This window comes from Heteronotia binoei, chromosome 12 (assembly GCF_032191835.1).
Source record: "Heteronotia binoei isolate CCM8104 ecotype False Entrance Well chromosome 12, APGP_CSIRO_Hbin_v1, whole genome shotgun sequence".
Lineage (NCBI taxonomy): Eukaryota > Metazoa > Chordata > Lepidosauria > Squamata > Gekkonidae > Heteronotia > Heteronotia binoei.
Window position 1 is genome coordinate 81,672,765 of NC_083234.1, and position 70,445 is coordinate 81,743,209.

At 51.9% G+C, this 70,445-nt stretch overlaps 1 protein-coding gene across 2 annotated transcripts; it reads right to left on the reverse strand.

Moving 5' to 3' along the window:
• Positions 1-23,859: 23,859 nt before the first annotated feature.
• Positions 23,860-55,807, reverse strand: OLFM1 (olfactomedin 1). 2 transcript variants are annotated; one of them, XM_060250764.1, is made up of 6 exons: positions 55,723-55,807; positions 42,418-42,567; positions 37,674-37,829; positions 34,344-34,563; positions 27,497-27,603; positions 23,860-25,457 (listed from the first exon to the last, which is right to left on the reverse strand). In XM_060250764.1, exons 1-6 carry the CDS (start codon positions 55,786-55,788, stop codon positions 24,783-24,785), a joined length of 1,374 nt encoding a protein of 457 aa, XP_060106747.1. In that variant the 5' UTR covers positions 55,789-55,807; the 3' UTR covers positions 23,860-24,782. The 2 variants fall into 2 exon arrangements, with proteins under 2 accessions (XP_060106747.1, XP_060106746.1); XM_060250763.1 differs by lacking the exon at positions 55,723-55,807 and adding an exon at positions 44,686-44,870.
• Positions 55,808-70,445: the final 14,638 nt, after the last annotated feature.

The following is a 70,445-nucleotide window of genomic DNA, read 5'->3' on the forward strand; positions in this document are numbered from 1 at the left end:
CACTGCTGTTCATCCCCAACCTCCCCAGCTTGGCAGTGTTTCCCAGCAGACTCACACCATGAAGAGTCCTGAGATGACACTCATCAGGTGGCTCGTTGGCTCCTCTGAGAGCGGTAGGCCCCTGAGAGTGGAGATGGGTGCTGTGATGGTGAAGGACTATCTTTCGGAGCCCAACGAGTTGCAGAAAACGTCTCCTTTGGACTACTGGGTCACAAAGGAGGGGGTCTGGCCGGCCCTCTTCTCCGTGACCAAGGCGTTCCTCTCATGCCCACCGACGAGCGTACAGAGGGAGTGCATCTGTTCACATATGGGTGACATTGTCTGCCCACATTGCAATTGCCTGCAACCCTGGACAGTTGAGCAGTTGGTCTTCCTGAAGGTCACCTTGCCTCTGTTCGACTCCCTGAATGTAGACTTTGAGAAGTGAATGAAGTGAGCACCTACTTGTGCCTGCATCCTCTCTTGGCCCGCGCTTGGAAGGTGGTTGTAAAACGCTCTCCCACTAAACATAGACTAGAGTCCAAAGACAGCCCAAAAACTCACAAATTGATTGGCAGGGCTGGAGAGCTGGCATCTGTAGATTGTGTGTTCTGTGGCAGGAAAGCTGGCATCTGGGTGAGAGACCCAGAACCAACATGCTTGTTGTGCTTGGCCAGCTCTCCCCGTGTTGTTTGGGGCAGGGCTGGAGAGCTGGCACCTGGGTTTGATTGTGTTTTGTGTGGCAGTGACGTTGGCAACTGGGTTTATATTGGTTCCAGGCCAGCAGCGTTCATAGAGTAGATAGAGGGATGTAGTGCATTTGGGTCCTATAGAAATTCTCTGATGTGAAGTTAGGTTTTGCTTTGGGTGCCCCAGGAACTGGACCCCCTGGTCCAATTTTTTTTTTTTAGCCTTGTGGGTTTTGTGTGGGACAGTGCCCTGAAGCTGCACAGCAGTTTGGGGGGCTCAAAACCCCTTGCTCCCCAGAGCCACTTTTCCCACGACAATTACAGGGGGGGGGGGAAGTGGCTCTAATTGGTTTTTTCTCACCATTGGGAACAGTGGGGTGCCCACAGATGGGAATCAAACCTGGTTCTCCCAGATAAGAGTCCACACACTTAACCACTACACCAAACTGGCTCAAGCGTGCCTCAAGGAGAGCCAGCAGGGCTCCTCCGTGAGAAAGGGAACCACCAGAGATAAGAGGAAGGGAAGGTGCTACATGTATCCTAGAAGTGTGAGAATGTAGTATTGTTTAGAAACCCTTTGATGTACACTGCTTAAAGTCTTGCTTTTCCCGCCAACTGATATCAGTTCCAATGCTCCTTTGTCCAGAACCTTGAGATATCAAATAAACGTCTTAACATTGAAACAAATGGAAGTCCGTTTACTTTGAACCTCCATTTTCTGACACCAACCAGATCAAAAATAGAGGCCTGCAGCCTCAGCTAAAAGCCTGGCGGAACAGCTCTGTTTTACAGGCCCTACGGAAGGCTAATGCCAGGTAGGGCCCGGATCTCAAAAGGGAGCTGATTCCACCAGGTCGGGGCCAGGACTGAAAAAGCCCTGGTCCAAGTCGAGACGGGCGTCTCCTGGGCTGGGGACGGCCAACAGATGTTGGGAGGTCGAACGTAACAACCTCCTGGGCATATATGGAAAAAGATGGTCCTGCAGGTATGTTGGTCCCAGGCCACGTAAGACTTTAAATGTTAGCACTAGAACCTTGAAGTTGATCCGGCACTCGATGGGCAGCCAGTGCAGACTGCGGAGCACCAGCCAAATGCCCACCTGTAAAGGTGGTGCAGTCAGCAGGCGAGCCGCTGCATTCTGCACCAGCTGCAGTTTCCAGATCAGTCTCAAGGGCAAGCCAACGTAGAGCGAGTTACAGTAGTCTAGTCTGGAAGTGACCATTGCATGGATCACTGTAGCCAGGTCCTAGGGGGATAGATATGGTGCTAGCTGCCTGATCTGCCGAAGATAACCAAAGGCAGACCTGGCAACCATCGTGATCTGGGCCTCCATGGAAAAGGAGGCATCCAAGGTCACTCCCAAGCTCCTCACCTTTTGGGCTGGCACCAAAGTGACACCGTCCAAAGCTGGGAGCTCGATGCCCATACACATCCTACCGCGACTCAGGTACAGGACTTCCATCTTAGCTGGATTCAGCTTCAGCCGGCTCTGTTGTAACCACTGTAGAGAGAACATATGGAACTTGTGCTGCAGAGAGAATGTGCTGTAGAGAGAACATATGGAACTTCTTGTAGATTATGAATTTGTAGGTTCAGTTCTCTAAGATCCATGATGGGGTGAAGACTGCCATCTTTTTTGGGAAAAGTAAAATATCAGGAATAGAACCCTGGTTTGTGGGTATCCTGAGGGACTGATTCTACGGTTTGTTTTAACAGCAGATTCTCGACCTCTTGCAGGAGGACATCCAATGGAGGAATGATGACAAGCCCGGATGGAGGTAGAAGTTGGAGGAATTTGATTCTGTAGCCCTCTGCAATGATGGAGAGGACCCAGTGGTCTGAGGTGATCATCTCCCAGGCAAGTAAGTAGGGATGGAGGTGGGTGGGAGAGGGTGGAGTTTTTGGTGAAGGGGAAAGTCAAAGGCCCTGTTTGGGTATCTTGCTGCCTTTCTGTCTTTGTTGTTGTTGCTGGGGAGAGAACTTAGATTTAGAGCCATAGGAGAGTTTGGAATGGCTCTGTTGAGGTCTGGAGGACCAGAATTGCTCTGGAGGCATCTTGGTGTAAGACTTCTGAGCCCAGGGTTTGTTCCAAGTTTTGGTTTTGGACTGGGATGAAGAGTAAACCCTCAAGTTGTTTGAGGTTTTGATGCTCTTGTCTAACTCCTGGAGTACCATGTCTGTTGTGGAGCTGAAGAGACCTTCACCCTCAAAGGGAAGGTCTTCCACCCAGGCTCTAATGTCTTGAGGTAAGGTGGTGATCCTAAGCCAGGCATGCCAGCGCAGGGTAACAGCTGTAGTGAGTGTCTTCACAAAGACATCCAGTGAGTGTTTGGCAGCATTGATCTGCTGTTTGGCTACCAGCATGCCTTCCTTTTGGAGGCGTTTGAGTTCTTATCTTTTGTCATCTTGCAATGATGATAGGATGTCAGACATTTTCTCCCATAATGCATATTGATATCGTGCTATACAGGCCTTGTAATTGGTTGTTTTGATGCCAAGGGCCCCTGTTGAATATATTTTCCAGCCTTGTCGGGGCGGGGGGGGGGAGTGTGTGTATGTTTACTTTTAGAAGAGGATGACACCACTATCAAGTTGGGTTTAGGGTGGTTGAATAGGAAGGTTGCATCCAATTCCTGTATCTTGTACATGTGGTCTGTTTGTCTGGATGAGATGGTGTGGATGCCGGTTTTGTACAGGGAACTTTGGCTGCTTGGAGGAGTACGGAAGTCATCTGCAGGGCCACCTGGGTCGATGCATCCCATTGCACTATGTCGAAGACTGTGTTGGTAATGACAGGTTGAGGTTGTGTAAGGAGAATGCTTGGGCCATGTGCTTGATGAAATCCCTGTAGGCTCAGAGATCTTCTGAAGAGAAATGGGAGCTTTCTCAGAAATGTGTTGTGGAGGAGAGGGCTCAGTATTGGAGTCTGGAGCCTCCTGTTGGTCATCGTTGGAGTCGGCGAGTGGGTTGAGGAGGTTCCGTTGGTTGTGGGGGTGGGGTTTTCAGCTTCAGCGGTCAAGGTGGAGTATTTTTCAGTACCGGAGGTGTTTGATCCTTGGCCAGAGCCTCCGGGGTTCAATGGGAATCCTGGTGGCAGGAGGCAATGGATCAAGTGTCCCAGTCTGATGGTAGGCGTAGAAGCCATGGGAATGCAGATGGCATTGGGTAGGCCCCATAAAGTTACTGCCACTGTCTTTGGTCCCAGCTGGATGCTCCTCTGCAAGTATCGGTGCCGAGGCTTCCTGTGGTTTCTCAGACTGTCAAGGTGGAGTCTCTTTAGAAGTATCTTGAGGTGGAGTTTTCGGCTTGGTCTTTGGGCTACTATCCGTTCCTGACAAGATGGAATTAGAGGTCTGGTGAGTGAGATCAATCTCAAAGTCAGAAATGCCAGCATCTTGAATTTGAAGTTCCAATTGTGTTAGCTGCTACATTGGTGAGTTTAGGAGGCTGAGGGGTGGGAGGATGCCTGGTGTTACCACCCGGAACGAAGTGGACTGTTCGTTCGAATGGCCATGAGGGCTCTTAGTGGTGTCCTTTTTGTGGCTCTTCTCCTTGTGCCGCTTATGCTCCTTACCAGAGGTCGTTTTGTAGAAAAATAGGTGGTGGAGCTCATCCAGGGATTATGCAGCTGTACCTACTATTCAATGGACAAGGAGGTGGAACTCTCAGAAGGAGGAGGAAGAACTCTCAGAAAGGTTCAGGAGCTGCTCTCCTGTCAGCTCCCACTGAATCTGAGGCCTGCTCCTTACCCTCCCTGAATTTTTTGGCAGGAGTGGAGGTATCCAAATCAGAGGCCAGGATTGGGCGTTTTGGCACTGATCGGTTGGTGTTGGATGAGCTGGCACTGCGGCTGTCGACATGGAGGGAGTCGATGTGAAGGCGAGACCTGAGTCCGACAGGGACACCATAATAGAGGCAGTAAGTGTGGTTTCTAATATGACAGTGTGAAGTCTCGCTGCCTTGTTTCTTTGGGTCTGTGTCAAGTCTGCTTCAACTCTGGTCAAGTCTGTATTCCATCTTTGGTTCAGGGGGAAGTATTCTGGGTAAAAGCCACACTGTATACCAATGCTGCTAGCTTGAGCTCTCCTTTCCCCCCTCCCTTCCTTTGTTATGTAGTTTTGTTTTGAAATGGGAATATGTGAAAGAGATTATGGTGCCTTCTCAGGCTGGGCGCCGGGGGAGGTTTCTTGCCCAAGGCCAACAGGCCTGAGAACGAAATTGTAACATCAATGTGTGAACGTGCACTGCATTGTACCCCCTCCCTAAAGAATCCCTTTGAAGTATACCTTATATGACTACACTTTACTGTATGGTCTCCAGTCTTTCAATCTCTCTGAGTAGTCGAGAACAATGATATCAATAAACTAGAAACTTTTTATCAAGAAGGTCTCGTTATTGAATCAGCCGACTTGACATTTTGAAAGATGATGTCATCCAGGCACATCCCGTCCCAAGTGCCTACCGCGACCTGATGGGGGTGTTTAGCGAGCAGGAAGCCAACCAGCTGCCCCCCCATCGGAGCACAGACTGTGCCATAGAACTGATTCCAGGGGAGAGCTTGCCCAAAGCCAAGCTCTACCAGATGGGGTGGGCTGAGAAGAAGGAACTGCGCAAGTTCCTAGACCAAAACCTGGAGCGGGGATTCATTAGACCAGCCACGGCCCCCTACGCCGCCCCCGTGTTGTTCCGCAAGAAAAAGGACGGCTCGCTTAGACTTTGCACAGATTTTCGCGGGATAAATGCGATTTCGATGTCCAACACCTACCCCATCCCCCTCATCTGGGACTTGTTGAACATGGTGTCCGGGGGGAAAATTTTTACCAAGTTGGACTTAAGAGACGCATACTTCTGAGTGTGCATCAAGGAGGGGGATGAATGGAAAACGGCGTTTAACACCCCGATGGGCCAGTTCGAGTACCTGGTCATGCCGTTTGGGTTGCAGGGGGCGCCGGGGGTGTTCATGAATTTCATAAATGATGTGCTCCGGAAATTTCTGTATAAGGGGGTGGTGGTGTACCTGGATGACATCATTATTTACTCACAAGACGAACAGTCCCATGTGAAACTGGTGAGGGAGGTGCTCAGCACCTTGCTCGAGCACCAACTGTACGCTAAGCTATCCAAGTGTGAGTTTCACCGGACTGAGCTAGACTACTTGGGCTTCTGGATGTCGGGTCAGGGGTTGGCCAGGGATCCCGCTAAAGTACAGGCAGTGCTCGAGTGGGCCCCCCCGAGGACACGTAGACAGCTCCAATCTTTTCTCGGGTTCACAAATTTCTACAGGGCGTTCATAGAGGGGTTCACCCAGATCACCCTGCCCCTGACTGAGCTCCTAAAGATGAAAGGAAAGGGGCCGGAAGCCAAGCGGCCGGGAGCCCGGTTAAACTGGACTCCAAAGTGTCAGGCGGCCTTTGACCAGCTAAAGCGCCTGTTCACTAGCGAACCGGTACTAAGCCACCCTGACGAGCAGAGGGCCTTCATGGTTCAATGCGACGCCTCCGACGTGGCCGTAGGAGCCATTCTCATGCAGAGGGACGGGGAGGGGAAACTACGGCCATGCGCTTATATCTCCCGAAAATTCTCGGATGACCAGAGGAACTGGTCAGTCTGGGACAAGGAGATGTTTGCAGTCATGTTTGCCTTAAAAACCTGGAGGTCTTGGTTAGAAGGAGCCAAAGTGCCGTTCGAAGTGTGGACAGACCACAAAAATCTAGAAGCCCTGACGGGGAAAAGAAGGCTGAGCAAGAAGCAGATCAGGTGGGCGGGCTTCTTTTCCAAATTCGATTTCACCCTGAGGCACATCCTGGGGACAAGGAACTTCTTGGCCGACGCCCTCTCCCGCCTCCCGCAACACGAGAGTCAGAGGGAAGAGGTGGTAGACTCTCTAATCTCACCCTCCCAAGTAGCGGCCATAGTCACCACCCGATCTCAGAAAAGGAGGGAGCTGGAAGGGATCAGCCACGAGCAGATCGCCATGGAAATCGAGCGGGAGGGAAAAGACCAGCCAGAGGGGGTGCTAAAGGGGAAGGATGGGCTCTAGTATAAGTGGGAGAAGCTGTACATCCCGGAGGGGCTCCGGAGGGAGATATTGCAGCTCTGCCACTCCTCCAAACTAGCTGGGCACTTTGGTTATGTAAAAACCCTGCACTTAGTCAACCGGCAGTTCTGGTGGCCGTCCCTGCGGAAGGACGTGTCTGAATTTGTGACTGGCTGCCCTGTGTGCACCATGGCCCAAAGGAGGGGGGGGACCCGCCAGGGCTCCTACACCCAATAGAGACGGCTAAGCGACCCTGGTCAGTAGTGTCGATGGATTTCATAGTGGAGCTCCCCCTCTCACGGGGAAAAACGGTAATTCTAGTGGTGGTGGACACATTCTCAAAGCAAGCCCACTTCATCCCGTGTGCTCAATTGCCCACAGCTAAAAAATTGGCGGCCCTCTTCTTCGATCACGTGGTAAAACTACACTCGTTCCCCGATAAGGTCATTAGCGACCGCGGGCCGCAGTTCGTTGCCACCTTCTGGCAGGAGTTTTGTAAATTGGTGGGTATGGAGCAGGGTCTGAGTTCAGCCTACCACCCCCAAACGGACGGACAGACGGAGGGGGTAAACGGGGTCCTGGAACAGTACCTGAGGTGTTTCATAAATCAACGCCAGTCTGATTGGGTGGACCTCCTCCCCTTTGCAGAATACTGCTACAATAACAGTGCGCACAGCTCCACCAAAGCCTCCCCCTTCGCCACAGTCTTTGGGTATGAGGGAAAACCAATCCCACTCCTACCGGGGGGGGGGGAGTCAAGAGGTCCCCTCAGCCTTTGAACAGTGGTGGCAAGGTCCGAGTAAGAGTTGGCCATCCATCCAAGAAAACCTAGAGGCTGCCAAAGAGACTTATAAAAAGCAGTATGACAAGTCCCATGTCCCCGCCTGGGATTTCAAAGCCGGGGACTCTGTGTATCTATCAACCAAGAACCTACCTCTCTCTCAACCATCCAGGAAACTGGCGTATAAGTTCGTGGGACCCTTTAGAATCAAAAGGGTTATCAACCCAGTGACTGTGGAATTAGATCTACCTCCTGCCCTTGGTAAAATACACCCTGTATTTCATTGCAGCCTGCTGCGTCGAGACCCTGGCTCTTCGGACTGGCATCCTCCACCACCAGGACCCCCTCCCATTTGGAAGGGGGAACAGGGTCTTTCAGGCCGCGAGGTCCAGGGCTCTAAAAACCATTTGCCTCTCCCGCGGCCACAAGCGGTGGCAGGGGCTTGGGGGGGCAGTATGTCAAGTCTACTTCAACTCTGGTCAAGTCTGTATTCCATCTTTGGTTCAGGGGGAAGCATTCTGGGTAAAAGCCACACTGTATACCAATGCTGCTAGCTTGAGCTCTCCTTTCCCCCCTCCCTTATTTATTTTATTTATTTATTTGGGATTTATATCCCGCCCTTCCCACAAGTGGCTCAGGGCGGTTTCCAACAACTAATCAACATAAATTTAACAATTTTAAATATAAAACAATTAAATAATTAACATTTAAACATTAAAACCAGTAACATTTCACTCCATAAAACAGTACAGCTTAAAACCAATAGCACATTTTATATAAACATTTCACATTTTATAAACAGATGGCTGGCCAGTTACGTCAAGTTTTATCCCAGCTAGGTGTAGGCTAGCCAGAAGAGGGTCGTCTTACAGGCCCTGCGGAATTGAGCCAAGTCCCGCAGGGCCCTCACCTCTTCCGGCAGCTGATTCCACCAAGTGGGGGCCATAACGGAGAAAGCCCTTTCTCGGGTGACTTTCAAGCGGGCTTCTTTTGGCCCGGGGATAGAGAGGAGATTTTGTGTTCCTGACCTCAGTGCTCTCTGGGGAACATGTGGGGAGAGACGGTCCTTCAGGTAGGCAGGTCCCAGGCCATATAGGGCTTTAAAGGTAATAACCAGCACCTTGTACCGGACTCGGTACATCACTGGAAGCCAGTGCAGGGTCCGAAGACCCGGCTGAATGTGTCCCCACTTTGGGAGACCCAATAACAGCCGGGCCGCGGCATTCTGCACCAGCTGCAGTTTCCGAGTCCGGGACAGGGGCAGCCCCATGTAGAGGGCATTGCAGTAGTCCAACCTCGAGGTGACCGTAGCATGGATCACTGTTGCTAGGTCGTCACGCTCCAGGAAGGGGGCCAGCTGCCTTGCCCGCCTAAGATGAAAAAATGAGGACTTGGCAGCGGCTGCTATCTGAGCCTCCATCTTTAAGGAAGGCTCCAACAGCACCCCCAAGCTCCTGACTCTGTCCGCCGCCATCAGCGGCGCACCGTCAGAAGCTGGCAGGGGGATCCCCCCTCCCGGGCCGCGGTGACCCAAGCAAAGGACCTCTGTCTTCGTTGGATTTAGCTTCAGCCCACTCAGTCTGAGCCACTCAGCCACGGCCCGTAATGCCCGGTCAAGATTTTCCGGGGCGCAGACCGGCTGGCCGTCCATTAGTAGATAGAGCTGGGTGTCATCAGCATACTGGTGACACCCCAGCCCATACCTTCGGGCAATCTGGGCAAGAGGCCGCATGTTATGTAGTTATGTAGTTTTGTTATGTAGTTTTGTTTTGAAATGGGAATATGTGAAAGAGATTATGATGCCTTCTCAGGCTGGGCGCTGGGGGAGGTTTCTTGCCCAAGGCCAACAGGCCTGAGAACGAAATTGTAACATCAATGTGTGAATGTGCCCTGCATAGTACACCCTCCCTAAAGAATCCCTTTGAAGTATACCTTATATGATTACACTTTACTGTATGGTCTCCAGTCTTTCAATCTCTCTGAGTAGTCGAGAACAATGATATCAATAAACTAGAAACTTTTTATCAAGAAGGTCTCGTTATTGAATCAGCCGACTTGACAGTCTGTCGAGAGAACTTTGCGCTGTGGGCACAAGTCTCCAGCTTATGAGCTTCCCCGAGGCAGAGGTCATGGCTGTTGGGTGGCAGGAGCTTGCTGTCACATTCTTGCAGCATTTGATACAGCCCCAAAGTTTTTCCATGCGATGATGGAAGGGTTGGGTATAGATGGGAAGTTCCCTCCACTTGTATGTGTGTGTGTGGGGGGGTGGGGTATTACTGGCAAGTATAACTCACCAAGTCCAATTTCTTTTCCAGAAAAAATGAAGGAGTAAAGTAGCGAGGAAAAAGGCAATCAAGTACTGACAAGAGAAGAAGAGGTAAGCTCCAATCCACGCGATGGTTAGAAAGGAACTGGCAGGATCCTTGCGCCCCACCCAGTGGACATGCGCGGTGGAGGTACCGTGCATGCCGATTGGGAAGGGCATGAAAAACCTTTTTTCTAGGCTTTAGAAGTACCGATTGGGATCGGCGCAGGACACTATATCCCATCAGTGTGAAGCACAGAGACCGTGAAGAAGATTCATAGAGTCAGAAGGAACCTCCAAAGTCATCTGGTTCAACCCCTCGCACATGCAAATGCTGCAAATGAAGTAATGGTGGCTGGCAATTAAAGGTCTGTCCGCCTTTCAAGGAAAACAGCCTTTTGTTGGACGATATTACTGCTGAAGCGGTGCCATGGTCTGACCACTTTGCCCTTAAGGCTTGTGTGGATGTCCCACCCCAAGCCTGTTAAGGCAGCAAGCTTATTTTGGTTCGCCCGCAGAGTCTGATGGATCCAGAGCAGTTCCAAATGGCCCTGCGGGATCCCTGGCCCCCTGACGATTCTCTCAATGACCTGGTGGAGTCTTGGAAAGGCCGGCTCTCCAGAGCCATCGATGAGATCGCACCTCTGCACCCTCGTGTTAAGCTAGCTCCATGGTATACTCCAGAGCTGTGGCAGCTGAAACGAGGGCTCATACGGTTAGAGAGGCAATGGTAGCGTGCTCGAGACGAAGCGACCAGAACATCTTATAGAGAGTTCTATGAGATGGCAGTCAAAGCCACAAAGACTTACTTTTCGCCCAGGTCATGGGATAGACAGTGCTGGTCGCACTGGTGGATGACCTTTGGATCCAGGCATTTGGATCAAGGTGGCTTGGCGGTGCTGATGCTGTTAGACTTGCCGTCTCGTCAACATGGGGATTCAGGGGTTGGCCTTGCAATGGCTTTCCTTTTTCCTTGATGGTCGGGGACAAAGGGTGGTGATTGGGGGTGAACTGTCCCGGAAGCACTCACTTAATTGTGGGGTGCCACAGTGAGCAGTGCTCTCCCCAATGTTATTCAACATCTACATGTGCCCCCTTGACCAGATTGCCTGGAGGTATGGGTTGGGTTGTCACCAATATTCTGATGATACCCAACTCTACTGATAGACAGTCGGCCTGTGTCCCAAAAAATCTGGACCTGGTGTTGCAAGCTGTGGCAGGATGGCTCTGGCTGAGTAGGCTGAAGTTGAATCCAGTGAAGACAGAGGTCCTTTGCCTGAGTCACGGCGGTCTGGGCAGGGAAATCCCCCTACCAGTATTTGATGGTGCTGTCAAGCATATTGTTTCTTTTATGGTTTGCCTGTATGAATAGCTGTCTTCTAGTGTGTTGCACATCAAAGCCATGTAACCTCTGCTTTAGTTCTCACTTGTAGCAAATGCAGGAATGTCCTCTTTGAAGATAAAACCTTTCTGGAAACATTTTCTCAGGCTCAGGTCTGAACCCAGGATGTAGCTGAACCGCGATAACAGATAACGTAGCAAGCGTGTGAATTTCACAAACTAAAGTAGCATTCCTAAGGTCGCTCTGATGTGCCCCTTAAAGCTGGTAGTTTTGAAGTACAATGTATCACTTCCAATCTGGTGCCTTTCTGAGCAGAATGGATTATCAATAAACCAATACTTTGTTTCAAAATCAAGGACTGGTTATTTTGAGATCTTATGCTTGACAGGTGTGCCATTGAAAATGGCGTGCAAGGTCAAGAGCTTGGGGGTGCTACTGCAGCCTGCCCTGTCAATGGAGGCCCAGATAGCAGCCACTGCTAAATCTGCTTTTTTTCATCTTAGGCGGGCAAGGCAGTTGGTCCCCTTCCTGGAGCACGGCGAACTGGCAACAGTGATCCATGCAATGGTCACGTTGAGGCTGGACTACTGTAATGCCCTTTACTTGGGGCTGCCCCTGTGCCGAACCCAGAAACTATAACTAGTGCAGAACGCAGCAGCCAGGCTGTTATTGGAGCTCCCTAGATGGAAGCACATATAGCCTGGGCTGCGGGAACTGCACTGGCTGCCAATAGTGTACCGGATTCGTTACAAGGTGCTGGTTACCACCGTTAAAGCCCTATATGGCCAAGGACCTGCCTATCTTAGGGATTGTCTCTCCCCATATATTCCTCAGAGGGTACTGCGATCTGGTTCTCAAAATCTATTGGTGATCCTCAGGCCAAGGGAGGCTAAACTGAAAGTCACCAGAGAAAGGGCCTTCTCGATTGTAGCCCCCCCCCCAGTGGTGGAACCAATTGCCAGAGGAGGTGCGTGTCAGACATTGTAACTCAACCTTATTTCTATAATAAATAGATGTGCTTGCTTGACATGACTAACCCCATTTTGTAGGCTGCTATAACCCCTGCCCTCTACTAACCCTGGGAAGAGAGACAGACATTTCAAACCAAAGCAATTACTAACCGCAAGGGGAGGAATTTCTCACTTGGTACAAGGAACATCTGGGGCCTTTGAAGCTAACATGCCCCAAGGTAACCAGCAGGGTTCCTTCCCTGGGAAGGAGATAAGGGAGTATGGGAAGCGTCAACTGTCTCCAAGAGTGTGAGAATGGTTTTATTGTGATGTTCCCCTGTAATGTACAAAAGCCCAAGGTTTAGCCTTGGAGAGTATCAAACTCAATCTGCTTCTATACCAGACCGCTTGTTCTCAAATAAATGGATTAATTTTGAAACAAAATTATTCGTTCTTGTTTGAAGTTCCAACGTCTGACAGTGAAGGCCTTGCGAAGCCTTGCCCAGGGCCTGCAAGACCACTCTTTTTCAGCTGGCCTTTACTTAAAAGGAATTTACTGTAGGAATATCATTGCCACGGAAAAAGGACAGGTTTCTTACCTGTAACTGGTGATCTTCGAGTGGTCATCTGTGCAATCACACATATGGGGTAATCCGCAGGATTGGCCCCGACCTCGGAGAGTTCAAAGCAATCTTGATCGTAGATCTGGCGCGCCTCCCACTTGTCCTGGGAGGAGGCAGCTACTGCGCATGCCTGGACAAGGGGGAGGTGCTTAGCCACTCAGTTTCTTCCCGCCGCCGGATAGGTGGAAATAACTGTGCTAACTAGCTTCCAGCAGCGGGGAAGGCTGGGTGGGTCTGTGTGATTGCACAGATGACCACTCGAAGATCACCAGTTACAGGTAAGAAACCTGTCCATCTTCTTCGTGGTCTCTGTGCATTCACACATATGGGTGATTAGCGAGCCATTTCTTCGGAGGTGGGTGCTGGATCTGTAAGAATATGTAAAGTTAGAGCGTAACGTAATGATAGTGGTACTCACAGTGGTTAGTCGAAGATCGACCGTAGCACCGCTTGTCCGAAGGAGGCATCTCGCCGGGCACGAACGTCGAGAGCGTAGTGCGAGGCGAAGGTAGATGTGGAGGACCAGACGGCTGCGGCGCAGATGTCCTCTATAGGGATGCCTTTCATGAAGGCGGACGAGGTAGCCACGGCTCTGGTTGAGTGGGCTCGTATATGTTGAGGGATGGGTTGTTTTGCCAGCTGGTAGCAGAGTTCGATGGCAGCAACAATCCATTTGGAGAGTCTCTGAGTAGATATTCTGCTGCCCTTATCATGGGTAGCGTAGGTGACAAAAAGTCTAGGGTCTTTACGGATTTGGCGGGTTCTGTCTATGTAGAAGGCTAGGGCTCTCCGTGCATCCAGGTTGTGGAGCGCCCTTTGTCCCGCGTCCGCGGGGTGCTGGAAGAAGGCTGGTATAGTGGACTGTCTTCCTAGATGAAAAGGAGAGACGACCTTGGGTAGAAAGGTCGGGTCAGGTCGGAGGATCACCGTACTGTTATGAAATATCGTATACGGTGGGTCTGCTCTGAATGCGCAGATGTCACTGGCCCTCTTACCTGTGGTGAGGGCCGTAAGTAATGCCGTCTTCCATGACAGCAGGTGTAGTGGGATGGAAGCCATGGGCTCGAAGGGCGGTTTCATGAGTTGGCTCAGGACTAGAGACAGACTCCAGGTGGGTAGAACTTGTTTGATTGGTGGGTGTAGGCGAATGATGCCCTTGAGGAAAGCTCTGGTCGCATGGTGAGAGAATACCGTTGTGCCATCGATGCGGGGGTGGAAGGCAGAGATGGCTGCCAGGTGTACCTTCAGGGAAGAATACGACAGACCCGCTCTAGAGAGCGTTAAGGTGTAAGTTAGTACCTGAGGTATAGTGGCATAGTTGGGGTCGAAGTTGTGCTGTGAGGCATAGTGTGAGAAGCGTTTCCACTTCAGTAGATAGGATTTCCTAGTAGATGGTTTTCTGGAGTTCACTAGGACCTGACGGACCTCCGGGGGGAAGTCTAGAAACTGATTCTCCAGGCTGTTAATTTGAGCGATGCCGGGTTGTGGTGAAGGACCCTGCCGTCCTGTTGAGAGAGGAGATCCCGTGTTTGAGGGAGTTGGATGAAGGTGTTGTTGGACAGGAGCAGCAAGGTCGTAAACCAGGGTTGGCGGGGCCACCATGGAGTTATGAGGATGCAGTTTGTGTGGTCTACCTGAATCTTCTGTAGAACTCTGGTGATAAGTGGAATGGGGGGGAAGAGGTAGTGGAGTGTTCCGTTCCAAGTTTGTAGGAAGGCATCCCCCCTGGAGAGGTGGGATGGAGGACCTCTCGTGTAGAAGCGGGTGCATTGGGCATTTGACGGTGAAGCAAATACATCTATCTTCGGTTGTCCGAAGATGCTGAAGATCTGTCGGATGTATCGGCTGTTGATGGACCACTCGTGGTTGTTGGTAGAGTGGCGACTCAGGGCGTCTGCCTGGGTGTTCTCGACCCCTGGTAGGTGTACGGCCGTGAGGAAGATGCCCTGGCTTATGCTCCAATGCCACAGTGCCAGGGCTCTCTTGCAGAGTCTGACGGAGGCGGTGCCGCCCTGCCTGTTGATGTAAAAGACTGTGGCGATGTTGTCGGAGGTGATCTGGACGTGCTGGTTCCTTAGCGATGGGAGGAAGGACCGCAAAGCCTTGTGCACTGCGATGAGCTCCAGGCAATTTATGTGGAGAGAGCGTTCGTAGTCTGTCCACTGGCCCTGCACCGTGAGGTCTTCCAAGTGGGCTCCCCATCCCCACTTGGAGGCATCTGTGGTTACAATCACCGAGGGCGGTGTCTGCTTGAATGGCATGCCCTTGTAGAGGTGACGTTCCTTGGTCCACCATTTGAGGGATGGCACAATGTGTAGTGGAAGGGTGAGTAGTGTGGATTGATGTTGTGTGTGGGGGCGAAAAGTCCTTACGAACCACATTTGGAGGGGACGCATGTGCAGCTTCGCAAACCGCAGAACTGCTGTGGTTGCTGCCATGAGGCCTAGCATTCTCTGGAAAGTGAGCGCTGTTTGGGAGCGCTGGGCGATGATAGTGTTGGCCAGTGACAGTATGGCGAGTGCCCTGTCCTGAGGTAGAAAAGCCGTTTGCGAGAGCGTGGAGATGTCTGCTCCTATGAATTGAATCCTCTGGGTAGGGACTAGTTTGGATTTTGAGAGGTTGACTAGGAGGCCTAAGGTGGCCAGGGTGGAGAGAGTGGTCGAGACGTCCAGTTGTAGTTGCTCCCTGGAATGGGCGACGATCAGCCAGTCGTCTATGTAAGGGAAGATTGATATCTGTTGTTGGCGTAATGTGGCTGCTACTACTGCCATGCACTTGGTGAAGACCCTTGGTGCTGTGGAGAGGCCGAAGGGAAGGGAGCAGAACTGGAAGTGCTGCTTCCCTATGGCGAACCTGAGGAATCTTCTGTGATGATGATTGATTGTAATGTGGAAGTAGGCATCCTGGAGGTCTATGGACGCCATCCATGCTCGTTCTGGGATGAGCGGGAGGATTGCCTGAAGCGTGACCATACGGAATTTCTTGTAGGTTATGTGTAGGTTGAGTTTGCGGAGGTCGAGAATGGGTCGGAGTCCTCCGTCCTTTTTTGGCACCAGGAAGTACCGGGAGTAGAAGCCGGTGCGATGGTATTGGGGTGGGACTGGTTCTATCGCGCCTTTGTCCAGCAGAGACGCGATTTCTGTCTGCAGGGGTGCGGACGGGGGTGTGGTGAGGAATCGGTGGTGCCTTGGAGTGGAGGTAAACTCTATTAGGTAGCCTCTTTGAATGATGGCGAGGACCCAGGCGTCTGATGTTATGGTCCTCCAGGCAGTGTAGAATGGTTGTAGTCGTGTTGATCGGTTTGGCTGATGGAGGGAGACTGGACGGCTCGGGGGAGGGAGGTCAGAGAGACGGTTTGGATGTGGTTGAAGGTTTCTTGGTTGTTTGGCGTCTGTTTTGAAAGGAAGGTTTGGACTGCGGTGGTTTGCGCTTCCATGATTCCTGTTGCCGTGGGGATCTGGTCCCTTTGTATTGGCTGGACCTCCAGTTCCTTTGCCGATTGGATTGGGTCAGAGGTTGGGAGACTCCCAGTCGTTTCGCCCTTTTCCTGCCATCGTCTACTGATGTGAGGATGTCATCTGTAGATGAGCTAAACAGGCCAAGGCCATCAAAGGGCAAATCTTCAACCTTATATTTGATGTCTGGTTGGAGGGAGGAGGACCTGAGCCACGCGTGTCTGCGGAGTGCTATGGCTGAGGCCAAGGTTCTGGAGGAACACTGTGCAGCGTGACGGGCAGTGTTGATTTGCTGTTTGCTCACTCTGGCCATCTCTTGCAGGGTAGTGGTGGCTGACTTTTGGGATGCCTCGGGCAGGGATGGTACCAATGCGGCGAGGGAAGTGGTCAGGTTGTGGGTGTATGCGGAAAAGCATGCCATGTAGTTGAGGATTTTGGTTGTGGCTGTAGTGAGGGCGTAAATCTTTCTCCCAATCGTGTCGAGTTTTTTGCCCTCCCGTTCTGGTGGTACCGGGTGTCTAGTCTGCTTCGACTTCGAAGACGAATGCACAATGATCGAGTTCGGAGCCGGGTGGGTGAACAGGAACTTGGAATCAGGTGCGTGTATCTTGTACAGAGCTTCAACCCTCTTGGATGTTGGCGGTACTGATGCCGGTTTGTCCCATGCTTCTTTGAGTGTTTCTAGGAGGACGGGGAGCATGGGAAGAGAGGAGCTGGATGGAAGATCCGCATGCACTAGATCAAATACGACGTCCGAGACTCTGGGAGCGTCCGTATTGAGTTTCAGATTTAGCGAGCTTGCCATGTTTGCTACGAGGTCGAGGTAGGATCTCGGGCCCTCAGACGGTGATAGGTCTGCTGGCTTGGCTATGTCGGAGTCTGGGGATTGTAGGTCCGAACCCGAAGAGTGGTCGGAGTCGGAGAGTTCCTCCTCGGATCCGTCGTCGGTTCCTTGGTGCAGGTCGGGCTGAGGTGTTGTCTTGGGAGCCGCGTGTAAGGATCCCAGTGGCGATGGGAGTTTCGGTTCGGCGCCGAGACTCGTAGGGTCGTCATGGTGGTGAAGCGGTTCGACCGATGCAGTTTGGAGTCTGTGTGTGTGATCTCGGTAGCGAGGAGACTCTTGGTAGCTGTGGTAATGGCGATCGTAGGAGGGTGATCGTCGGTGTCGTCTTCGGTTCCGTGGGGATGGAGACCTGGATCTCGATGGAGAGTAATAGTAGTGTCTCCCCCTGCGGTGGCTGCGGGAGCGTCGGCGGCTGCGGGACCTGGTGCGGCGGCGACTGCGGGACCTGGTGCAGCGGCGACTGTGGGACCTGGTGTGTCGGCGACTGCGGGACCTGGTGCGTCTGCGACTGCGAGATCGTGGTCTAGTCGGGAGAGCTCTCGGGGTCGAGGGTTCTCTGATGAGCGCGTGGGCGTCTATTGGCTGTGCGAGATCTATGAATTTAGTGGGGTCGAGAGGCCGGGTCCTAACGGATGCGGTAGAGTGCGTATCCAGCAGCTGGTCTGGTGGGGAATTCGGAATGGACGGCGACTTCGATGAGATGCGGATGATTTCCAACGGAGTGATTGACGGTGTTGCCGTCGACTTCGACGTCGGAGTCTTCGGCATCGATCCGGAGGCAGTGGCGCTCGGGTTCGGTGCCTTCGGTTTGGTGGTCGGGTTCGAGGCCGAGTCGAGAGGGCGGTTCTTGTGCTTTTTCGAGCTAACGCTACCCGTCGGGTCCGAGTGGGCGGAATCGGAACGGCGGCGCTTTTTGGGGTCGTCCGACTTCTTGGAGTGTTTGCCGGTCTTAGGCTTACAGGGACTCTGTGCCACGGAAGCTGCCGACTGCGTCTCTCCCACGAGGTGTGGGGAAGATGGCGCGGGTTGTTTTTGTCCGCCATGCGGCATGGCCGGTCGGAGTGTGGTTTCCATGAGGTGGCTCTTGAGTCTCGCGGCGCGGTTCTTGCGGGCCTGTTTGCCAAATTGGCTGCAGTGCACGCAGGAGTCTGGACGGTGGGCCTCTCCAAGGCAGAACAAGCAAAGAGAGTGGCCGTCGGACGAGGGGATTTTGGATGAGCAGCTGGTACAGCGTTTAAAGATTATCTTGTCCCTTCCTTCCATCCGCCCGGGGAGGGGGGGGGGAGGGAGGGGAAAGTCCAGAAAGAATAGTAAGAGAAGGCTTTTTTTTTTTTTTTTTTTATACGATACCAGGAGGAGTAGAAGATGAAGAATTGAAGCGAAGAGAAGGTAATTGTTGGAGATTGCAATGAAGAAGTTGGAGATCAACGAGGAAGGTGCGATCCGGTCGGCGGTAAGGAAGAAACTGAGTGGCTAAGCACCTCCCCCTTGTCCAGGCATGCGCAGTAGCTGCCTCCTCCCAGGACAAGTGGGAGGCGCGCCAGATCTACGATCAAGATTGCTTTGAACTCTCCGAGGTCGGGGCCAATCCTGCGGATTACCCCATATGTGTGAATGCACAGAGACCACGAAGAAGATCTGTAAGCTGCGTAATATCAAGATTTTAGCACCAAATCAACTTAGATAGTTTTAATATATGCTTTATAACATTTGATTTATAATGTATGATTTATAATATGCATTTTTTTAATTGTTGAATTTTTTATGTTGTGAGCCGCCCTGAGCCTGCTTTGGCAGGGAGGGCAGAATATTATTAGTATTACTATTATTTTCTTCCATAAGCTTTCAAAGTGGTTACTGAATAGCAAGGGTTGCTTCCACATGGAGGCTTTGCTTTGGCACTCAGAATCAAGTTTTTAAGAAAGCATTCACACATCATCATCTACAAACTTTTGCTTGGTTAAGAACATAAGAGAAGCCATATTGGATCAGGCCAATGACCCATCCAGTCCAACATCCTGTGTTATACAGTGGCCAAAAAACAAGGTGCCATCAGGAGGTCCACCAGTGAAGCCAGGACACTAGAAGCCCTCCCACTGTTGCTCCCAAGCACTCAGAATACAGAGCATCCTTGCCCCAAACAGAGAGTTCAATCTATACCTCGTGGCTAATAGCCACTGATGGATTTCTGCTCCTTATAGAATCATAGAGTTGGAAGGAACCTCTAGGGTCATCTAGTCTAACCCCCTGCACAATGCAGGAAAGTCACAAACACCTCCCCCTAAATTCACAGGATCTTCATTGCTGTCAGATGGCCATCTAGCCTCTGTTTAAAAACCTCCAAGGAAGGAGAGCCCACCACCTCCTGAGGAAGCCTGTTCCAATGAGGAATCGCTCTAACGGTCAGGAAGTTCTTCCTAATGTTGAGCTGGAAACTCTTTCGATTTAATTTCAACCCATTGGTTCTGGTCCTATCTTATGGGGCCACAGTAAACAATTCCACACCATTCTTTATATGACAGCCCTTCAAGTACTTGAAAATGGTGATCATATCACCTCTCAGCTGCCTCCTCTCCAGGCTAAACATCCCCAACTCTTTCAGCCTTTCCTCATAGGATTTCGTCTCCAGACCCCTCATCATCAGTATGCTGATGACACCCAGCTCTATCTATTGATGGGCGGCCGAACCAGCGACATTCCTGTAAATTTGGACCAGGCGTTGCAAGCCGTGGCAGATTGGATTAAGCTGAGCGGGCTGAAACTGAATCCAGTGAAGACAGATGTCCTTTGTCTAGGCCGCGGCGGTCCAGAAGCAGAGTAAAGCAATACCATCACATGATGTGATCTGGACACTATACTTCTGTTGATACAGCCCAAAATTGCATTTGCCTTTTTAGCCACTGCATCACACTGTTGACTCATGTTCAGCGTATGATCCACTAAGACCCCTAGATCCTTTTCGCACATACTACTGCTAAGACAAGTCTCCCCCATTCTATAACCATGCATTGTATTTTTCCTACCTAAATACAGAACTTTACATTTATCCCTGTTAAAATTCATTTTATTGGTTTTAGTCCAGTTTTCCAGCCTGTCAAGGTCATCCTGTATCCTGTTTCTGTCTGCTTCTGTGCTTGCAACCACTCCCAATTTAGTATCATCTGCAAATTTAATAAGCATTCCCTCTATTTCTTCATCCAAATCATTGATAAAGATGTTGAACAAAACAGGTCCCAGGACAGATCCCTGAGGCACTCACTCCACTTGTCACTCCTCTCTAAGAGGATGAGGAACCATTTACAAGCACTCTTTGGGTGCGATCTGTCAACCAGTTACAGATCCACCTAATGGTAACAGGATCCAAACCACATTTTATCAACTTGTCAACAAGGATAGTATGTGGAACCTTATCAAAAGCCTTACTGAAATAAAGATAAATGATGTCTACAGCAAGGTAGTCACTTTCTCAAAAAAAGAGATCAGGTTAGTCTGACATGACTTGTTCTTGAGAAAACCATGCTGGCTCTTAGGAATCACATTCATTCTTTCTAAATGTTCCAGGAATGACTGATGATTTGTTCTAAAACTTTTCCAGGTATAGACGTCAAGTTGACAGGTCGGTAGTTACCCGGATCGTCTTTTTTCCCCTTCTTGGGGACAACATTCACTCACCTCCAATCTTCCAGCACCTCTCCTGTTCTTTAAGAATTCTCAAAAATAGCCAGAGGCTCAGAAATTACATCCGCAAGCTCTTTTAGAACCCTTGGATGCAATTCATCTGGCCCTGAGGAATTCGTTTCATTTAAAGAAACTAGATGTTTATGTACTACCCCTACGCTGATCCTAGGTTGGAACTTCATACCCTCTTTATATGTTCTGTTTTTGCCATGTTGAGCATTGTTCCCCTCAGAAGAGAAGACTGAGGAAAAGTAGGAATTGAACAGTTCCGCCCTCTCTTCATTACCTGTTACAATTTCACCTTCTTGCCCTCGCAGTGGGCCTACCATGTCCTTGCTCTTTTTCATATGTTCATCCAATCCCCTCTTGAAGCCATCTGTGCTTGTAGCTGCTACCACCTCCTGTGGCAGTGAATTCCAGGGGTTAATCTCTCTTTGGGTGAAGAAGTACTTCCTTTTATCTGTTCTAACCCGACTGCTCAGAAATTTCATTGAGTGCTCATGAGTTCTTGTATTGTGAGAAAGGGAGAAAAGTACTTCTTTCTCTACCTTCTCTATCCCATGCATAATCTTGTAAACCTCTCTCATGTCACCCCGCAGTTGACGTTTCTCCAAGCCAAAGAGCCCCAAGCGTTTTAACCTTTCTTCATAGGGAAAGTGTTCCAAACCTTTAATCATTCTAGTTGCCCTTTTCTGGACTTTTTCCAATGCTATAATATCCTTTTTGAGGTGTGGTGACCAGAATTGTATGCAGTACTCCAAATGAGGCTGCACCATCGATTTATACAGGGGCATTATGATACTGGCTGATTTGTTTTCCATTCCCTTCTTAATAATCCCCAGCATAGCATTCTAATCTCTCCCAAAGCTGGTTTGATATAATTTTAAAAAAAGTTCATTTCAAGCACATTTGCATGGTATGTGGATGGGAAATGCACTCTCCTCACACACACACACACACACACATACACACCAAGTGCCATTTTCTGTGCCTTAGACCCTGGGCTGCTGTTTTTCCATGAACTATCAGGTTTCTTTCTTTTCTATTTTTAAAGTCGTTACTTAATTTTTTAAAAAAGCTGTGTATTCAGAAGAATTAGCAGAACATAACAGTAGCTCATTCCAATGTCTTTCTCACAGCAGCAACCACCAATGTTAGAAGAGCCCCCTGGTGGTTGGGGGGGGGAGATCCAGTTTGGTGTAGTGGTTAAGTGTGCACACTCTTATCTGGGAGAATCGGGTTTGATTCCCCACTCCTCCACTTGCACCTGCTAGCATGGCCTTGGGTCAGCCATAGCTCTGGCAGAGGTTGTCCTTGAAAGGGCAGCTGCTGTGAGGGCCCTCTCCAGCCCCACCCACCTCACAGGGTGTCTGTTGTGGGGGAGGAGGGTAAAGGAGATTATGAGCCGCTCTGAGACTCTTTGGAGTGGAGGGCGGGATATAAATCCAATATCTTCTTCTTCTTCTAAAATGGAGGCTGCTGGCAGAAGGTGAGCCCCAAACTCCTGCTTGGAGGCTCTGTGGCCGGCGCAAAGGTTTCTGCAGGCATGGCAGGAAAGCAGAGAACCCTTGCCATGGGAAGGCGGTCACAGAATTCTGGCAAGACATTTGATCTAGCAGCCTCTTGCACCTCTTGATCCTGTAACCATGCTAAATTCCCCAGAGTCTGGGTCCTTGCAGGAGAGGCCAAGGAAGGCCTTGCAGGGCCAGTCCAAGACCTCCTGAGCTTTTTGCAAGATGATCCCAGCCTGTCTCCCTCCACAAGGGCCCTTTTCTTCTCTCAGGGTATCAGGTCTCCTTTGCCTGCACATCCCTGGCTAAAGTCTCACCTTTGGAAGTTTAAGATCTGCAGAGCTGCCCCTCCTGGTGATGGGCTGAAGGCCTGGCTCAGCACAAAGGAAGGCGGCTTCCTGCCATCCTTTTAGAAGAGCCTGCTCCCTGCCAGGAAAGTGACAGAAACGGGGCCTCAGGAGAGCAGCCTGGCGTCTGTTTTTTGTCTCTTAATAGCTTTCCACAGACATCCCCAGGCCATTTGTGGTGATAATTTTATTCTCCAAATAGGAGACAATCCATGGAGGGTTTCAGAGATGGTTTGCCATTGCTGAGTGACCCTGCCCTCCCCTCTGAAGACTAACCAGGGCTGACCCTGCTTGGCTTCTGAGCTCTGCTGAGAACAGACTAGCCTGGACCAACCAGAGGAGCAGGAACTGATTCTCATGCCCCACTTTTCTCTGCCTTAAAGAGTCACAATTGCCTTGCCTTCCTCTCCCCACAACAGGCCCCTTGTGAGGTAGATGGAGCTGAGAGAGCTCCGAGAGAGAGATGTGACTGGCCCCAGCAGGTCACCTGGGGAGGAAGAGTGGGGGATCACGCCTTCCCCCCATTCTGCAGATTAGAATCTGCTGCTCTTCACCACCACACCAGGCTGGCACTCAGATCAGAGCCTGTCAGCACAGTCCTCCGTTGCATCCATTGGACCTGCAATGCTGCCCTCAGTCATGCTGGTGCTTCCAAGTGCAAACACCACACTGCCAGGCCACACGGCCAGGGATAGCAAGACATCTACAAGGACTTTTGCAATTTCTCAGCAATACGAGGACTAGAAACTTGGAAGTGCTGTTTGTCTAAAAAGTAGCAATTTTAAGGGATCGAGGGAAATAAACAAACCTCATGTTGAGCAGCAGAGATCAAGACTCTGACCATGCTAGTAGATGTTAAGAGAACGGTAACTGCATTTCAAGGTACTACCAACGGTTTTGTCGGTTTGGTATAGTGGTTGAGTGCGTGGAGGAGAGGGGTTTGATTCCCCTCTCCTCCACTTGCAGCTGCTGCTGGAACGGCCTTGGGTCAGCCATAGCTTTTGTAGGTCCTTGAAAGGCAGCTGCTGTGAGAGCTCTCTCAGCTCCACCCACCTCACAGGGTGTCTGTTGTGAGGGGAGAAGATATAGGAGATTGTAAGCCGCTCTGAGTCTCTGATTCAGAGAGAAGGGTGGGATATAAATCTACAGTCTTCTTCTTCTGTGAAATCTGAAGTAAATTTGAGGATTCTAAGAGGAAACATACAAGGGCAAAGAGCTTTGACAAGACTTGTGGGGTTTTTCTGGGGGGAAGTACATATCTAATTTTATTATCTTCATTAAAACTGTTATATGTGCACAAGGGCAAATGCTGCACTGCTTTTATCTTTTTAAGATAGGAAACCTTCATTTATTAAATCAAATGACATCATTTGCATTTACAACATTCATTTGCATAAACTTGGACATACAAAGTTTTTCCACCTCTGGTTAATAACAGACATACATTGTACAAGATACTGGCTGGATACATAAGTTCAAACAAATATTTGGGTACAACAATTTGTTCATAGTATATACTGGAAACTTCTTTTTTTTTCCTTTTTCAAAAATTTTATAGCTATTAAAGACACAAATTCATTACCTACTTTGGGTCTCTGACCAGTTCTTCTAAAGGTGACACAGAACCGAGCGAGCGCAAGAGCGAGCGCGCCGCAGTCCCTGGCTCCAACCCCAAGCCTTTGACCTCTTTTTAAAAATCAGACACCGCCAACATGAATCAACTTAATATTTCCAAATACAAACCACACATCCATCGTAACTGGTTGTGATGTACGAAAAAGACCATGCAACTTACCAAAAAAGAGAAAAAGGAGAGAAGAACTGTATTTCCCCCCCACCCCCTACCCCAACATTAAATTTCCAACAGTCATTGCCTTACATTGTACTATATAACTACAGTTTTGCTATTGGAACATAAGGGGGGAAAAACAACCCCACCCTCCAAAAAACTCCTCAAAAGTGGTTTTTCCAGTGCAGTTCCAGCTGCAAACAAGTGGTTTATTTTAACTTCTGCATTGTCTATAACACATCTGAATTCTGTGAACAGTGGAAAGATAGGTGCTGATCTTGCAAGATTTCAGGACTGAGTCATCCTCTAGCTCACAAATTTCGGTGGCTGCTGTTTCTTAAAATTTCTTTGTTATTTTTTTCTTGAATAGGTATATTTCCACATTGCATGTATTTATTTCCTTAGTTGTTTGTTTCTGTTGTGCATTCAGTTCTTTCCCAGACAGAAATGGACTATAATTCATCAGACCGGACAACATGGAAGAGGGTGACATTGTAGAGTATTTGATGGCCGTTGTTCCAGGCATAGAGAGCTCTGTCCTTGGGGTTGTAGTCCAGCATAGAAATATGAGAATATTTGTTTAAGAAGGGGATATCTATGTATTCGTAAGTGGAAGTGTTGGTCTGATAAGCGTAGGTCACCTTGGTTCCTCCTGAATAGCCATTGGTGACATACAAAGTACCGCAGATGATGAACCCTTCGCCAGCACTGCGTTTTGGGTAACTGGTGTTCCAGGTCTGGATGCTTTGTAAGGTGTTGGGGTCCAACTTGCTGATGACAATGTTTCCTGCATTCTGATTGGTGGCATAGACTGCCCACAGGCCATTCTCGTCCACCATGAGGTCGATGTCAGAATGTCCGCCCCAGGCGTAGTGGTAGACGTTGTTGTAGCCAGCATAGTCCAAGCTACGGGTCTTAAGGATGGTCTCAGTTTTCAAGTCAAACTTGATGATTATGTGACTTTGGTATTTGTTGAAATAGATCGAGCCGTTGTACACGACTTGGCCAGTTCCAGACCATGGGTGAGGGAGACGGTGAGAGGTGAAATTGTCGGTGTTCATAAAATCGGCCATGGATTTGTACTCGCGGACAAAGCGATTGTTGTGATAGCTGTCCATGTACCAGACCTGTACACACAGCACACAGACAGACAGACAAACCAGTGTTAAAGGAAGTGCACCTGCAGGTCCCTTTGATAAAATGTCAGGAGACAGCAGGGGCAAGGGGACCGTGCTCAGGCTTGTGTTTCGTTTTGTGATCTCTGGCTGAAGGGGGCAGTTCCCACAAGCAGGCAGCTCACTCAGTGGCCTGAGGGATGGCTGGTTGGTGTGGTGAAGCAGTCATCATGGGCATCATGGGGGGGGGGGGCAGGTGACTGCTCACACCACTTCAGCGGAGGCTGTCCAGGCTTCCAGCAAAACTGGGCATCCTGCACAGAGCAGTGAAATATCAAGGGGGGCTGTTCACCCAGCTTTGCATGGGACTATGGGGAGGGGGAGGCAGGAAGCGGCCAGATGCCTCCCCGTGGGCCTGGGTCTCCACCCCTCCCTCCCTTTGCACCCTGCTCTTGCTGAGACCCCCACAGCGAGGAGCAAGAGCAGTCAAGCAGCCCCCACTGTGACCATTCATGAAGAGCAGCTGTTTTTATGCTGTTTCAAAATGTTTACACCTTTTAATATAACTTGGTTTGAAAAGGTGTTGAAAAGCAGAATATATAGGTAGTAAATACCTAAATGACTAGCATAATAAAAACGGATTTGGCAAATTCGTGGAGGAAAGGCCTAACTGGAACCACTATGGAGAGAAGCAGTGCTGCTCTGAATTCCACAGGCACGGCTGCTGCTTTCCTGCATCTCTTGAAAGCAGAACCTTGAATGTGGCAGATGGACACCTGTCTGATCTTGCACAGCCCCTCCTCACTTGGTCGATGTGCTTGTGTGACCCAGGTGGGCACCCCGCCCCCCAGACAAGGCTTGCATCTCAGCTGGGCCTGACCAGTGAGGCTCATCTGGCCAGATTTCTGAGCACCACGCTGGGGATGGGCCTCTCTACAGTCCAGATCCTTCCTCTCAACATGCAGGGCGGGTCCTTCTCTGCCCCAGCAACTGAGGCCACACCCTTGACGTGCTGCCAGCACCACCTACCAATGTGGAGGGCCAGGCCCCTCCTTCCCAGCACCTGCCTGCTGAGGGGGTCTCAGTATTTGCTCCACACTCACACAACCCCCCCAGGCTTGACGTGGGCTTCAGGTCAGCAGTGATTCTATAGGAGCACAGAAACCGAGCTGAGCGTGGTGAAAGGTCAGCATCTCTTCTCGCCCTACTGGCTGGCTGGGACCCTGCCCTGCAAATTCTGTGGCCAATGCTTGGCAAAAGAAGCCAGAGCTCCAGCTCCAAGATCCAGCCCTTCCTGCCTCTCGGCAGGACAAACAACCCAGAAACAGAAGAACAAAGACAATGCTGAGGAAAACAGATGTGCAAAGTTTACACGATTTGCAGGTTGCTATTGTTAATAATAAAGTATCGATAGTAATAACAACAACAAATATGTTGCATAAGCTCCAAATCCCCCTTGCACAATAATATCCGCCCCCCTCCCCCCCCGAAGGATCACTGAGAACAGAACCCAAGTCCTTGTTCTGTGGGACGAAGCCCCTCCGTGACCTGAGTCAGTGAGACTCGGCAAGGATTAACTCTGCACAAATGAGGCGGCCAGGATAGCCATGAACTCCTCTCGCAGGGGAGGCCTGCCCCCTCTGGGAAAACAAGACTTACAGGGCCCCCTGGACCTCTAAGGCCCTCCACTGGCCTCTCCCTCAGGTTTCCCGAGATCTTCCCCAACTCAGTGTGCCTGCTGCAGGGACTGAGATGATAGATGCCCCCCCCTCCCCATGGCCCCTCAGCGTCCTGCCAGTGAATGTCAGGGCTGGGGTGGGAAGCAGGCAGTGCAGAGGGAGAGGGGGGCTGAAGGGGCCAGGGACCCCCCTCTCCGCCTGGTGTGGCTCAGCCTCTGGGATGCCGCCCCGCAGGGCCCCAAGGGGGACTGGCATAGCACTGAGCTGGGCTGGAGGTCATCGCAGGCCAAATACCAGGGGTGGTTTGGGGATCCCTACTGGAGTTCTTGGGCAGCTCCACCATCCTTCACATTCCAAGATTTGCGAGCCTACCTTATTCTCCCCTTCTGGAGCCAGGGGATCAGTCATCCACGAGCCGAACCTTGATCCAGAGATCTTGACTGTGATTGGGTCACTTATTGCTGTCAGTTTGCCACAGGCTGCAAAACAGCCAAACAGAGCTGTGAGCAAGCCGATAGTGACACACCTTCCGATGACTTCACAGGCTGGACTTGTGCCCCCCCCCCACTGGTCTCTTTTTCAAAGCAGAACTTCACAATCCCGAGGGGGGGTGGCTGTAAAGCATTTCCCTGCAAGCGTGGGCCTCCCCCGTCAAATATGCTTTGTGCACTCCTTTGTCTCAGTTGTGGGACAGCAAAAGCACGGGATCATGGGTGGGCAAGTCACATGCATGCATCACAGCACTCCAGTGTAGAATGCTTACTCAGCTAAGTGCTTGACCTGCAACGGGCATAAAGGTTTTCTGAACTGGGGTTATTTGCCATATCAAAATCCCAAACGCAACCCCCTCTCCCAAAAGGGAGGGACAGGGGGAGGGGACCCATCTGATGCAGCAGCTGGAACCACCACCACGTGGCTGGCCCCAAAGGGCTTCCAATGGGATGAGCTGAGCAAGCCACGGGGCCCTCCGGCTCCCCCCGCCAGCAACCAGCAGATCTTGGCAGGAAGCTGCAACAGAGCTGTTGTGGTCGCTCTCCCTCCCTCCCTCCCTCTCAAGCTGACATGAATGGAAAACAATTGACCATCAAAGAGCTGTCCAAGACTTCTGGTTGTTGCCTCCCTTGTCACGAGCACAGGCCTCCTCTGCCAGCCTCACCAAAGGTCACAGCTGCAGAACTGCCCACGGGCAGAGGCCAGACAGGGCCGGCCAGCCACCTCCGTCACTCCCCCCCAAACTCTTTGTGAATGGTGGAATGCATTCCCCACCCCTCTCAAACTCTTCTTTGCAAAATTTCACAGCAAACCTTCTCAAACATGTTGCTACCTGATATCCAGTGACACCTCCTCTCCATACTAGACATACGGTAACAACCACTGATGTGCAATAACAGTTAGCATTTGCGCATGTGATAACAGTTGGCACATGAAACAGTGTTTAGTATTTGACTATTTTTTACTTTGAGTTATTTCTATCCTCGTTCCTTCTGCCCAGTGAGGGCCTGCTCTCCCTCCCCCACAACAGCCAAGGGGGACTCCCAAAACCCAGGCAGCCACTCTTGCCTAGGCTGCCATCAAAAGACCAATCCCTCGCCCTGACCCAAATGAAACCGTCTGCATGTGAACAGGTGCAGAGTGCTTTTCCTTCTTCACTGAATAACTGGACGAAGGGAGGTGCTGTCGGCCAGTCCTCAAGAGTTCCAGGGCCAGGCAGGCAGAAGGGGCCCTGCTGGATTCTGTCCACAGTGAGGATCTCCACTCTTCTCCCAAGCACAGGCCTCCCTTTCTCAGCTTTGCCTGCCACCAGCGAGCAGAATCTGGCCACAAGCCCCACTGGGATCAGGTGCACCTGACAAGAGGCTGCCTGCTGGCAACTTCCATGGGTCCAAAATATGGCAGCCAGTCCCTGCTTTGCCGTTGTTGCTGGGGGAGGGGCACCCTCTGGGATTGTGCAGCCTGCTCGGTTTCCTCTTCCCCACCCCCACCAGGCGAGGTGGCCCTCCCAGTCAGCCCAAAACATTTCTCTCCCGCTGGGGTTTCAAATCACAGGTTCCATCTTTCTGAGCAGTTTCAGAATCTGCTTCTAGTTTGAGGGCTGTTGTAGGAGGATCGTTTTTAGCTGCTGAATATTTTCTGTGATTGGTTTTATGGTTGTTTTACAATTTTACTTCCCTAGTTTTACTTTGTGCGCTAGCTCATGCAGGCGTCCAGAAAGGCGGCATGCACATTTCTGAAACAAACCAACAACTAATGCCAACCAACTGAGGGCTCTTATCTAATCCAATTCCAACTCCAACTCAAAGCAGGTGGCTCTGACCATGAACCCTCCCTGCTCAGAGGCCCAATGGTCAGCTACTGGGGGTGGGGGGGGTCATCGGCACCCCCCCCCCCAGAGAGCTCCTCAGAAAGTCTTTCTAAAATAGGGCTGGGAGGGAGGCCCCAGCTAACTGATTTATTAATTAGCTATCTTAACCGCTCCCCACCCCCCACTTAACAAGGTGGAGTGCAATATTCCAACACAATTCTAAAATATAACTAACTTTCCATGATCAAATTTATAAATTAAGTCAATCAAGGATGATAAAACCATTAAAATGTTGCAATCTAAACTACAGATGGCATTAAATAATATCTATCCCTTCCCTCCACGAGGGGTGCAGATGAGGAGGCTGGGCACGGATACATTCACTGCTGTCCTCCACCTGGTGGGACATCTCTGTCTTCGGTCCCGCAGGGCACAGGGAGCACCAGGCAGCCGCCAGGCCAAGAAAGACCTCTTTGGGGCCAGGGATCACCAGTAAGTTCTGATCTGCAGAGTGCCAGGCTCTTTGGCATAATGAGGCACTTCTGTGACTTGCAGCCAGGCAAGGCTGTGTAGCTCTCGGTGCTTCGGCACACCCAGTTTGGGCTGGAAAGAGGCTGTGCTCAAGAGCTGTGGAGAGTCAGAATTTCCTTTCTAAGCTGAGAGACAAGAGGGCTCCAGCCTGTGCGGAAGTCGGTTTCAGGAGGGACTTTTCCCTCCTCCCCCTCCCCTTCGTCTCCCCCCCTTGCAGTCCCTGACAGTGGCTCCCGCTTCTCAGAGGCCCCCCTGCCTGGGTGCAGAGCCAGGATCTCTCCCAGCTTCAGCTCTGTTTTCTGGGCAAACATATTCCTGCTCCAGGAAGTGTGAAATGCTCCTCCTTCACTTGGCTTCAGGAAAACCCAAAAGGGGATTTGGAAACTGTGATCTTGACCTGCTGTATCAGAAGTCGTGCAGGGACCACTTTCAAAAGCCGGCATTGATGGCTCCTGGAGCTCCTGCTGGCTGGGGCTTTGCTCTTTGGGTCTGGGTGGGAATGATGCAAATGTGGGGCAGAAAGGAAGGGGAGGGGCTCAGCTGACACCCCCCCCCCAACTCTGGAGCTGAATGAGGAGGAAGGGAGAGCTGCAGGCCTTGGCCGTGACATCACACGGGGACTCCTTTCAAGAGCATCGAGCTTCTGGGATGGGAAGAGGCAAAGAGAGAGTCTGGCTGCCAGGGAGCAGAGTGCTTCTGGATCCGACCAGGGGCCTTCTGCTCTAGCAGCCTGCCCAGGCAGGTCGACTGATTTCCTTGTTTAGACAATGTAGCTGCTGCTGCTGCCGCCTTTCCCTCAAGCGGGTGGGAGAGCTGCCTCTGTGGGACACAAATGTTGCCCATGAATAAACAAACACCCTCAGTCTCTCTGAGGAATGGGGCTGACTTACAAGAGGGTCCATTTGGGGTGCATATTAGGCAAGAAAATCCTCAGGCTGCAAGAGATTTAACAGTGGGGCCAACTGATTCCGAGGGGAGGCGGGCTGTTTCTCGGAAGAGTCTTCACGTACAGGCAAGGCAGTTATTCAACAAAGATGATCCAATTTGGGATGTTCTGCCAGCTGCTGCCAGGCCAAGGGCCTCAGGGTCACCTGCTCACCTCACTGGACACTGAGCTCTGCTTAGATTTGTTTTCACCACTGGATTCTCCTCTGTGGAGAAGACAATCCAGGAAAGAAGTGATACCACAGTGCAACATGAGCACAGCCCTCAGTCATGTGCAAATGCAGCCTGACCAAACAGACATTCACTGAAAAAGAAGAACCTCCGTATTCAGTGGGGCTTGGGGGGGGGGGGGGGTGGAGGAAAGCGCAGTGGGGTCTTCAAGGTCCTTCAGGGGTGGTCTGCCGTTGCCTGCCTCGGCATCACAGCCCTAGACCCAAAGACTGGCCAGGAACAAAGTCTGAGGAAAGCGGGCTGGCCAGGGGCACCTCTCCCCACGGGCTTCATCTGTCACTTCTGCTTTACCAGTCGATGGGAACTTTTTTGCCAGACCTTTGCAAATCAGTTGTGCAAACATATTAAAGCATATAAATGCTTACAAGTTCGCAGATAAGAAGTTCTGGGGAGCTTGCACACACGGCTCTGTGTCACTGGGTTGGCCTTCGTGAAAAGAATTACAGGGATTCATTTGTGATCCTAGAAAACAGGCTGGGAAATGGCTGAAAACTGACAGAGACTGACTCCTCCTCCTGTTTTTAGGATGTGAAAGCACACCCCAGACTGACACCGGCCATCAGAATCAGCATGTGAGCCAGCAGGCACAAGAGAGGGGGCTGAGGGAAGTCAGTCACTGGCACAGAGGACCCTGCGAGGGGGGGCGGGGAGGGTCAGACAGCAAAGAAGAGGCTTGAATAGATGGGAGGGGGGGGAGTGCCTTGGGACATCCAGGCAACCTGGCCCAGGCCCTCTAGAACAAAGGAGAGTCCAGGAGCCCCTTTAGGACCAACAAAGTTTTATTCAGAATGGACGCTTTCGTGTGCAGGCAGACTTCGCATGCATAAAAGCTTCCATTCTAAATAACTTTGTTGGTCCTAAAGGGGCTCCTGGACTCTCCTTTGTTCTATGGCTTCAGACCAACACGGCTGCCCACCTACAGGCCCTCTAGAGACATGGCTTGTCAGTTTCATCCCCCCTGCTTGTTATTGTACGGACAGCTGCATGGGGTTTTTTTGGACTTTTTATTGTATGTTGAGTCTTATTGGTTGTCTTTTTCATTGCTGGAGACTGATGGAGATCAAGGCACAGACCCACCTGGAAGACATGCTGCCAGCTGCAACACGGGTCTTTCCTTGGGGCACAGCTGAGGCCTCTCTTTCCCTCCCTCCCCCAGAACTGCTCCATGGGAAGGAGTGACAGCAGCAGCCCACCCACCCCCAAATCTCCGCTTCCCAATCCCAGTCCTATTCCTTCTCTCGTGATTGCCCCAGCCCACCAGCACCACCCTGTGGGGGTCTTGGGAAACCAGCCAGATGAAGCCACTACAGAGTCCCCCCACCCCACCCCCGGGCAGCAGACCTCCCAGAGTCCACACTCCAAAGGAGCCCTTTTTCTCCAGGGGAACTGAGCCCAGGAGGCTGGCGACTGAGGGGTGGGAGGGGAAATGCTGCCATGTGGGAGGGATGTTCTGTCCTCAGTGGGACGTGGATGTGGCACTCTAGGCTTTGGACAAAATTCTATGGGAAAACCAGAGCTTTGTCCTAAGACATCACACTGACTTCCCAAGGATGACATGATGCCTTTTCCAGTATTTGCCAGAAGTGATGTTGCACCACTGGTCTGATGCCATTTCCCAGCAAGCACTGGCAAAAGAGAGGAGGGGTCCCGGATCTCCATCCTAGCGCCCCCAAACTCAGAGGTCTGCTGCCACTGTGTGTGCAGGCACCACTAAGCGAACCTGACCAATGGCTGCAACAAACACACTCCCCAAGAAGATGGCTGGTTTTGCCCATTACCACTTTTTGTGAACCTCTCAAGCTGAAGGATGCACCGCATGTCTTGTCTGCCACAGTGGAAGCACAGAGCTGGAAGGCACCTCCAGGGTCATCTAGTCCAGCCCCCTGCACAAGGCAGGAACTTCACAAATTCCTCCCCCTCACACACATACGTCCCCAGTGACCCCTGCAGGCTCCATGCCCAGAAGATGGCAAAAAACCCTCCAGGATCCAGGGCCTGGAGAAAAACTGCTGACTGACCCCAAAGTGCCAATCAGCATCCCCCTGGGCCACAGGAATGAAGCACTGGCACAACCCTTCCTGCCCTCCCTCTCCTGGTCTGCCTAATTCACAGAAGCAGCACTGCTGTCAATATGGCCATCTAGGAGGAGAGCCCTCCTGAGGAGGAAGCCTCTTCCACTGAGGGGGAACTGCTCTAACTGTCAGGAAGGGGCATCTCCTCTCCATCCACGCGGCAACACACAGCCAAGAGAGTCCCCGTGAAATGGGCAAAAGGTCTGTCTCCAAATGACTGCCCTGAACTCACACCGCTTGGGGTTGTAGCCCAAAGAAGAGGCCAGCGGGTTCCTGACTCTGCTTCTGCAAGATGCCCCTCTGTTTGCTCACAGAACCAAAGTGGGGGGTGGGGAGGGAGGGGGGCTGGGACCATTCTCCTGCTTCAAGGCACCCCAAGCCACAGGCCTTGGCAGGAAGAATCCCCCGCCTCATCAGGAGAATGGCAGTCCCCAGCTGCCCAGCCCCTCCATGGCAAAGATGCCTTTCCTCAATTCCCACAGCCAGCAAGAGTCTGTGGAGCCTGGCACTGCCCCTCAGCTCAGGAATAAGACTCCCGCTTGCTGGTTTCCTCCCTGAGATGTGACCAAGGGCAGGCAGACCGAAAGCCAGGCTGGGCCCGGCAAGAACTCTGGTGTGCCCTGAACAGAAGAGCCTGCCTGCTTCCAGAGGGAGACTCCGGAGCACACAGCCCGCAGCGCCTGGGACTGCAGACTGGCATTTCCCCTCAGAGCATGTGCAAAGTGCACGCCGAACAGGGCTGGGTGTGTTCAGTGGAGTTTCTCTGCACAGCAGATGTCTCCTCCCCCCGCCCCCACCCAGCTCAACCCAGACAGTGAAATGTGTCTCCATTTCCGAAAGTGGCCTGCTGTTTGGAGCAGGATCAGTCCAGAGCCCTGAGGCAGGCACAAGCAGCTGCAGGAGTCTGTGGAGCCTGGCTACAGTCCTCTGTCTTCTGCTCTGGAACCCTTCCCCTTATCCCAGAGGTGTGGGGACTCAGCAGGGAAGGAAATGCACTCTGCACCAACTCGCAGGCAGCCCTGAATGCCAAAGTGAAGCCCCTGGCACTGCTGCCCCAGGCCTGGCTCTCCTCACCCAAGAACGCACAGACCCTGGGCGGGCCCTCGGTGCTTGTCCTCGCTCAGTGTGCACGGCCTACCTAATTTTTGCATGCAAGCCCGGAGCCTCTCTTCCAGATTTGACACTCTGTTCTGAAGCTCTTCGTAGTCATAGGCGCCAATTTCCTCCTGGAGCTCGCTTAGAACTGCCGTCAGATTCTGGACCTCCTCTTTAAACTGCAAAACCAATTTGGCATCGGCTTTGTACTCCTCCAACACTGGGATCAAGGGCCTAAGCTCCTCCATTTTCGCTTTTATCGCCTGCAAGGTCAAAATAAGCTGGTTTCAGTGCTCTGCACGCAACACCCAGCCCCGCCCGGCCTCAGCACCTGCCGCCGCTCCTGCCGCTGCCTTGTCTGCGCTTGCACCATTATTAGTATTATTAATGCTGGGAAGGGGGCGGGGGAGTCCAAAGGTGGAAGGGGTGGAAATATATATATATCATATATATATTAAACAGTCTGAAGAACACCATCTTATTTGGGAAAAGGCCTTTATTTAGAATTTTTTTTTGTTTTTAGAATGCAACATCTTAAGGTTACATGCTTCAGATCACATACACAAATTCTTGTTTGTTTTTCTTTTCCATGAAATAATAATAATAATAATAATAATAATAATAATAATCAATGCATTGACAAGGATTTCCAAAACGAGAAGTCATGAAATGAGTCTCTACAGTTACATGCAAAGAAAGAGCTCTCAGTTGTGTGGTGCAGATAATGGTGCTAATTTGGAAAAAAAATGAGAAAAAGAGAACTCAAAAAAAGAAGAACTGAAAACATGGTGGGGAAAGCTCTCTGCCCTCTTTTTTCATGGTTACATGGGGGGGATGAACAGCTTCTTCAGCCAGTGCGACATAGTAAAAATTTCTGTAAAGTTAGCCCTGCAAGCAAGAAAACGAGACACTGTTGAAGAGGGGTGCTCACCAGCCAGCCCAGCTTCCTTAAAGAGACAGAATTTGCAGACCCCCATCTCCCCCACCCCCGGGGCCGGTGAAGAGGACAGGCTCCACTCTGCCCATGGGCTCCTCCAGGCAAACGGGGCCATTCCCCACCAAGAGCCCCCCAACAGATACGCTAGAACTCACCATGTGGCGGGGGGGGGGGCACAGAGTATAAAGTGGCCAGGAAGGCATCTGGGTGCTGGTACCTATTCAGGGGGGGCTCTGCAGGAGAAGGTATGGTGGCAGTGGCAGCCCCCCCCCAGACAAACCACCTGATTTGCACAATCATAAAAGCAACTGGAAAGGCAGGCAGGAGAAAGGGAAGAGGGGGTGCTCTAGTGGAGGGAAGGCTGTGGCGTGCCCCCCCCCAAGTCTAAGAGCCCCCTAGCCAAGCAGAAGCTGGATCGCCCCCCCCCCCCTACTCCCGTCATTCTCTCGCACTACTGACAGGAGGCAAACGCCCCAGTTGGGCAGGGCCGGAAATAAAACAATTGAGTTGGACGTTCAGCCCAAAGCTCCTTCCAGAGTTGGAGTCCTTAGGGCCTATGACTCTCAGCTGCTGCTCTGACTGTCTCCAGTGGAAACCACCAGGAGCTCCATGCATGGGCCTTCCCGGAGCCAGACCCCTCCCCCCAAAACCCCCTGGCCACTCTCGGGGAAGTTTGGCGAGAAAGGGAGGGGAGGGTGCAGCTTTCAGGACTGACTGTGGGATATGTCCTGCTGTGAGTGGAGGCAGGGGGCGGGTCCTTCTCTCCCAAACCTGACCTTTTCCCCCCACTGGCAAGATTTCCCTGCATGTGAGGAAAGCAGCTGCTCAAGGAGAAGGGCTCTGCTCACCCTCCCTGGGGCAGAATGCTCCGCCAGGCCAGCCTGGAAAGCAACTCCTGTGCTTGGCTTCTGCTTTACATCACTTCCGCTTCTGCCTCCAAGACAGCCAGAGAAACCAAAGTGTTTCCCCCACTTCTTGTGGCTGAATGGAAGCAGGTCGAAGTTTTCCAGAGAAATGGACTCCCCTGTCTCAGAAGACCTCTCCCCACTCTGTGCTTCAGCTTTAACCCTCAACACACACCCCCTCCCCCCACACACACAGGGAAAAGCCAGGCCTGACCCTGCAAACAGACAAAGGACTGGATGCAGCCAGCACGGCCCACCCAACGAGGGACTCTTTTTGCAGGACTGCACAGACTGGGAAGAAGAAAGCCCTGAAAAAATACGCAGAGAGGCAACAGGCAGCCTCTCCCTAGCTGAAAATAACACTGAAAGGCCTGGTCGCCCCCGATGCATGGAGACAGAAGACATTATCTGTCCCAAGGAAGCTGCAGTTCTGCACCACAGAGGGAGGCAGGAGGAATTTAAATCCTGTGGGTTTACGGGAGTCTTGGAAGAGTCAGGTTTCCTTTCCCTTGTGGCCCACCAGGGTCAACTCCATGGAAATCACAGCCATAAATGGCACATTAGTCCTACAGGCATCTGTAATGTTATTAAGCTCTGATTAATAAATGTATTAGCTCTGCTAATCAAAGACAAAAGCAAACATAACATTGAAACAAAATAAGCATGTTGTTAAAATGGCTACGACTAACAACGTTAGTCAATTATGTTGCCTGCTCAAGACATCTTGGCATTTTAGGGGGAGGGGCATTCCAGACTGCAATGGTGTGGTCAAGCCGACTGAAAAACTGTGCAGAATTCAGATTTCTGAGGATCATGACTTTTATGAAAAAGAAAGTTCCTAGCCCTTATGATTATATGCTGGGAAGTGCCTGGTAAAATCTCAGAGGCCAGAGAAATGGCTGAATATGAAGAGCCAGGAGATGTGGGCAGGGCTTCCATGCCTGAGGTGTGGCACTGCCCTTCCTAGACCCAGTTGTGTGAAAGGAGCAAAAGCCAGGAGGAGCGACTGTATGGCTGCAGGACAGAACCAGCCCTTGAGCCTCAGAGCTGGGTTCAGGGCAAGGCAAGATGAGCTGCTGTCGCCGCCCAACGGAAGGGAGATGGTCAAGGGAGCAGCTGGGGGCGAGGGTGTCGGGGATCCTGCTGCACCAATCACATGGCGCCTTTTCCCCTGTGCTCTGAACAGCAGCCTGGCTTGTAGAAACGGAGCAGGAAGCACTGCCAGGCAGCCTCTGGCCTGTCCCCTGCTGGTGTCCCAGCTGCAGGGCCAGTTGAAATGCTATCGCTTGACTGAGGGGGGAGGCATTAGGCAGAGAGGGGAGCATGGCTCTTCTCTCTCAGTTCACTGGATTAAAAGATTGCCAGGTAAATCGGAATAGGCAACAGCTGGAAATTTTTAAATTGCAACTTATTTTGCCAGTCTTTTTGAGCTGGATGCCTTCCTCTCACTCTTACTGAACTCCCCCCCCCCCCGCCAAAGGAAAGAGCTTGGGGGAGGCAGCCAGAGCAGCGCCATGGCAGGCAAGCTCACCTTGAACTGTCTAGCCAGATGTTGCTTGTGAGTCTCTTCCACTTGCTTGAACTTGGATTCCAACCCCCTCATCTGATTCTCCATTTTTTCAACATATTGTAGATCCCGCTGGGTCCGCCTGTCCAACACCTCTATTGACTGCGACATGTTTTGTACCTGGTCAGGAAGGGAGAAGGAAATATACAGGAAAGAGAAAACAGGTCAGCGACACAGTTAAGAGAAGGAGCTTTTAGAAGACACCGCCTGGCTTCTGCAGCAAGTAATTTAGGGGGAGGGATTAACAAGAAGCTTTGCATCCAGCTGCTCTTGGAATCAGGGTCGGCTCGCCCACTAGGCAAATTAGGCAATTGCCGAGGGTGCTGGGAGGGAGGGCACCATATTGGGCTCTCCCTCCCTCCCAGTGCCCCAGACAAATGTCTAATTCCCCCCCCCCCAACCACCTCCCTCCCACCTCTGTGCTTCCCCACTGCCTCCATTTTTCTATGTTTTAAAGCTAGTCCTTATGACTGCAGAGAGTGTCTCAGTAAAGAAACTCTTGCCCTGGGAAGACAGGTTCACCTGAGGTCAGGAGCTTCCCTCCCTCCCTTCTATCTCACCTCCAGTAACCAGGGAGAGTGACTGAGTTCTGCCTTGAATCTGCTTCCCAAGGTTCAAAGGAGGCATCTTTTAAGTCGGCCATGGGGCTCCCCAACCTGGTCTAGATTGTGGAGGGGTCTGGTTTGTGGAGCCAAAGATGACATGCAAGGAAGAGAAGCCGCTCCTTTCCCCAAGTCCACAATTCATTACCTCCCTGTCAAATTACAGCCCCCTCCTCAACACACAAGACACATCTGTTGCCACCCTGGGCTCAGTTTCTGCATGGGAGCCCCTTGTCGGATGGCCATCTCACCTGTTTAACAACCTTCAAAGAAGAAGAGCCCACACCACCTCCTGAGGAAGCCTCTTCCACTGAGGAACCACTCTGCCAGAAACATCTAGCTGAAAACTCTTTTAATTTAATTTCAAGCTGTTGGTTCTGGTCCAGCCTTCTGGGGCCACAGAAAACAACTTTGCACTACCCTCTATATGGCAGGCCTTCAAGTACTTGAAAATGGTTATGGTATCAATTCTCAGTTGTCTCTTCTCCAGGCTAAACATATCCAGCTCCCTCGGCCTTCCCTCATAGGACTTGGTCTCCAGACCATCTTTGTTGTCCTCCTCTGGACACTTTCCACCTTGTCTACATCTTTCTTAAAATGTGGTGCCCAAAACTGATAACAATATTCCAGCTGATGTCTTACCAGAGCAAAGTGATACCATCACTTCATGTAATCTGGACTTCTGCTAATACAGCCCAAAATTGCATTTGCCTTTTTAGCCACCACATCACACTGTTGATTCATCTTCAGTGTATGGTCCACTAAGACACCTAGATCCTTTTCTCACATACTAAAGCTAAGACAAGTCTCCCCGATCCCATAATTATGCATTGGCTTTTTCCTACCTAAATACAGAACTTTACATTTATCCTTGTTAAAATTAATTTTATTGGTTTCAGTCCAGTTTTCCAGCCTGTCAAGATCATCCTGAATCCTGTTTCTGTCTTCTACTGTATTTGCAACCGCTCCCAATTTAGTATCATCAGCAAATTTAATAAGCATTCCCTCCATCTTTCATCCAAATCATTTATAAAGATGTTGAACAAAACAGGTCCCAGGAAAAATCCTTGAGGCATTCCACTTGTCACTCCTCTCCAAGAGGATGAGGAACCATTCACAAGCACTCTTTGGGTGCGATCTGTCAACCAGGTACAGATTCACCTAGCAGTAACAGGATCCAAACCACATTTTACTAGCTTGTCACCAAAAATACAATGTGGAACTTTATCAAAAGCCTTACTGAAATGAAGATAAACTCTGTCTACAGCATTACTGAACCCGACGAGACTAAGAATCCCTTAGTACAGGGGCAGTCAACAGTAGCTCTCCAGAAGTTTTTTGCCTACAACTCCCATCAGCCCCAGCCATTGGCCATGCTGACTGGGGCTGATGGGAGTTGTAGGCAAAAAACATCTGGAGAGCTACCATTGGCCACCCATCTGTTTTCTCTGGACTATTAAAAGCGGATCACATGAGAACAAGTGTAAAGCAGAAACACACAGAGAGGTTCTGTTCTCTCCTTTGATGCAGCCAGCTCTGCTCTCCTTCTCAGCCTCTTTAACGTGAGAGAGCCTGGCCTTCCATTTTAATCTGGCTGCTCCTTTTGTGGGAGTCTCGTGCTTTGAAAATGCTGAAGCACTAAATTAATGAAAAATAATGTGATTTAAGCCAACTGGAGATTTCTTCCCCCTGCAGATGTATTTGGGGCAACAGCATGGCTTTCATCTTTTCATGGTTTTTAATTAACCAGCATGCATTTAACTTTCAGGATATTTTTGTGGCTTGAACCACCAAACAATCCATTGCCTCACTGAAACAAACAAATTTATCTACTAGAGTGGACCCCCCAAAAAGTGATGCCTTACTGACCTGGAATAAATTTATTCCCGTTATTCCTGTCTGTAAATGTGAATATCAAATATTCTCCAGATGTTTTCTGGATGATTAGAATTTGATATCCTGTGATGCTGGATTAGAATATTTGTCATTTTACAGTATTTGGTGGTTGTATATGCAATGTTGTATAGTTGCACTGTATTTGCTAACTAGAATCATAGAATCATAGACCCTCTAGGGTCATCTAGTCCAACCCCCTGCACAATGCAGGAAACTCACAAATACCTTTCCCTAAATTTACACGATCTTCATTGCTGTCAGATGGCCATCTAGCCTCTGTTGAAAAACCTCCAAGGAAAGAGAGCCCACCACCTCCTGAGGAAGCCTGTTCCACTGAGGAATCGCTCTAATGGTCAGGAAATTCTTCCTAATGTTGAGCCGGAAACTCTTTTGATTTAATTTCAACCCATTGGTTCTGGTCCTAGCTTCCGGGGCCACAGAAAACAATTCCACACCATCCTCTAGATCAAGGATGGCCAACGGTAGCTCTCCAGATGTTTTTTTGCCTACAACTCCCATCAGCCCCAGCCATTGGCCATGCTGGCTGGGGCTGATGGGAGTTGTAGGAAAAAACATCTGGAGAGCTACCACTGGCCACCCCTGCTCTAGTTGATGACCCTTCAAGTACTTGAAGATGGTGATCCTATCACCTCTCAGCCGCCTCCTCTCCAGGCTAAACATCCCCAGCTCCTTCAGCCTTTCCTCATAGGTCTTGGTCTCCAGACCTCTCATCAACTAACATGCAAAGGAATTAGGATTTGACTTTTGGCACATTAAGATTTCACATTTGGGGCCCTTTCCAAGTAATCACAGCAACCCAAAAGACCAAAACCTCTAAAACGATCAAGCTTTAAATGTCCAAGCGAAAAAATTCACATTCAAAGTGTGAATTCACATAATTCAAAAACATGAACAATACTCTCTGTTCAGCTCCAGTTCTTTAAAATATCTGTATTCTGCCTTTCCTTGTGGCTCAAGGTGGTGTACAAATCACAATTTAAACCGTACAGAATAAAACCCCAGATATCCCCATATAGCACATATGCATAACAATCATATAGCAATTCAGAGTCATGAGGGCTCATCTATGACAAACAGAATCCTTGGCCCGGATAAATAAGCAGCCTGACACATCAGCCCACAACGTTTGAGCGCTGGCTCCCCCCCTCTCCCCCCCCCCACTCTGCATTTTGCACAATTCCACCCAGCAAGAGGGGAGGGGAGGGGGAGGGAGAGCAAAGCAGCCCGCCTGCAGGGTTAGGGGTGTGCAAAAAAAAAAAATTAGAATCCAGCAGTCTTCTTGTTTTTAAAACTTGAATCAAATTATTTAATATTGGAGTTTAAGCTAGTCATACTAGGAAATTATGGAAGGGGGGATCGGTTTTATAAATGCAGCAGGTGGGCACCGGGGGCCAAATGTCTGCACCTTCCATGCCTGAGGTCAACTGTGCTTGGTGACTTTCAGCCCCTTTTCCTCGACTTGCCTGACTTCCCACATCACAGTCTAGTTTTGAGAAAATATGCTTCAAACTGCAGAGCACAGCAAGAAGGAATAGAAGGAGATTTAATTCCCTTGCTGAACAGACCCCCCCCCCCCATTTCATAGATATGGGATAGGGCTGTGCATACTGGTCCACCCACCCCCCCGCCCGCCCCAATGACTGCTTGAATGGAGGGCCTCCTGAAGTGAGTCAGGCGGTGAACAACAGAGACACTGAGCTCAAAAATGCCAATTGGTACCATTCTGTGTGGTAGGAAAATGGGTTAATTGTGCAGGCTGAGCCATATCCCTGCCAGGTACCTATCTACTGAGTAACTGATCTTCCCCTCCAACTGCCCAGGAAATGACCCCGGATGGATGGATGCCAGAATCATGGGTCATGTCATAAGGCTTCCATCGGTTCTCAAAGGTCAACAATGATTCCACTTGGATTCAATGCATTTACTACATTTGTACATCATAAATGGTTCTTATTAGACCTTCATTAGTAAATTTCTGGCTGTACCTCTGCTACCAGCCAGAGGAGAAAAATAAGGCTCTGCTACAGTATAAGGCAACTACATTTGCTTTACTGAAGGATGGGTCAGATAACTGACAATTTACTATCCCAAATCTACCTTTTTTAAAACTTTAGAATTGCTCTGCTGAGAGCTGCATGCAAAGAGCTCCAGCCTGGGTGCCTCAGGGGTCTCTCCTCTCTCCCACTTACCTTTTCTAGTAGTTGGCGCAGCTGTTTTGTCCTGGCATCCCGCGAACACATGGTCTGCTGAGGGGCCACCACTGTGCAGATGCACCGCCCTTCGCTGTCCTGAGCGGAGCTGTAGACCTGCCAGCTCTCTTCGGGGTTGGCCGGCAACACCTGCTCAGACACACAGGAAAGGAAGGCTAAGAGGCAGCAGCAGGAAGCCCTGCAGGGGCAGAGAAAATGAGGAGCCCCAAATGACAGCCAGCTAGAGATGGAAGGGGGGGGGGGGGAAGAAAGCTGCTCATGGCCAAAGGCAAATCCATTATGTCTCTTCCATTTATACAGTCCAAATTGCTTCACATACGTCTGTCAGCAATCCCTACAACTGTCCTTACCCCCATTGTGCAGATGAGGGAGCTGGGGGGGGGGGGCTTGCCGAGTGAACTCCCAGCAGAAGCAAGAGTTGCCCCAGGCCTTGCCTGGTCCACTTCAACACCCCCCCCCCTTTGTTTTGCTCCCCCAGTGCTAATAAGCCAAGCTGAACAGGAGGCACAGAGAAACAGCATGCCTCTTCCCGCCCCATCCCACCCCCCACCCCCCACCTGCCCCGACTTGGTAGTTTCCGAAAGTGTCTGGTTGGCCAACCCAGCCTTTGCAAAACCACCCCTGAACTAGGTGGTGAGCAGCCTTTCCTCTTTGCAGCCATTGAACTGATCACCACTTTGGGTTCAGGCAGCCATTTTCCCCCAGGCCAGTTTGGCCAGGGATCCAAGGAGGGTTTGGGGTTTTTTTGCCATCTTCTGGGTGTGGAGCCTGCAGGAGTCACCGGGAACGGGGGAGTTACTTGTGAGTTTCCTGTCCTGTGCAGGGGGTTGGACTAGATGACCCTGGAGGTCTCTTCCAACTCTAGGATTCTGTGATCAGAGCACAGAGGCTCTGAAGCCAGAGCAGAGTGAACCCCCCCCCCCCGCCCTTCTCTGTGAAACCTGATGATCTGAGCAGGAGGGCTGATAGGCCAAATCACAGCAGCTCATGAAGGATACAACCTTGATGGCATAATCCACACCCAGTCCCACAGCTCTACAAAGCTGATGCTCCAGACAAAGACATTTGCTATTCTAGAGGCTCTCTGCTGTCAATTCTTTCCTCTTTGATCACTCCACACTTGGAGCAGGACATTACTTAATTGGTTTCTGCAAAGGGCTTCCTCACCTGCAGGCAAAAAGGCAGCTTGTCATGGTTGTGGCCCCAACAAGTAGCCAGTAGTCTTGCCAAATGCTGACAAACTACTAAACACATCCCCTTCTCACTGTTGGGTAAGTGGAACCTTAAAAATGCGTCTGATGCCAATGGATCACCTGATAACATAACATTAATATTGGAAAACGAACAAGTTCTCTCAGGTGGAACTAAATGGCGCACCCTCATTTCCACTGGCAACGTCCTCAGCCCAAAGCACCGTGGGAGAAAACAGGCCACAGAGACCTTTACTGGCTTCACACCTGAACTCCCCCGCCCTCGCTGCTGTCTGGTTCATTTGTTGTCTTCTACAATGGGTCCAATTTCGTCCAGTAGTCACTGTTCCCAAGACTTCTCTCTCTCTCTCTCTTTTTACTCACAACATCAATAATTAACCGCTTTAAAAGCATCTTTATGGTCTGTCTGTTCCCTACAAGACGACGGTGAGCCAAATGGCAGAGCAGAAGAGGCCCACGCCAGAACATGGCTCCTTTTGGACATCTCTGCCCCCCCAGCCCTGCAGTGGGCCATCTCCAGCTCATCCCCACAAGTGCTGGGCCAGCCTCCCCCCACCCCGCCCGGCAGATCGCTGATGGGACCGAGGGGGGAGGGGGAGTCCAGACCCTTCAGTGGGGCAGCCCCCCTGGCAATGGGCTGCTGGGGGTTCCTCAAAGCAGGCCCTCAACACACACACACACACACTCACAAAGTTGACATTCAACACCAACCTCATGCAAGGGCAGCCACAGGCCTCCCCTGGGGAAGCGCCCCCCCCCCCCCCAAACCCGCCTGAGCACCAAGCAAAGCACCAGGACAGCCGATCCGCAAATGGACCCCCTGCTTCCCGCCCGGTCCTGGAAGGCAGGCCAGGCCAGAGGGAGGATTTGAACCCGGGCCCCCCAGCCCCTGGCCTGGCGTTCTGACCGCTCGCCCCCGACGGCTCCCCGGGAGGAGAAGTCCCGGCTCGGAGAAGAGGGGGCGCCCTCCCCCGCCCCTCCCCCCAGGCAGCCTCTCCCGGCGCCCCTCCCGCCTCCCGGCCGGGGCTGGACTCACGCCGGTGCTGCGGTGCCGGGGGCCGGCGGAGGCGGCGCTGAGCTTGGTGGTGTTGAGGCCCACCAGGGCGGGCAGCGTCTGCGACATCCAGTTGGTGATCATGGCCATCGTGCTGAGCACCACGCCCAGCTTCAGCAGCGGCACCGACATCTCCGCCTCGCCCCCCCCCCCGCCCCTCACGCCCCCCCGCCGCCCCCCGCAGCGCCCATCGCCCCCCGGCGACCCCCGCCCCAGCCAGCCAGGAGGGAGGGAGGGAGGCGGGCGGAGCGCCGCGGCTGCTGCTCCTCCTGCCGCTCCTGCTCCTGCCGCCGCCGCAGCCCCGCCCCCAAGGCCGGCGGGCGGGGCCTCCCGGAGCTCTCCAGGGCCCACCGGCAGGCTGGCAACGCCCCCGCCCCCGCCCCTAAGGGGCCGCTCTCCCCGCCGCCGCCCGCAGCAGAAGCCTGCGCCCGGCCCCGGAGGCTGCACCGCTGCTCATCGTGCCGAGAGGAAGCAAGGGCCGCCCGCCCGCCGAGGAGCCCGAGAGGAGAGCCGCCCGCCCGCCGCGCACGATGGCCGCGGCAGCTCAGCCCCGAGGGCTCGTCTCTGCCCTCGGCCAGCCGGCCGGCCCGCCCAAGGAGCTGCTGCCGCCCTCTGGCGCCCCTTCCCGGAGAGCCTGGCGCTGCAGCCTCCTGCTGGAAGCCCCGGGACCGGCGCCGCTGAAACCCCGCCTCTCCCCGCCGCAGCCGCCTCCCTCTCCGCTCCTGCAGCCGTGCCCTGCCTCGCCTCCCTGAAATGCTGCCGGGTTCCAAACACGACAGCAAGAGGAGCCGCCCGGGCAGCCGCAAAGGCCCACCCAAGCCGAAGAACGCTTTCCTGGGAGCAGAAGGGGACTCACCCGCTCCTTAGCAGGCCTTCCCAAAGCGCTCAGCAGCTTCACAAAATCCAAGGGGATTCCGTGTCGTGCCCTTCCCCACCCGTGGCGCAGCATCTGCCTCCTGCCCCGTCCTTGTGGCTCATCGGGTCCACGTTCTCTCGTTGCTGTCTCTGGAAAGCACCAGACCCCCCCCCCCCCCACACACAGAGGACTGAAATATGCTCCATGCAAATTTCAATACTAGGAAAATGTGACCACTCCGTCATCCGATGCAGAGATTCAAGCAGCCCCTCAAAATGGAAACTTCCAGGGAAGCGACAGTGCTCACCACGGTTCCTGGCCAAGCCCACCGGGCCATCAGAACAGGAGACAAAACAGACCCCGCCCCCAGACCCCCAAGAAAGCTGAAGACCGGGAAGCAGCAGCCTCCGACCCACACAAAAGGCTCCACCTAGAAATGGGACCACAGAGGGCATCCACTTCTTGCTCAGGGGTTTCCTGGAGGCAGGATATAAAGGAAGTGAATAAAAACACCTGCATTGCAAGACACCTCTTGAACCACCGGAAAACATCACCTACCAACACCCCACAATGAGGAATGCAGAATCAGAGGATCTCCCAGAAATGCAGAAAAATGCTCTCCCCCCCCCCCCCCACAACATGGCTTAAGGCGACCTTAGGATGCTCATTGCACCACAAAGAGGAAAGCCAGGGGGGGGGGTGCTCCACTAGTCCATTTCTCTAGCTCCAGAGCACAGAGGTTTTGCACTAGGGGGGGGGGGATCTGAATCTTTTTAATCCCCCCCCTTGGCTCTGAACATGTGCACATCTCATTTTCAAAACAGGGTTTTAACATTTCACTTCAACATGTTGATGGCATTCAAGGCAGGTTCCAGGCAGAGAGTTCCCAAGACCCCCTCCCCGCCCTCTGCCTCCTTCTCCTGCCTGCTAGGGAGGGGCCCTGGGCGACAGGTGTTGCTGGGAGCAGGGCAGAGGGGGAGGGGGCCCAGATGCTGATGCTGGCTCTGGCACACAAATCAGAACATGAAAGCCAGAGGAGTCCAGAGACACCTTTAAGAGCAGCATAGGAGCTTCCATGTGAGGGCCCCCTTCCTCAGATACACTGAAATGGAAGAAAACCGTCCAGACGTATAGACAGAAGCTGAACAACCAATTAGCATATATAACATGAAGATATTTTAAGATATGCAGAGACCACACAGAAATAGCAAGGTCAGGGCGCAGGGTGGAGACGTGCATGCGCGCACACAACAGCTCTCCAAGGTGCCCTGGCTGGGCGCAAACATTCAGACCAACCCAGCTGCCCACCAGGAAAGCCAGAGGACCCACAGGGAAGGTGGCACCAAAGCCCCAGGGAAAGGGCACCAAAGGGAAAACTGCACAAAGCAAGCATGGGCACATCTAATTTTCTCAGGAGAAAGTTCTGGCCACCCAGACCACTTGTCTGGTCAGGGCAGGCCAAGGCCAGCAGTGCCAGCATACCCTGCAGCTGGACATCAGCCACAGCCCTCCTCTGCCACCTCACCAGGCCTGGAGCAACTGTATGGCCCCTCCATTGGAGCCCCCCCCCCCCTTTGCAGTAGCATTGCTGCTGGTCTTTTTGCTTCTTTCTCCCCCCTTCCCTCACACAGCGTACAGTGCCAAGAGCCCAGGGCCACCAAACTAGGTGCCCCCCTGGCCCTGCACCTCACCCACTTGCCGGCAAAGGCTCCTTTGTCCTGAGCCACCTGGGCTGCCCTGCATTGCCACAGCCACAGCGACGGCACACCCACAGTGCTGCACACACCTCCAGTGCCTCTTAGGAAAGGATTGTGGGCCACCCTGAGTCCAGCGTGGCTGAAGACTCCAGAGCTGCAGGCAGCTGAGGTTAAGGAGCTAGAGCTGCAGGATCCTCAAGATTCACTGCCAGCAGCTGACCCTGAGCCTCCCCCACCTCACCATAGAAGCCCAGTTGCATGAAACCAGCCCACCAGGCTCACCCCTGCCTGCCCAGCAGGCTCAACTCTTGCAAGCAACAGCTCTCAGGAGCTACAGATGCGCTCCCAGGCAGGGGACTGTAGGTCAAGAGCCTGTCCTCAACCAGAGCTGGCTGACATCAGGGCCCTGGGGGAGCTGCAGGGCCTGCAAGGAAGATGTTTCGCCCAGCAGACGGTTGAGTTCAACTGCCTTTTAACAGTGTAATAGTTCTTCAGATACTTTGGCCACCCAATGAGAAGAGAGCACTCACTGGAGAAGATCCTGATGCTGGGAAAGACAGAAGGCAAAAGAAGAAGGGGACAGCAAAAGAGGAGATGGCTGGACAGCATTACTGATGTAACAAACACGAATTTGAGCAGACTCCAGAGGATGGTGGAAGACAGGAGGGCCTGGCGTGACTTTGTCTATGGGGTCGCAAAGAGTCGGACTCGACTGTGCGACTGAACAACAAAGTTCTTCAGAACAATCTGATCCACAGTCTACTTTCACCCCTCTTCCCCATCAGCCATGTAAACTGGGGGGACTAGAACTGCATGATGGCGCCACACGGTTATTGTGTTCCTTTCATATTTACTAGGTTGTGTGTGTTTTATATGAATTTGTTGTGAACTGCCCTGAGCCCGCTCACAGGGAAGGAGACATACAAGCCTAACAGAAATATTAAAATAAATAAATAGGGCTTGTTAAGAGATGCCTCTATAATCAGACCACGAGACCTGCAGACTGTGGAAGCCACTTGCCCCAACCGGGACCCACTTCCGCACCAGCTCCGGACTCTGCCCTCCTGACCCCTGGCTGCTGACCTCTGAACTGTGCTCTTGACCTGTCTTCCCTCTCCGCTGAGTTAGCGGGAGCTAGCTCACAGGTTTTTAGCCTCCGGCTCACAAATTTTTGTCCTTGCTCAGAGCAAACTAATTTATGCAGGAGCTCACAACTTTAGTACCAGTTCACCAAGTAGAATGTTTGCCCCCAAGCCGAGAGGGAGCCTTGCTGTGAACTGAACTGGTGCTCTTGCCCCACCCTGCCTGCCTCCCTGAGCCCCCCCCCCCAGGGAGTGAAGGAGGCTGTGGGAGCACACAAGGAGAGGGCGCACAAGCTGAGGGTAGGGCAGGAAGGGGGGTGTACATAGGGAGTCCGGGGGGGCGGTGCTGAGCACTCTCTGCTCAGAGCCTATCAAAACCTGGAACCAGCCATGGGCAGACTCAGCAGGGGCATGGGGGGCACTCCAGTTCTCTTGTGCCTTCAGTGCTGGTCTGCCTTCTTGCTTGGGCCCTGCAAGGCGGGCGTTCTGCTCAGCACAGGGGCTCTTACCTCAGGGGCTTTGCAGACCACATGAAGTGGAGCTGGTGGGGGCTGAACAGTGAAGACCTCCCAGTAAAACAGAGCTGGCAGGAAAGTCTTCATTTCACTTCTTTGGGAAATAGCAATTCATTTGAATTGGAACAGGTGGCCGTCTGGATTTTTTTAAATGCAGTGAAGGAATTCTGCTTTAGATTCTTCCCAAGTATAAGTTCCCATTAGAGCATTCTGATTCTGCTGTTCTTTCTGGAAACCGTAGGTATTTGCAGAATTGACAAGTTCAACAGCACCTTCGAGACCAGCAAGATTTTGGGCGCATGAACTTCTCTCTTCATCAGATCCGGGCTCTGAATCACCGTTTGGGGCCCAGAATGACAAGCGCTGCACATAACAGGAAGACGGAGGTTGTAGACACCCCAAAGTGCTGGTTCTGCCCATCGGGCTTCCACTTCCAGTAATCAGATAAATGCATCCAAATAAAGCAGCCAAGGGCGCCTGTCTGCTGGTGGAGAGAAGAGGGGCAGGAGCCCAGCACGAGGGCAGCAGGGAGACGGCCTTTGCTGACTAGGAGGAGGCAGAGTCCTCTCTGAAGATGTGGGGCCTGGGGGGGGGGGCAGAGCAGCAGCTGCTTCTTTCAGGCAGGGGCCTTCTGGCCCCAGCACAAGCAGGACTACGGAGGCTCCGGCAGGGCAGGGCAGGGCAGGGCAGGGCAGGCAACTGGCACTGCTGAGCTATGAAGAGACACTGCCTGGCCTCCCCTCACCATAACTGGGTGAAGCCCCCGCAAGAGGACCCTGCTGGCAGCTGCAGCCCAAGTGGGAAGAGGAGCTTGGGTGTGTTGCAGCTAGTGCAGAATACTGCTGCCCGGCTGCTATTAGGGCTTCCTCGATGGGAGCACATCCAGCCGGGGCTTTGGGGACTGCACTGGCTGCCAATAATATACTGAGTTCGGTACAAGGTGCTGGTTATTACCTTTAAAGCCCTATATGGCCTAGGACCTGCCTACCTCAGGGACCGTCTCTCCCCATATGTTCCCCAGAGTGCTGAGACCGAGTTCTCAAAACCTGCTTGCAATCCCCGGGCCAAAGGAGGCCTGACTTAAGTCGACCAGAGACAGGGCCTTTTCAATCACAGCCCCTTGCTGGTGGAACCAGCTACCGGAAGAGGTGAGGGCCCTGCGGGACCTTGGGCAGTTCTGCAGGGCCTGTAAAACAGTCCTCTTCTGATTGGCATACAACTGATCGGTACTTGAAAATTCTGAATAGAAGGCTGTAGTATGGTACTTTGGTAAATGGCTTTGTTTTACTGTTTTACTGTTTTTACTGGTTTATTGTTTAAATATATTTTAAAACTTAATCCTATGTTAGAACTTTTGTGTTGTGAGCCGCCGTGGGCCGCTTTAGTGGGAGGGGCAAGATATAAACTAAATAAAATGAAATAAAAAAAAGTCTCGGAAACCACATCTTCCCGCACCCCCCATGGTGGGCTTTGTTGCAGGGCTTTGATGTATCATGAATCTTGTCGACTTCGGCCCTCCGGCACTTTTGCCCATGCAGCCAGCATTTTGAAGGGCATCACAGGAGCTGCAAGGACATGTGGAGCAGGAGGGGGCATAATAATGAGGAGGAGAAGTGGCTGAGATTTAGTGAAGGCCTCTGGTGATCTCTGCAGCATTGTGCGTAGCCAAGCTCAGAAGGAGCCTCTGAACTCTGCCAGGACCAGGGGCCGTTTTGTAGAAAAAAAGGTGCAGGAGCTCAGTAGCATATCTCATCTGCATGTACCCCGGGATCTGTGTGCAGTGGGGAGAGAACTGCATGCAGGCCCTGACTGGAGCTGAATTCAAGCCAGTTGAGGCCAGCGTGGAAGTCCACTGAGGCGGGCAGCAGTCACAAGCAGGGCATCGAGGGCTTCTGCTTGCTTTGCTCCCCTGCTCCAAGGAGTCGACAGCCACCACTGGGCGTTCTAGCAGCTCATTCTATGCTCTGCAGCTGAGCTCAAACCCATTCCCTTTGTGGTCCATTTCTAAGGCAACACCTTTTTTAAAAGAAAAAGCCCCCACATTTTCTTCAAGCACGGAGCGCCCCTGCAAGAACTGGGATGGAGTCATTGAAGCCAAACCAGGCAGGGAAGTGCTGGATTCGAGCACAGCTGCGGAGCTCCCTCCCCCTGCATTGCCTTGGCCAGTCTTCCCTCTCCAGCCTAGCCTCCCTCACAGGAGAGCTGGCGGCTAAAATCCTTCAGAGAGGACTGGGACTTCGTTTCCACAGCAGAGGTGGCCACAGGCTCCCCTCCTAGGCAGACCTGGATGACCTCAGAGGCTCACCTGCCTTTGCTCTGCTGGCCGGCCTTCCCTGGACTTGACCCTGGAAGGGGTCAGGCTCCCCAGCCCCCCCACCCCCCTCTCAGAATGGCTGAGAGATCAAGCCCTGAATTCATCTCTGGCTTTGAAGACTGGATTTGGGAGATTCCCTGGGGGGCAGGGATTGGTGGCAGGGCACCCCGGACACTGTGCTCAGGTCTCCCTCTCCGGGGTGTGACAGCAGCAGAGATGGGCCTCGAGCTCTCTAGAGCCCTGCATGCAGCAGACCCTGCGGTTGCCCTGAGGACTCAAAACGGAAGGTTTCTTACAAATCCACTCAAGGGAGAGCTGCTTCAAATCACGCCTCTGCTGCCAACTCACCAAGTGCAAGTGAGGAAAGGTGGCTGCCGGAGGAGGAGGAGCTGAGTGAGGCAGGGAAGCTGCTTTGGGGGCCGGAGGAGTCAAAGCACTCTCAGGCTCCGCCCCTTAGCCAGTGGCCCTGAGGGAGCTGCACTCGCCCATGGACCCAAGACCTGCCCACGAGGTGGTTATTTGTACTGTTTGCTTTTTTCCATTTCATTTGAATTGTATTTCTTCCTGGGAAGAAAAGGGGGGTAAAAATACTTCAAAACAAATAAAGAGGGCTTGCCTGGCCTCTCTTGCAACTACAGTTCTATGACAGAGACCCCCATGTGACAAGGATCCTCTGTGCCCAGAAAGAACCAGAGTTGTGAGAATCGGGGGTTCCCAGCTCCACGAGAGAGAGCCGAGAGGCGGGTCCACCTCAGCTGTCCACAGACCTGGCTGTCCTCATCTGTCTAATTCCGAGAGATGGTAATTAGTTCTGTATGACTTTGCCCAGGGAGGCTAATCCTGATTACAAGGACAGATAACTCCACTAATAAATACAACCCAAGGCTGAAAATTACCTCTGTTTTATTGGCAAAAGCTGAAGTTAGTGAAACGTGACATAAATTGGCTTAGGAGAAGAGGCAGCTGCTCGAGTTCTGGACTGGAGATTTGCCACTTGACTCCTCGTGCATTTTCTCTGGCTTCCAGTCTGGGGCATCAGGGCAGAAGCAGGCCGGGCAGGAGGGCAGACGAGCTCTGGGGCCTCCACCCACGCGGGAGACAAGCAGAGCGCCATCCAGAAGGTCTTGTCTTGCACAACCCTCACTGCAAGGCAGGCATGGGGGGGGGGGCATGGAAAGCTCTTGCTGGAGGATGCTAAACTTCAAGAAGCAGGGAGGGCAAGTGGGCACCATGCCATGGGGCTCATCTCTACTGTGCCAGAGGGCAGTGGGAGCAGCCCCCTCCCTCAGCTGAATGCATTCCCAGAAGTGATGTGGGAAATACACACCCAACACTGAGCCATGCACCCAACACTGCCACAGTTTCTCAGTGGTCCAGACAATAATCCTGCAAAGTAGGACAGTGCTCCCCCCTCCCCGATTCCCATTTCCCAGGGGGAGAGACGGTGGCTCAGTGGTAGAGCATCTGCTTGGGAAGCAGAAGGTCCCAGGTTCAATCCCCAGCATCTCCAAAAAAGGGTCCAGGCAAATAGGTGTGAAAAACCTCAGCTTGAGTCCCTGGAGAGCCGCTGCCAGTCTGAGAAGACAATACTGACTTTGATGGACCAAAGGTCTGATTCAGTATAAGGTAGCTTCATGTGTGTTCAGAGTGACCCACAAAGCTTCCTGGCTCAGACCCCTTCACAGCTATGCAGCCCCAGAGTGGCTACCTGGGGAGGGGGGAGGATGTGCCCACTTCAAAGGGTCCCACTCAAGATTGTGCCCCCAGGGGCTCATGGGAGGCTGTGGGCCAAGGCCAAAGTCCTGGAGGAGCCACAACATTCCCGAGCAAAAGCTGTGTGGGTATTCCTCCCCACCCCCATTTTTGCTCCTAAGAACAGCAAGAAGCTTGACAAAAACGTGGATCAGCTAAATAAAAATAAATACATGATTCCGCTTGCTCCATTTCAACTTTCTAACAACTGGCCTACTGTCCCCTAAACCTGCTGGCTTCTGGGGTGAAAAGGCACACAAAGGTTCCCATCGTTGCCAGGTTTCTTGTTCTGGGCATATGCCAAGCTGCAAATTGGCAAAAGTAATTTGCTTTCCTGGTGGCAGGAGACTGCCTTAATATGTATGTGCTCATTTTTGCCAGAGCACTCACAGCTGAAAATCTGCTTCCACAGAAACTAGCCAAACTTTAACATAAATAAATACTAAAATACCTTTTAATGGCATCAATAAATATGTAATAACATCCATGCCTAGGGGAATGGTACATGTTTGTGCAATAAACTCACATGTAATCCTGGGGAGTGGGAAGAGATTGCCAAAGATTCATTCTTGGATGAGGTGAAATTGCAGCCCCCCCCTGCCCCGGCAAAGTATGTGTTTCTAGAGATTCTGTTAAATGGGTTTCATCGTATTCACAGGACAGCAAGACTTCCAGCAGAACAAAACTACCAACAGGACTGGTGCAAATTTGGAGAACACCCCCCCCCCCTAGAATTGTCGGGGGCACTGCTGAGGAGGGCTCCACCGCTATATCCCCAGAGGACCTCAAACAAGAATGCATGTGAGGGGGGAGAAAGGCCTCCCCCCCCCCCCCTAATGACGACTGCCAGGACTGCTCAAGAAGACCAGCTGGGCTGGAGAGGCTCTGCAGGAGCCCTGCTGCCACTCAAGAAGACTGAGGGGGGTCCTGTTTGTTTCATGGGGAATGGGCTCCGTGGCATGGTCAGTGGGTCAATGAGGATCTGGGAAAGCCACGTTCAAGGCCCTGTTCTGCCAGGGGAGTTTGCTGGGTGACCTTCGACCAGTCACGTGTTCTACCTCACAGGGTTGTTGAGGAGAAAACAGGCGAGGAAAGCCTGTTGGTCACTTTGGGTCACCACTGGGGAGAAAGGCAAGGGAGCCCTCCTGTCTGTCAAAAAGCAAGCCCCTCCTCCAGGAAGAAGGATGGATGTTGCTGGGGGGGAGATGGGGCAAGAGCTGGCAGCCCCTCTCTTGCCCCCCCCCCCCCCCACTTTTCGGCAGGCTGAGATTCAGGGCTTCTCTCCCACTGTGTCAGAGAGCTGGACAGTCAGATTTCCTCTAAGGCAGGGCAGAGAGCTGTCATAACCCAAGGAAACATGGGTAGTCCTTGAGAGTAAGCTGCCCTTTCTAAAGGGCCTGGCTCCAGCTGCTTGCTCCATGGGAGTGGAATGGACTGAGCGCCCCCCCCCTCGCCCGGCCAGGCCCACTGTGGGGATCAAAGAGACCCCCCCCCCTTCAGAGGAGAAGAGCTCTCATGCAAAACACGCCTACTCAGAAGTAAGCCTCACTGCTTCCTCATTAGAAACGGGCTCTCCCAGCCAATGGCAAGGAAGGGTGTGGGTCCAAAGGAGTCCAGCATGGCTGCCACTGGCCTGGCCCGGCCCACCCATCCAGCCAAGGGATGCCGCTGCAGGCACAGGGCCAGCCAAAGACACCAGGCGTGCCTGGGCCCAGCGAGGGATCCAGCTTGGAGAGGCATTGCCTGCTTGCCTGCCTTTCTTCCTCCCACTACCCGGGGCTGCTCCTGTGGCTGCTGCTGGGCCTTCCTGGGGGGGGGGGCTGTCCTGAGGAATGGCCCCCAGGGCAGAGGGCAGCACCATGGGTGGAGGGGGCCAGGAGGCCTGAGGCTGGGGCAGAAACAAGATGGCACAATGGCCTTGGGTTCTCTTGAGGGCCCAGGTAGCCACGCTCAGGCGTCTGCCCTCACCCACTGTTCTGCGGCCTTGTGCCCACCGTACCCGAGAGGGGGCAGCCAAAAGAGCAGGGAGCGAGAGTGGGGCCTTGGCCCCGGCACTTCTCCCTTCATCCTTCATGGATGCTTATTCTTGTCCTGCAGCAGCACCAAAAAGATGGGGGCCCCTCAAATTTCCCTGGAAAATCCATCAGCTGCTCACAGGGTTGCCAATCCCCAAGCGGGGTCAGGGGGTCCCCCGTTTGAGGGTCATATCAGAAAGCGGGGAAGGCGGAGGGAAATGCTTGCTGGGCACTCCGTTATTCCCTTTGGAGATCGATGCCCATAGGATACAATGGAGTACTGATCCATGGGTATCTGGGGCTCCAGAGCGGCTGTGTTTTGAGGTAGAGACCCCAAAGTTTCAGCATAGCATCTGGCGGCTCTCCTCAAAACACCCGCCAAGTTTCAAAAAGATTGGACCAGGGGGGCCAATTCTCTGAGCCCGCGAAGAAGGTGCCCCTATCCTCTATCATTTCCTATGCAAGGAAGGCATTGAAAAGGCGCCCGGCTCCCTTCCCTCCAGAGGCGTCTGCAGCCGGCCTTGGGGCCCTTCCCAGCTCCCCCCCCCCCCCGACCAGTCCTGCTTCTTGGGCCTGCGGGCCGCCGGAAGGGGGAGGGAGCGGCTCGGGCAGGTGGTGCTCCTCCCCCCCCCCCCGTCGCCTGGCCGACTCCGCGGGGCCACCACCCGGCAGGTGCGGCCTGGAGGGAGAGGGGGGCTGTCCCGGCCGGCCCCGGCACATGCGCAGCGCCCGCCCGGGGCTGCCTTCCCGCCCCCCCCGCCGCGCCCGCCCGCCCGGGAAGCGCCTACCTGGCTGAGGTCGGTGCCCATCAGGAGGAGGCAGAGGAGGCCCAGCAGCCTGCCCGCGGGTGGCATCGCGCCCGGCCCCTGCCCGCCTGCCGTCGCCACCGGCCCGGGAGGCTGCTCTGCGGCTCCGCACCACGCCCGCCCGCCCGCCCCGCCCGAGCCCCCCGAGCCCGCCGCCGCCGCCGCCGCCACTCCGCCCGCCCAAACTTTGCCTGCCGCGGAGGGAGGGGAGCCGAGCGGATGTGACATCACCGCGAGGGGAGGGGAGGGGAGGGCAGGTTGCCCCCTCCCCTCCCCCCGCCTCTCCTGCTGCTGCGTCTCCGGGAGCCTCCCGCCCGCACTTGGCAACCCCCGCCTCCTGGGAGCCCTGAGGGCGGCCTTCCCGCTGCCCGGAGCCTCAAGATGCCCAGCCCTGGGGCCATCTGCCTCGGCCTGCCCGGTGGAGCAGCCCCCACCCCGCCCCCGCCCCCAGTCGCCGCCCTCGGGAAACCCGCCGCTCCTGACCGACGCTTTGTTGCCAGCATGGACCGGGGGCGGGGGGGGGGGGGGTCTCTGAAAGATCCCAAGCAAGACGCAGGGGAGACGGCCGTCCCTGTCGTGTTGCTCCCCAGCCCCACGGCCAGAGGTCGGCTGCTCTCTTCTCCGGCATCGGGCTGCTTCGAGCAGCTGATCGCCCCGTCCGGGGTGGGGTCCTTCTAACCCCAGAACCTCCTTCTATTTCTAACATCACAAAGGCCACTTGGCTAGACCAGCTCCAAGATCCATCTGGTGCAAACCTCTGGGAGTTCTCCAGCAGCCATCGTCCAAACAGGCCTGGCCTGGCCTTCCATTCAGAAAGCCCACCCAGACTGAAAAGACCCAAAAGAAAAGCCGGTCTCTGGCAGCTCCCTCCCTGCTTCCCCTCTGCAGCCACCTCCATCTCTACACACAAAAGAGGCTGCTCCAAAGAAGTACTGCCCGCTTCTTCAGGCGTGGGGTGGGGTGACATTGGTAGAACTGGAAGCTGCTCTAGAGGCTCTCCCACCTCTCTGCAGTCTCTCCGAGGCTTGGCACAGGGCCTGGCAAGGGGGGAGGGTCACTGGGCCAGTCCATAGCAGCAGAGGACAGTCAAAGTCATAGAACCCTAGAGCTGGAAGGGACCTCCAGGGTCATCTAGCCCAACCCCCTGCACAATGCAGGAAACTCACAAACACCTCCCCCTAAATTCACAGGATCTTCAGTGCTGTCAGATGGCCATCCAGCCTCTGTTTAAAAACCTCCAAGGAAGGAGAGCCCACCACCTCCCAAGGAGGAAGCCTGTTCCACTGAAGAACCCCTCTAATGGGCAGTCTCGGGGCACTTGAAAAGCACCGTGTTTGTTTCAGCATGAGCTTTCGTGAATTCTGGCTCTTGCTGGAGAATTCACAGCCTAAATGGTGTTTAGTCTTCCTGTTGCCCTGCCGAGGCCTCCTCTTTCTGCTAGGGGCAGCTCCTCTTCCCTGCCAGGGGTTACTCTGGGCACAAACTTTCTTGATGTCCTTCTTGCAGCCACGGGAGTTCTTGCCTGCTTTGCATGGCTATTCTGAGGCAGGGTCTCTGAAGCATCAGGTGCTACACAAATCCTAAGGGCCCCCTTCCCCTTTAGGTACTCCTAAGGCACTTGAGGGTTGTGGAGTTCCACCTGGGCCGGCTGCTGGAAATCCCAGGAGGGGAGGGGATCCCAGACTTGGGTACCTGGTCAGTGGAAGGGGAGGAGAAAAGAAGAGAAGAAACCTGGCTGATCAGCTAATGTCAATCACAGGATGCCTCAGCTTTCTTCTCGAGTCTCAAATTATCTCCAATAACTGCACGTTTAAGTTTTGTCCATGTCTCTTGAGAAACTGCCAATCTTTCAGGGGCGCAACTGTCATTAGGATGGTATTGCAGTATTATTTCAAGTAGAGCACAAAGAACAAAGGCTGGTGCTTCTCCTACAGTAGTGCTGTAAACAAAGGGGTGTGTGGGGTAGACACAAGGTATGATGGTAGATCGAGGAAGAGCTATAAGTCATGATTGCTTGATGAAAGGAACCTGCAGGTATCACAGCAGCATCCTCTGAGAACCAGCAGGTGTAAGTAAGTAAGTAAAATTTTATTTGTATCCCGCCCTCCCCGCCGAGGCAGGCTCAGGGCGGCTAATAACATTTCATACAAATACAATAAAACTTTGAATTAACCATAAAACATTTAAATTTAACATTCTTTAAAAACCAGTCAATGTACTTAAAATTATATAATTTAGTCTGACAGTAATGAGGTGCATAAAGAAGGGGGAAATTATGGGTTCCATGCCCTAGCTGGCAGCTCTTGGAATCTGAGCGCCAGACTATACAGACCTTTGGCCTGATCCTGCAAAACTGTTGCCTTGTTGCTTTCAGTCGTGGAGGAGGGCTGCAGAAATCTAACCCATTGCCATGCACTCATTGCCCGGAATGGCAGATGCTGAGAAATCACCCCTGTTCCTTTAAGGAAGGGCTCTGCATCCCTCAGGCACAGCATCACCTCCAATACAAGAAGGCAGTTGCCATGGGAACAGCACCAACATCCTTCTTTGAAAAAAGGAAAGGAGGGAGGAAGTCTCATCATGGCTGTTTCTGCCAGACTCCCCAGCCTGGCCTGCCTGCCAGATATTATTCCCAGAGAACGTGGGATGTGGCTCTCCTGTGCTGCTCTCCCCAGGCCACGCCCCCTGCCTCTTCTCTTCCCAAAGGGGCACTGGAGCAATTAAGGGCAGGCATTGGCCTGGAGGCACCTGCTGTTGTTCCCCACCTGCTTCTCCTGTTGTGGCTCCACCCCATAGTAGGGCAGGGATTAAACCAACAGGACTTGGAGATGTGGCAGACAGTGGATCAAGAGAAGCCCAATTTGCAAGGTGGGGGCAAGGCACTGTGGGGCTGTTATCCCTTTCTTTCACTTATTTATAGCCAGCCTTTCCCACTGAGACTCAAGGTGGATTACAGAATGGGCGGGGGGCAGACATCGAATGAACAATACAATCTGACCTAAGGGGCAACACCTGTGTGCTAGAAGTAGGAATACAGAATTAGATGCCAATGAATCACCACTGCCCAGGCCGACATCAAGCTGTGATGCAGAATGTGGGACTGCCAAAGGCCAAGCCCTTCAGCACCCCCTGGACCCCCCTCTGCCCCACTTCCTCCAAAAGCAGTGTCTGCAGAGAGGACTTTTCGGAAGTTCTTGGTCAGGCATGGAAGCTGTCCTGGGACATCGTAGGAGAGGCTGCCCCACTGCAGGTAGGGGAGTCAAGGCCAAGAAGGGCTTTTTGTGACTGGAAGCCAGTGAAATAAGGATGGTTGTGGCACACATGCTCCGCTTGGCACCTGCTAGGAACCTGTGAGAGGCTCTCTTGTGTACCGACTGGAGTCATTCTGACGACTTCAAGGGGAGTCTCGTGTGGCGTGCATTACAGCAGTCTAGGTGGCCTGGCACGGATCCAGGTCAGATTGTCTGAGTCAGCGCGGGGTAGGGGGCAACTGTTGGGGTGGGTGAAGCTGATAGACTGCTTTTCTTTTTCTTTTTTTTCAACCACTGGCTTGCTTCTCCAGTCGTAATGCTGGGTCCAGTATAGCCCCCTTGTTTCCACACAACTCAATTGGGAGTCCTTTGCTCTCTCAGTTTTTCTATCCCACCCCCTGCTTTTTTCTGAAACCTGCCCCCCCAGATCATTTTCCCAGCAGTCTGAAACGCCTGTGCCCTTCCACGGTGCTCTGCCCACGCCATCCTTTTGGGTGGGAGGGGGTGGGTGCCATACCACCTTCCCGGCAGTCCGGGACGAGAGGACAGATGTGCTGAGTGAGCCTCATGACTAATCCAAAGGCCTGGAAGAAGCAACCAATGCTGCCTCCTGGTGTGCCCTAGAGAGCCCTCGCACCATGCCAGGGTGCCATTTTCACACATGCGGGTGAGCCACGGCAACAGCAAGGGAGTTGCAGCCCAACTGCTGGCAGGCAGTGAGTGAGTGGAGGTGGAGGCTGCCAGCAAGGCCTGGTCAGAAGACGAGCTGAGGCCTCGTGTGGCCCTCATGCCTACTGGTCAAAAGCGGTGTCTGTGCAGTGGGGCAGCCTAGAAAGGGTGAAACGCCATGCCTTCAAGAGCCCCTGCCTGCATCCTCGGAGGAGAGCTCTCCTCCTTCTGTTTCTCGCAGACTGGCAGGCCCACGGCCAGAAGAATTCAGCCTGTGCTCACCATTCCATTCTGTTCCTTTCCAGAGTGTGTTTTTCACTGGAGATACTTCTGTGGTATTGGGAAGATACTCACAGGTGCAGGAGATGACACAGACTTCTGGGATGAGCCTCCACATCTTCTGTTTACTATGTCATACAAACATGTGGTGTTTTTTTCTTGGGGGGGGGGGGGGTTGCAGTCCACTTCCCATGCATGCTTACTTGGAAGTAAATTGTGATGAGCTCAAGGTCTATTTCTCAGGGTGGCTGAGAGAGTCCCTGTCTGACATGGGGGGTGGGGAACCACAAAGAGTCAAGCTCTCCTCCCTGCCCACACACCCCTGGAGAGGGCCCCCAATCTGGGCATTTCTCCCTTCACAGCAGGAAAGAAGACGATCAGTGAAGCCCTGAAGAAGGCCTGCTGGCTGGGGGTGCTGACTGTGGAGAGGGCGGGCTGAACTGTGAGCATGGCAGCCAGGCACTGGGCAGAGGGAGGCCCACGGCAAGGTATTTTCCCACCTGGGGGTGCAAATTTAATTAATGGAACTAGGGAGGGGAGGAGAGAAATAGGACTGTCCAAAAAAGTATTATTGGTCCATCTCTAAAGACAAAAACTGGCTGATGCAAGAATGATTTAAAAAAAACAAGTAATCTCAACCTGGATGTCAGATGCATCTAGGAAAGGAAAAGATTCACCTTAAAAGCAGCCCAAACAGGACCTGGAGCCTGATTCCACATTAAATTGGGGAGACTGGGACAGAGGCAGCCACTGCCTAGAGGTGATGGCAAGGAAGAGCCAGTGGACTTTGAAGACACACCTCTCTGTGTCAAGCATGCGGGTTCAATGACGAGTCGAAGTTGATACAAAGACTACGTTTATTGATAGACCGATACTTTGGCTCAAGCCGTTGCTTGAGAAGATTGAAAACGATACATTGATACACAACTTTTAAGATACACTTCAAAGGGATTCCTACGGGAGTTGAAGCAGGGGAACGTTCACACATAGAATATCAAAACTACATACATTCCCAGGCATTCGGCCTTGCATTGCCCAGATGGCTCATCCTCCTGGAGGAGAATTCATGGGAAGGAGCTGATTGCTTTGTTCCCTCTAATTAACAGTCATAAAGCAAGAGAAGAGCCAGGAAAGAATAATAAACTAACAACATTTGGTTCTCTGGAATCCTACCCAGGTCTGCTTTTAGTTAGACCCTAAAACCATTAGTTATTGATCAGAATTAGCCATGCTTGACACTCTGGTGAAGCTCAGAGAAGACCTGGCCAGTGTGGGAACAGAGACAGTGGGCCTGCCTTGTTGCTGCCAGGGAAGTCTTCTCCCGGCTTGCTGACAGGAAGAAGAGTTGGCAGGCAGCAAGGGAGACCACCCCCTCTCTTCCCCTGCCTGCCAGCTCAGCCCCTTTCTGCTCAACAGGCCGGGGTGGGGAGACAGGGGGAAGAGAGGGAAGGTGCAGCCTCTTACCAGAGGAGTCTTCTTCCGGCTTGCTCTCAGGAAGGAGACTTGGTGTTGGACAAGGAGGCCACGTAGCCACCGACCCTCTCCTCTCTGCCCCTCATCCTCCAGCTGAGTGTGTGTGTGGGGGGGGTTAAACTCCATTGAATCCAATGAAGAAATTGTGCCATTACTACGGCATTACTCCAGAGAGGGGGGCTACAGTTTAAACCCCCTCTCTGCTTAGCTGGCAGGTGGGGGGAGGGCTGGTGCAGGGGAGGAACCAGTAGTCCCGGGCTCCCTTGTCTTCCAGGGGGAGGGGATGGGGACCAGCAAGCTGGGGGTAGGGGCACTCCTAATTTGAGAGGAGGCACTGCCCCTAATGCCCCACCACTGGCTAGAGCCCTGGCAGGGGGCCTTAGAAAGACCCCCCCCCTCTTTGACCAGCTGCAAATTGTGTGTCACCTGAAGGAGCACTGCTGGAGCCGCTCTCTCTCTCTGGGCCACGCTGCTGGCCTGCCTCTGCTAGCTGGTGTTTTCTGCAGCGATCCCCCCCTTGCAGGGCAGGCCCTCTGCTTCCAGCACACTTGTGGGGATTGGATTGTGTGGTGCTTGCAAAAGAAAGCTTTGAGCCCAGCAAGGAAAGCCACCCAGATTGTTCTTGGATTATATTGCCAGTGATTTTTTTTTATATAATTTAACCCGCCCTGCTGTTCTACGCTCTCTCTGTGTTAACACAAACACTATGGAGCCACTGCTTGTTTTCAAGTGAGACGTGTCATAAAGAAACAGATCCCAGCATTGTTTAGTTTAGAGCAAGATCCTTTTTGTAAAAGCAAGAGTAAGCACAAACTTCTGATTAGCTATTAGCTTGCAAAAGCAAAAAATAAAATGAACAAGAGCGCAGAACATTTTGCTTAGAAATTTCATTAGAGCCATCAAAGCTGCTTTTTCCTTCCCTGAACATCCCTGGAATTCTTTCCTGGAACAGGGGGGTCAACTCTGGAAAAGTGAGACCTGGCTGTCCACTTGCAGTGCCTCTCAGGCACCAATCCATGGGATTCTCCCTGAAGTAAGCAGGAGTTGAGGGGGGGGGGCGGTTTCAAGGCTAACAAGATTTTATTTCAGCATTGTATGTGTGAAGTGTGTTTGCATGCGCCCATTCATACATGCGTGTTGAATACATGGCCTCTTTTTTTGTATATCTGTCCTCTTTGGAGCTTTTAAAAAAATGATGAAAATGTCCTCTTTTGGAGTTGGAAGGTTTGGAATATTCCAAGAACAAAGTTGGAGTCCAGTGGCACCTTTAAGACCAACAATGTTTTATTCAAAGGATGAGCTTTCAGCTGCGGTCAGACAGGAGGTTAAATCTGATGTGGTTGCTGTTGCCCTGCAGATTTAAACTGCGGGGTCAGACAGCAATATCTGCCTCCCATTCCCTCGTCATTGGCACCTGATACTCACCCATCTTGGGAGTCAGAGTTTCCAGGCACCTATGAAAATCCAGTCTTCACAGGTGTTCATGATTTCATCCTGTACTTCTGCATGTCTGGATCCTCAGCTGCAGGCTCCAGCCATTCGGGAAGGGAGACTTCTGGTTTCTAGATGCCATTTTTTTCCTTCCAGGACGTGATGTGCACTTAACCACATAGTCACCCCTGGCGATTGAGCAGTTATACACATCTGCACAAAGACTGAGGCTGCCCAAACCTCCCCCCACCCCCAGCTACTACACAGTGGACATCTGAATCCATCAACCACGGGGTGAGTGTGGGGTAAGGGTGGTGTGTCCAAGGAAACAGAGGTGCACCTGGACCATGCCAAACCTCCAGTGTGACCACAGCCTTCATGTGCATGCACACTTCTTCAGATACAATGAAATGGAAGATAACCTTTCAAGTTTATAGACATGAAAGCTCATATCTTGAATGAAATTTTGTTAGTCTTAAAGGTGCCACTGGACTCAGATTTTGTTCTATTGCTTCAGACCAACATGGCTGCCCACCAGGCATTTTTCCCCACAAGAAATTGAAGATTTTTCTCTGGAAGAAAGGTCTCCAGAAAAGGTAACTTCCGGAGCAGTGAGGAGGGTGGTTGGCAGGAGAGAGGCCATCTTCTGGTTATGAGGCGTTCACTGTCAGAGCCAATGAAGGCCTCACCAAGTGTCCTGGACTGCCTTCTCTTTTCACCCAGACGTGGGGGGTTAATCAGTATGTTTTATTATTAACATTGTGTGTGTGTGAGTTCTGCCACCACCTCCAATTGCTTAAGTGCAAATAGTTAAAAGGAAGAAAGTATCTTGAGGATTTTGTCAAGCCCGGCTATTTTCCCTTTAAGATGGCTGAAGTAATGTCAAGCAGGAGTCCTGGTTTTCCTCCATTCCCTACACCCCACCCCCCCTTTGCCACATTCCATTCTGCCATATAGCAAAGGATATAACGGAAACTGTCTTGCTATGTCTAATGCCCAAACTCCCCTGCAATTCCAGGCACTTCACAGGCCTTATCAGTTCACGGGTTGGTGATGGAATAGGGAGGGAAGGGTTGGAGGGGGGGGTGGCTCTGTATGTCAGAGAGGGTATACGGTTCAGTAAGACTGAGGTCAGAGAATTAGATTCCCTTCTAGAAATGCTTTGGGTTGAAATAGAGGGCCAAAAAGGAAATTTAACTTTGGGAGTTTGTTATCGCCCACCAAATCAATAGATAGAGGACGATTATAATATGATGGAAGGCTTAAAGATAGTGGCTAGATGTAAAAACTGTGTCTTCATAGGTGATTTTAACTATCCGCAGATTGATTGGGTCAATATGTGTTCAGGTTGAGAAAAAGAGATTGAGTTTCTAGATGCTCTCAATGACTGTGCTATGGAGCAGATGGTCTCTGAACCTACCAGGGGTGGGGCGATCCTGGATTTGGTCCTAAGTAATGCCCAAGACTTGATGAGAGATGTAAAAGTGATCGCACCGCTTGGGAGCAGTGACCATAACGTTATTTATTTCACCATTTGTATAAATAGGGAGTTGCCCCAAAAGACCGGCACAACCACGTTTAACTTTAAAAGGGGTAAATTCTCTGAGATGAGGAGGCATGTGAAGAGGAAACTGAAAGGAAAGGTAAATACAGTCAAAACCCTTGGGGAAGCTTGGAGGCTATTTAAAACTACAATCCTAGAAGCTCAGATAAAATATATACCACAAGTTAGGAAAGGCACAAACAGGTATAAGAAAAGGCCTGCATGGTTAACAAACAGAGTAATGGAAGCTGTAAAAGGTAAGAAGGACTCCTTTAAGCAGTGGAAAGCTAGTCCAAATGAGATTAATAAAAGGGAACACAGGATGTGGCAAATCAAATGCAAGACTGTGATCAGGCAGGCAAAAAGGGACTATGAGGAGCTTATTGCAAAAAACATAAAGACCAACAATACAAATTTCTTCAAATATATTAGAAGCAGGAAACCAGCCAGGGAGGCAGTGGGGCCCTTGGATGACCAAGGGGTCAAAGAATTACTGAAGGATAGGGAAATGGCTGAGAAGCTGAATACATTTTTTGCCTCCGTCTTCACTGTGGAAGATGTTCTTATGGAAGGCTCTTGCTAGGTAGAGGAAATTTACTGTTGTGCCCTTTGAACCTCAGATTCGAATGCTGTGTTTTTGTAACATTTTATGATACCCTGTATAGCATCTTGTAACCTCTGATATCTCAGTCTTCTCAAAGACAATATTCTGTATGCACCTTGGAGTTTAATAAAGGAGATCATTTGAAACATAACAAAGGACTTTATTATTGCAACTACCCGGGCTTGACATTTTGAGAAGACTGCCTTTTTGTGGAGGTCTTAACCGCATTTGGAAACTTTGAACACTATGGCAGACAAAGTCCTAGATAACGGAGAAACCCCTGCAGAACCCGGCACTCCAGCAGGAGGAGATTCAAATTCCGAAGCAGTCCCCCGTGGCATGTCCTGGATGCTAGGGGACAAGCTGGGAGATGCTCGCCGCTGCACATACAGCGTTTGTTCATACAACCACACTGATGGATGAGAGGCCGGAACATAGAGAGGTGATCCTGGAACTCCCACCTCTGAGAGTAAGGTCCAAGGAGGAACATCCGGGAACCTCAGAAGCCAGTGGGGGTGATGGCAGAGATTGGGGCACAGACCCGATCCCTGACGAGAAAGAAGAAGATCAAGACCCCAATTCAGGGACTTCTTTCAACTCATCAGGTTCCAGATGATGGAGATCGCACAGAACCTCCGGGACAAAATGTGTGCAAACAACAACTTCGTGATCCGGGAGGTGAGGCTGCAGATCAACCAGGCGCTGAACCCCCAACACTTCCATGGGGGCAACCCGCACTCAAGCAACCACCGCAGCAGCCACCCCAGCAGTCACTGACACCTCTGCTGCCGCAGCCGGCCCCACCAGTGGATTACGGGAGAGGGTGATAGAGTTGACGGCCACTTTTGATGGTGATCCGGAGGAGGTAGATTACTTTACTATTCTAGCCAACAGCTTCATGTACTACTGGGGCCATACCTTCCCAGATGAATTCAGCAGAGTGGATTACCTGGGCTCCAAGCTGAAAGGAGGGGCCAAGAGGTGGTACGTAAGTCTCTACGAGACACGCAGCCCTGAATTAGACATGGTGGTGGTGTTCCTACGTGCCATACTGATACAGTATGAGGACCCCCTACAAGAGACCCGAGCGCTGACTGCCCTCTGAGACATGAAGCAAGGATCACGGTTGGTAAGAGAGTACGCAGCTGACTGCCAGGCCAATGCTGTGAAAGTAGGGAGGTGGCATGAACAGATGAAAATCAAACAATTCCAGAGGGGTCTGAATGCAAGCGTTCTGGATCGAGACATCGAACAAATTCAACCTACTGTCAAGCATGCAATTTTCAACAAAATGAGTCCTTGAGTTGAAACAAAATATGGTTTATTGATAATCCATGTGGCTCTATTAAGCTAGGTATTGGAACTGATACAAAGTAACAGTAGAAAGGATACTTAAAGATGGCACATCAAAGGTTCTCTAAACATTGCTACAAATTCTAAACAAGCCTGCATTCACGTGTGAAAGTTCACACAGTAACTTCCTTATCTCCCCTGTGATTATTCGTCCCGGGTCCAGGACTAGTCTGGGAAACTGTCCCTGGAGGCCTTATCTTCAAAGAGCAAATTTTTGCATTTGTTAGTGAAAGCGAAAGAGGCGCAAAAGATCTGTCTCTATGTTTCTACTTTGATGTGCCCAGGTTTAGTTTAGAGTTAGTGACATCTCTTAATATATAGGTTTTATTCACACAATAAAAGAGAGATTAAACAATGCTTGACACCTACAACACTAGTGGGCTGGATGCAACTGGCCGGAGAGGTGGAAACCAACATGAAAAGAGTGGCTCTCCAGAGACAACAACAGAAGGGGGGAAAGGGGGGACATGAGTCTCAGTGTGGGGCAAAACCTGAAGGGAAGAAATCAGCCATAGGGGCCGAGGGATCACAAACCCCCAGCTCCAGGAAATGCTTTTGGTGTGGGGATCCAAATCACCTTGCTGTGACTTGCCCACAGAGACCTTGAGGCCCCTCCCTGATTACGAAACCCAGCACTCCCAAGGCGAAGAAACTGGACGGGCACCCCAGCGAACTAGCTAAAGGGAACATTGCGACCCAAAGCCCCAGAGAGGAAGAGATCATATTTATCAACGTGTCAGGAGAGGAATCCTGGGGAGAGGAGCCGGCGAGAAATGGGAACAACCTGCACTGTGGTGCCAAGCCGCAGATCCTGGAGCTAATGACACCACTATGGGTGAGAATAACAGGAACTTTATTTTTCATACTACTGACTTTAATGAACCCCAGGCTCAAGAGGTTCATATGCGCAAGAGCCTTGCTAGACTCCGGGTGCACTAGAGACATTATTACCTCGAAATTGGTCAAGGCATTAGGCCTCCAGACCAGCCCCCTGCATCACCCCATCCAATTCGAGCAAATGGATGGGACCATAATGAAAGGGGAACCATGCACCCAACAAACTCAAGGAGTACCCGTGGGAAAAGTAGATCACTGGGACACCAAAATTTTTATAATCGTCCCCTCATGCTCCTTCGACATAGTGTTAGGGGTGGGATGGCTGGCCAAGCATGAACCAAACATTAAATGGGGAGACCAAATCATTGGCTTTAAGGACCCCATGTATAAGAACCACATGTGGCGAGAGACGTGGGGCCCTGAACCGCCACCTCTCAATGAAAAGCTGTGCCTTATGATCAAAGAAGTGGGATCGATCCCCCAGGAATACAGAGATCTAAAGGCAGTGTTCAGTGAGGAGGAAGCCAATGAACTCCCCCCGCACAGAGACACTGACTGTGCCATAGAACTGATCGCAGGCCAGAACCTGCCCAAGGCAAAAAATTACTCTATGGGATGGGCAGAGAAAGCCAAACTCAGGAAGTTCCTAGACAAGAACCTAGAGCGGGGGTTCATGCGCCCAGCCACGGCACCCCATGCAGCACCAGTGCTCTTCTGCAAGAAAAAGGACTGGGGGCTCCAGCTTTGCACAGATTTCCATGGAATTAACGCCATTTCCACCTCAAACGCATACCCCATCCGACAATGGAACGGCGCTCACTTTGGGGGAGTTCCAAGACTTCTGTGCTCAAAACTTAATTAGGCATATCAGGTCTGCCCCCTTCCACCCGGCCACCAACGGCCAAGCCAAAAGGATGGTGTGGACGACTAAGGAATTCCTCCGCCTCATCATCCAAGGAGACTGGGAGGCCCACCTTGCAGAATTCTTACTGGCCCAGCATGCGATCCCCTCCACTGCCACCAGCCGCAGCCCAGCAGAGATCTTAATGGGCTGGACCGTTTACACCCGGACTGGGGCTTGGACCTCCCGGAAGTAACAGAGGTAGTCTGAGCACACCACAGGTTAGATACAGGGGACCTGGTCATGGCTAAGAACTTTGCGGGGGGGGGGCAGCATGGATTCCGACAAGGGTCACCCAGGATCTAGGGTCAGTGATGTATGAAGTAACTATAGAGGGTGGGTCTACTCTAAGGCAGCACATAGACCAGCTGTGTTCACGAGAGGCCCCTGAGGAAGAGGTCAAGGACTACAGTTCCAACTACCAGCCTGCCACTCCGACTCCTTCCCTAACTTAGCGGACCATACGCTGAACATGAGTCAACAGTGTGATGCGGTGGCTAAAAAGGCAAATGCAATTTTGGGCTGTATCAACAAAAGTATGGTGTCCAGATCATGTGAAGTGATGGTATTGCTTTACGCTGCTCTGATAAGACCTCACCTGGAGTATTATGTTCAGTTTTGGGCACCACATTTTAAGAAAGATCTAGACAAGCTGGAACAGGTCCAGAGGAGGGCAACGAAGATGGTGAGGGGTCTGGAGACCAAGTCCTATGAGGAAAGGTTGAAGGAGCTGAGCATGTTTCACCTGGAGAGGAGGTGGCTGAGAGGTGATATGATCACCATCTTCAAGTACTTGAAGGGCTGTCATCTAGAGCAGTGTTTCCCATTTGTAGGGTCATGACCTGGTACCAGGCCACGGAAGCCTCACTACCGGGTCACAAGAAAAGCCAAAGCTAGCTCTGCTCCCAGCAAAGCTAGCCCCGCCCCCAGCAAAGCATGACCTCTGCTCTGCTTCCTTCCTTCCCCCATCTCTCTGTTGTGCAGAGAAAAGCTAGCCTTGAAGACTGACACAGGCTGCAAAGCCTGAGCTCCATTTGGCTTCCTTCCTTCCCCTGTCTCTCTGTTGTGCAGAGAAAAGCTAGCCTTGAAGACTGACACAGGCTGCAAAGTCTGAGCTCTGTTTGACTTCCTTCCTTCCCCCATCTCTGTGTTCTGCATAGAGGAGCTGGGCTGCCTCTTCTTCCTTCTCCGTCCCTCCCAGTGTTTGAGAGAAAAGCTGGCATCCTCTGGCACTTTAGACCCATGAAGGGTTCTTCAAGGTATGAGCTTTCCTGTGCCTTGCAGTATGTTCCTGTGGGAGATTTCCCCAGGAGGCCTGGGCAGCAAAATAGGGTATGTGTGTTTTTTCAGCCGGAAGGGGCGGGGAGTGGGCATTCCAGTAGCTTTTTTTTTTTTTACCAAACTACCTCTGGGCAGAATTGTTGCTGGCTGAGGTCATCTGATGGTGAGGAAGGTATTTTTTCTCAACCACCACCCCTTCCTTCCTTCCTTCCTTCCTTCCTTCCTTCCTTCCTTCCTTCCTTCCTTCCTTCCTTCCTTCCTTCCTTCCTTCCTTCCTTCCTTCCTTCCTTCCTTCCTTCCTTCCTCCCTCCCTCCCTCCCTCCCTCCCTCTTTCTTTCTTTCTTTCTTTCTTTCTTTCTTTCTTTCTTTCTTTCTTTCTTTCTTTCTTTCTTTCTTTCTTTCTTTCTTTCTTTCTTTCTTTCTTTCTTTCTTTCTTCTTTCTTTCCCTGCAAGTGATGCTCTGTCTATATTCTTGGTGATGGGAGGGGGGAGGAAGCAACAGTGGGAGGGCTTCTAGTGGCCTGGCCCCACTGCTAGACATTCTGGAAGTGACATCACAGGAAAAGGTAGAGTTTTGGTTCAGTGTGCCCCAGAAGTGATATCACTTGGCCCTTGACCCCACAGGAAATGACATAATTCCTGTCTCCCGGCTCCACCCCCAAATTTTAGTGGGTCACGAAGGAGAAGTGTAAAATAACCGGGCCATGGGAAAGAAAAGTTTGGGAAACCCTGATCTAGAGGATGGTGTGGAATTGTTTTCTGTGGCCCAGAAGGTAAGACCAGAAACAATGAGTTGGAATTAAATCAAAAGAGTTTCTGTCTCTACATTAGGAAGAACTTCCTGACCGTTAGAGCAGTTCCTCAGTGGAACAGGCTTCCTCAGGAGGTGGTGGGTTCTCCTTCCTTGGAGGTTTTTAAACAGAGGCTAGGTGGCCATCTGACAGCAATGAAGATCCTGTGAATTTAGGGGGAGGTGTTTGTGAGTTTCCAGTGTTGTGCAGGGGGTGGATTAGACCCCTGGAGGCCCCTTCCAACTCTATGATTCTAACTGATGCAGCTGAGTCAGAGGCCCAGGCCTCCACC

What these genes read in the sequence shown, in the direction of transcription:
- OLFM1 (XM_060250763.1), bottom strand. Translation starts at nt 44,835, where the DNA reads ATGTCGGTGCCGCTGCTGAAGCTGGGCGTGGTGCTCAGCACGATGGCC. An exon ending in TGCGCCAACTACTAGAAAAG is followed by an intron (nt 37,830 to 42,417) that starts GTAAGTGGGAGA and finishes CTTCCTGACCAG; the next exon opens with GTACAAAACATGTCGCAGTC. An exon ending in CTCCAGAAGGGGAGAATAAG is followed by an intron (nt 25,458 to 27,496) that starts GTAGGCTCGCAA and finishes CTGTGTGTACAG; the next exon opens with GTCTGGTACATGGACAGCTA.